This window comes from Nothoprocta perdicaria, unplaced genomic scaffold, assembly GCF_003342845.1.
Source record: "Nothoprocta perdicaria isolate Ctin4 unplaced genomic scaffold, notPer1 scaffold_311, whole genome shotgun sequence".
NCBI lineage: Eukaryota > Metazoa > Chordata > Aves > Tinamiformes > Tinamidae > Nothoprocta > Nothoprocta perdicaria.
In genome coordinates, this window is record NW_020455546.1 from 377,816 (window position 1) to 449,448 (window position 71,633).

Genomic DNA, 71,633 nt, shown 5'->3' on the forward strand with positions numbered 1-71,633 from the left:
CAAAGCAAGGGTTTGGGTTTGGTTTGTTTTCGCTTTTGTTCCCCCAGCGAACAACAGTGGGTGGGAGATGGATGGGCTGGGAGCTGGAGGAACGGGCCCTTTCTGCTAGGACTGTTCACTGAATGTGGGATGAGGGCTACCAGTGAAAGACATGACTTGGGAAGGAGGCCTGAGGTCCCTTTTCTGTCCTTTGTGGGCTAGAACTTGGAGAGAGCTTAAGAAAAGGTTTAGGAAGGTAGAAAATCTGATTGCTAAGAAATCTTTTTATTTAAATATTTGTGTACATATATGYATGTRCATATATGTATATTTATATATTTGTGGACATCCATATAAATATATACATATCTGTGATCATGGTAGTGCTCTCATAACTGATTCTGACCAGCCTGCTGAAACCTGGTTTGTTCATTCATCTCTTATTAAAAGTTACTGAACTGGAATGTTGTCCACTGGCTACAGCCCAAACCCCATGTTTCTCTTATTTCCATCCCTGTCTTTAGACTGAGATAATCGCCTCTATTTGCTCTGCTTTGCTGAGTTGGTGCTTGTTTTTTGTTTCTTAGCAGCAAAGAGACAGAGTGGATGAAAGTTAGCGGTAACCTGTGGGAAGAGGATTTCATGGTTATTGGAGTCCATAGGAGAGAGGCTGCCTGGTACAGGGGTTCACCTGCCCCCCGGGAGCACAGCCCGACCCGAGTTTGGGCAATATGGACTTTTCTTTAGATGATGCTTGTATTTACAAGCATACAGTAATGCAACGTGGATAAATAAATAGTAATGGCAATGGTTAGTTTGTGTAGACTTCCCATTAGGAGGCCCAACCTCATTTAATTTTTCAAGCTCAGTGGTATGACCGGATTAAATGCAGGGGTTCACAGAGCATCAGGACTTTTGATGGTGTATGAGCATCTAGAGAGAGTGCCAAGTGAGAAGTGACTCCAGCCGTGAGGCCTACTAGGAAACAGATAAAGGAAGGGGAAGAACACGAATGTCTTGTATTAAATATGAGCTCAAGAAGCCGTATTTCACAGAAATAGCCTGTGTAATGTCAAGGTGCTCTAAGGGTGACTGTAAGGACCTTGCTGGAGAACTGGTCCCCGTGCAAAGGAATTGGACAGGGAGCTGAGGGAGAAGAACCTGGACAGTGTGTTTTAGATTTAGGCACTGGGTTTGGGAGGGAGGAGGGCATGTTTGGAAAGACTTAGGTCTTTCCAAGTCAATTTATCTTAAGGATAAATTTACTCATGCAAAATAATTCTTCTGGAATTAATAGGTGGAGATTTTCTTTTTTTTTTTTTTTTTTTTTTTAATACTTTTATTGGTGTGGTNTTTTTTTTTTTTTTTTTCTGAATACTGGTGTGGTCGCTTTTTAGCGTGTAATTCTCCTGCTTCTAACTATATAGACTGAATTTATTCAAAGTAGGTTGTGTCCTCTGGAATTGTTTGGAGATGCTCCTATATACTGGTTTTTGGTGATTAAAGTTGTCTTCTTGGCCTAGCTAGCAATCTAACTAAGAAGCCACAGTGCGTATGAACTGTGCCAGAAGACRATCTAACTTCACCTTTCACAAAACCTTACTCTTCATTAAGAGAATTTCCCAAGAGGGATACAAAAGGGCCTTGCTTTCTGACAAGTGACACAGAAAAATCTGTGAAGTTAGAAGTAGGCAGTACAGTACATCAACGAAATCTAAGCAGGAGTTTAAAAATGAAAAGTGTTTATTCAAAATAATWGAGGTGTGCAAGTGACTGCTGGATGACATTGTGAAAGCCAAAAATATGAATTGGTTCAAGGGAAAAAAAAACACGTTTATGGGCTATCGATTTGTCAGTGATAATTAACCTRTTTGTCATAGTTCAGTCTCGGGCCTCTCAAGTTTTTAATGCTTTGGTGCACTAGAAGCAAGGGTAGGTTCCCAGGGGAGAATGTGTCCTGTATTTCTTAGCTCATCCTAAGTGGCCAGAAGGAATATCACAATAATCCACATGTGGCAGGTCTTGCTGTGTAGTTAATTCATGGATTTAAAATTGATCAGAATGTTTTATAGGTATAGGTGGTTTTGCAATGCTATTTTTACTTAACTGCACGGATGCTGAAATAGGACTATTTAAAAGGAAGAAGTATTTTATGTTGGTACTTAACACATGCTTTTTAGTAACTGCTTTCAATAACATGCTTTTTGTTTTGTTTTTAATGCAGGAGACATATGAAAATATTCCAGGTCAATCAAAGATCACGTTCCTCCTACAAGCAATCAGGAATACTGCTGCTGCCGAGGAGGTAGGTSTCAAGAATGTAAGTCTTCCAAGGAAGACTTCCAAGGAAGCTTGGAAGAAGTTAGTGCTCATCCTTTTGGGAGAAATGAATGAATCGAGCATCTGAAAGACCGGTGGTCCCTCTACATGTACACTTTGCTGTGTCAAATTCACTTAAACTTGTTTCAAAAGCAGTCTTTCCTAAGTGACTGCTTGGATCTGCATTGTTTTCTAGTTRAATATGAATGAATTCTTTGTTTGAAGTGTATAATTAGTACATGAGTGTTACTGTGATGTTTGTTGCAGTAACAGTGAACAAATGCCTTCCGTTTTGGATTCTGCTGCCTAAATGTGTTAAACTTTGCTCCTGTCTGAAACTTCTTKTGCCTTTTAAATCAGAACTAAAGTTTCTGAAAGCTTGGTATGTTTTAATCTGATGACTTCCAGAGTGACTGTAGGCACTGGGAAGATGTCCTAGGAGTTGTTTCCTGTGTCTTATTCAAAGGTGTTTTTATTTTGTCTTGCTTGTGGGAGGTTACATTCATCAGATCACCTAGCACTGTTGTAGAATGGATGGATAGATGTTGGAACAACAGGTAAAAACTATTTCTGTGACAGTATAGAAACAGTGCTGTTTGGATATTCTTCAATAGGTGTGAAGGCTTGTTACACTCCAGTGATTCAGGAAGAGGATTCCTTAGTAAAATCCAATGTTGTTTTGGATTTACTGTACTCTGAAGTTTGTGATGTTTGAAAGGTTCATAGTCAAAGTGTTTGCTTTTCAAATCTGGAGTTCTACCAAGCAAAGAAGGATGTAGCATTTAGATTTTCTGAAGGGTATCATAAGGAGCAAATAACAGCATTGCTTCTCCAGATAGATGGCATTCAGATTGGGGGTAGACAAGATTTTTGCTTTTTGATACTTAGTGTCAGCTTAATGTTCATCTGCCTRCAGGACTGTGTTCCTCGTGACAGAATTCTTCAATGCTATGGTAGTAACTGGTTGCATAAGAAGTGAGGGTTACTTTTTTCTCCTATCCCTCTGAATCTCATGATAGAAAGCTGAAGAACACTCTGTCCTGTATTTAAAATTGCTGCAAAATAAAAATTTTCTGGTGTTCCTCTTCCTTAAGAAGGGAATGTTGTGCCCTTAAGGACTCATCTTGCATGAATATTGCTCTATTTTGTTGAGAACACATTTGATAAAGTCTGAGCTGACAATTGACAAACTCTGCTTATGTTTTTCATGCTTTTATTGATTTGGTTTTTTTTGTCTTTAAACTCCCTTTACACCAATAACGCAAATAGCCCAGAATATGAAATTTTTTCAAAGACTTCCTGATACTTTGGACTGCGATTTGCTCAGCTGCACTGAAACTTCTCACCTGTACAAATTACTCTTTCCAAAGTTGCTAAAGAATAGCCTTTATAAACTACTTTGCCACTCCGATTCCCAGCAATGGGCGATTCAAAGAAAGGCTTAAATAGTTGCCTACAACGTGAGACTACAAAACCCCTGAATGAAAACAATCGGCAGCCATCCCCTCTGCCAAAAGTTCAGCCAGTCCCCAGCAGCGACCTGGCTAAGCTKGATCCGAGTGCTTTGTGCAACAGTGCAGGGCAGCGTTCAGCGCGGGCTCGCAGCGATGCCGGCCTCAACAGCCAGGCCTTTAGTAGCTGCCTGTGCTCTCTATAGATCCCGGAGCCAGGCAGAGCTGAGCCCGGGACAGGGCTCAGGGCCTGGCGGGCAGCATCCAGGGCACAGACAGCCCTGAGCTCGGCCCTGAGCTCAGCTCACGCTGCCTGCTCCTTGACCATCCATTCCCAGGTTTTGGCCAGGTGGGATCCAGCCCAAGGCCTAGCAGTTCCTTCATCCGCCTCCCTCATGAGGAACCAGGTTGCAGACGTGGCTGGAGAAAGTCTCCCAGCCTGTTTGCTGGAGCTGGGGTGGAGAATGCAAGATCTTGGAGTGCTAATTKGACTGCAACACAGTCATTTGAAAAGTTTGGCTGTATAATTTAGGTCTTCTCATAACCAAATGAATAGCCTGTTGCAATAATCACCTCTTCCCTCTGTTTTCACTTCATACTTTCCTCGTAGAAGAGTGACACAGGTCCTAGAAAGTGGCCTCCTTACTAGTTAGGACAGTTTTCTGCCAGACGAATTGCAAGTTTGTTCACCTCGGGCTAAGGAGGGAATTGAACCCAGGTTTCCCACTTCCTGGACAAGTACTTGGTTATGTAATTAGGGCTCCACTTCTTCCTCTGTAACTGCACTTTAAAGAGGTGGCCTGAAAGTTGATACATATTCAAGGTTTATGTGGTGATGTTTATGCTCAGGATAGGTTTTGGGCTCAGTCCTGTTGGCTTACAAACTGTAAGGCTTTGCAGTCCTGATTAACTGCTTACAAGTCTTAGTTATGCATATTTTTTTCTCCTTTCTCTTTCACTTTACTGATTAACTCTTGATTAACAATTTTCAGTTTTGCCCTAATTTCTTAAAATTGTAATTCCAAGCACTATGAAATATTGGAACAAACACTGGGACAGACTGTTTCTGCTGTCCTTGCAACCTACTTAAGAGTTTCTCTGACCTTTCCTTTTTTTTCCTCTCCTTATTATCACCCCATGGGGTTACCTGTCTCTCACTCTGAAAAATGCTGCTCTGCTTTTGCAGCTCCCCATTCCACATTTGAAGGGGAGCCAATAAATTTCCCTTTAWGGTGGATACCTTAGGGCACTGTGAACTTTGAATTGCATGCAGGACTGGCTCCTCAGATGATGCTGTGTAAGCCCATCTTGGGACCAGCTCCTAAATACTGCTCACCTCTACCCATATGTGTTTTTCTTCTCAAGAGCCCGAAAGAATCAGTAAAATGCAAGTGACAATCACTTCATAGTGCTTCTCATAGGCTTATTATTAAAAGTTTAGGTAATCCTTATGTTTCTCAGCACCTTGAATGGTGATGTAGAACATAGCTGTCCCAGATCTATGTTCRTAATTGCTCTGCTTCTTGCTCAACAAGTCAGAAAATCTTTTAAAAAGGACTTTAAAAGTACTTTATATTCTATTAATAAAGGCAATACATTTTAAAATGGATTATTGTGACTATTTTTTATTCTAATACCTTTGATATTCCCATTGTTACAACATGCACATCTTGGTAATTTAGATTACACAAAAAAAAAAACAGTTCTGGGAGAGAATTCTGTATATGTTTGTTGTGTGTTTTGCTTTTTCTTCTCTTTTTTTTTTGTTGATGGATAGAGGTTCTGCTTTTGGAGTGTGCAATTTTTCTGTATTCTTTCTGTTCCTATCAAAATGAATAGCTGTTAAGTTGCAAGTTCTTAAAATACTTGTTCAGATTTTTGTCTTGTAATACTTTATATAAAGGAGCCTTTGGCATGCATTAAAAACACTTGCTTCCTTAATGCAGAAGAAGAGTCCCATGGTGGCCATTAATCCAGCTGTGTTCATCRTAATTAATTTGACAACAGGAATTTTCATCTCCAGATAGATAATTGCTGAAGCAAATTTGCCACTGATGATGAGAAGCAGTTGCTTCTATTGACTCCTTTAGGTATTTGAATTTGCTTTAGGGAATTAAAGGTTTTTTTCTAATCTAGCAATAATAACCAGGAGCCAATTCATTTAGTCTCAATCTTATGTTYTTCTGTATATCTGTTGCTTTTGTCTTACTTTGCAGTTGCTCTGTGTCTGTCAGTTTTCTAATATTTTAAATTCTAATATTTCTCAATTCTGGAGAGGTGGGAATTCTTATCTTTGAGACAACATGTTTTAAGAAAATAAGCTCTACTCCCTATCTGTCCACCTATTACTATTCTAGTAATGGAACAAATATAATGTGAGCTCAGTCATGAGAAACTGGAGAATATGCGCAGAAATATTATGATGCCCTAAGTATGGAAAAACATTGAATCAGAGTTTGTGCCTTGCTCAATCCCAGCAGATGCACCTGCCAGCCCAAGTTTCTGCTAGGGAAATCCACCCTAATGATGAACAGAAATTTAATCTTCAGCAGTTTTGGTGCCCCCAAGGAGGGGAGAAGGAGAGGTATTGTAATATTGGAGTAGTCCGTTAAAGGATTTTGGCCAACCTGTTAGTGGGACTCTCAGGATACGGGGGAAAAATCTTTTTCTGTGTTACCTCATATTTCCTGGTAGTGTTTTTCRCTAGAGGAACCTGCCTTGGGAGGTTCTGCGCTGGGAACGGCAGCATAAGTGGGTGCTGCCATCCTGTTTATTCACCTCCTGACTTCCTTAGCTCTCCTAAAGCTACATATCCTGGTGGCTTCAATCCACACTGCTGCTCATTGAAAAGATTTGAAATGGCAAATGTCATCGTAATTGAACTATTTTTCATCTAAGTACACATTAAATGAAGTCCATCGTAGGAAGAAAATGAGTATATGTTGCATTGGAGTTGAAGTTATTTAACTTTTGAAGCTAGTATTTTTTATTTTGTGAGTTAATGCACATTTTGCTGTGCACATTAAACTTCAAAAGTTTGGGGGTTATTTTTAATTACCATTTGCCTTTCTGGAACCACTGGTTTGTGAACAACCTACTTTCTCAAATTATTCAGTGTGCTTGATGTCTCTCTTTGCATTTAATGCACATTCTTTTTAGAGTTACTGCGCTGCACTTTTTGCTTCTACTGTATATGTAATTATAAATAAATAGAAGCAAGTCATATTCTCATCGAATTGCTGCCTGCAAGCAGCAGTTTGAAGTAAGGCACCATAGAAGGCTAATATTTAGAACTTAAGTTTCCTGCGTCCAACTTGGATTTAAAGGAAAAAATACTTCATCGTACCTCTCCAACAGGCTGAAAGATGTGTATCCTTGTTGTCTTTTTTTTTAAAATTTGCTGTGTAGGTGTGGGGCTCCTTTATTTGTTTGCTTTCTTTTTTTTTTTTTTTCTCTCTCCAAAATGTTATGTTCTGAATTCTTAGAGTTAAATGAGCTTGTGTTTTGAGGATAAGAGTTAGGGTTTAATGGGAATTAGGGTTTAATGGAAAAAAAGGATTTACCATTTAACTGGCAAAGTTAACAAGTGTTGTTTTCGTTTTGTACGATGTCATTCACGTTGTATTTAATTGAACAGGCCCTTTTAAAAATAGCAGAAAAGTGTTTAGTCACGTTATTGAAAAATGTTTGGAAGTCTTAACTACTTGCAAAATGCTGCGTGCAAGATTCAGGAAAAAAAAAGTGATACCTCAGTGAACTCCTGGTTATTTTGTTGAATGTTTTAATAGTTGTGAATTTAAAGAAACACCAACTTTAAATAACGTTTCTGACAGTGTTTTTACCCACTAAAACTGACATCTATTACTTGACGTGTTCATGMACTTACCAAAAAAGTCTACCCGGTAAAACTGGGACATTTGGAAGCGTGATGTCAGTCATCTGTCATATTCATAAGAGCACAACTGTTCTTTTTCAGTGCAATTTGGAGGCAGGCATTGCAGAATACAGAAAAATATTTGAAACCACAAATGCACAGGAACTCAACAAAGCCTGGGAAATGACATCAACAAATTAGTTGATTTGGGTGCCGAATAATGGAGTGGTTTATAGTGCATTAATTATCTACAGAAATAGGATTTCTGTTTTGTTTTCCTTATAATTTTCCTGTCTAAATATTTTAATATGTGTTTTGTTCAACAGGCCAGACAAATGGCAGCTGTCCTTCTACGACGTCTTTTGTCTTCGGCTTTTGAAGAAGTTTATCCGGCTCTTTCACCTGATGATCAGACCTCTATCAAAACTGGGCTGCTGTTGATTATTCAGTTGGAAACACAGTCCAGTATGAGGAAAAAAATCTGTGACATTGTTGCTGAACTGGCAAGGAACTTAATAGGTACTTTATGTATGCTGATATTGTGACACAAAGCCTATGTATTGGTAATAGTTGTATTTTTATCCCTTGCTCTCTAGTCTTGTGTAGACTTTTTCTATACATATGACCTATTAACTGCTCTCAGCCATCAGGTGTAAAATGAAATTTGGTCTTTGTTTACATCGTCCTTCATGAGATAAGATTCTTAAACAGTGTTCTTTAAAATGTTTGACTTCAGGTGAGATTATATGAAGTTTTTAGAAATCCGATTCCGTGTAATTCCCAGTAAATGTTATGCCAAATGTTAGTTCTTCAGTCACTGCTTTGAACACTTGTGTGACTGAAAATAGTGATTTTAAATTCATCATTTGTTTGTCAGTGCCCTTCTGTTTACATGTCAGGTGTGTTTTATACTGTGCCTAGAAACATTTTCAGATTCACTGCTTGGAAATTTAAGAAATAGGCATCACTCACTGCCGTGTATAATTAAGATCTAACTACCTTGAAGTTTATCCTAAAACTTATCCTTAACTTATCCTAAAACTTTGTCCTATGTAATCTAGATGAAGATGGCAACAACCAGTGGCCAGAAGTTCTGAAGTTCTTATTTGACTCTGTCAGTTCTCAGAATGTGGGACTGCGTGAAGCTGCTCTACATATTTTCTGGTAAGCTTTGCCATGTTTCTACAGGTTGGCTAAATCATATCTGTAAAAATGTAAGAAACTTTGTCACAGCTCGCTTAAGTAATCGCATATTTCATCTAATTGTTTGTGTTGTGGTTTACTTGATCCCACGTGTGTGATTCCTGTCTGTAGCTAAAGCAATGGAGTGCATACCTAAAGTTAGAATAATGTGAATTTATATTCATGTCTTGATCTTTTCTTATCCTTAGGAATTTTCCTGGGATTTTTGGGAATCAGCAGCAACATTATTTGGAGGTCATTAAACGAATGTTGGTTCAGTGTATGCAAGATCAAGAGCATCCATCAGTAAGCCATTTTTTTTTTCTTTCTTCCTCTTGAGGAGACAACCAATGCAGTAGTCTCAAACAAAGATTGCAGCATAAATACTAACCAAAGACTTGTGTCTTGCCTCAGACCTGGAACTGAGGGAGTTTGAACTCTAACTTCTGGAGAATAAAAGGGCCAAAACTTTCTGTGGTCCCAAGGCTAAGCAATACAGACTCACATCTGCTCTGCTTACATGCCTCTTCCCAAGTAGTTTTGCCAGGAGAAATCTAGCAGCAGTGGCCCAAAGTAGAGGCAAAGGGGTTAGCCAGCAATGTGGGAGGTCAGGAGCTCCATGCTTAAGCTTGCTTTCTATTCCCTTCATTYAACACTATAGATATGTTCTGTATGTCCCCAAAATCTGGATGCATCAACTACGGTGTATSCTTACTTGGCTGTACGGACATGTAGCAGGTCTCACTTTTCTGAAAGGCTTTCAGGATCCTTGGTTCCTGTAGAGAATTGTATTTTGAAAGTGTCTGGTTCTGGAAAATGCTGAACAGGAATAGGAAACCTCCTCTGGTGGTGTATGGGTTCAGTTTGCTGCTCCTCCAGTGATTGCCCTTTTTTGACCTGTGAAAGTCACCTAGGTAACATTTTTGGAAGCATCACAGAGTCATACTTTTAAAGTAGCACATTTTTAAGTGCTTAGATCACACTTTCTGAGCAGTGAGACTTTACCACTTGAATGCACATTTGAAATTGAAATAAGAAACTAAGGACCCAGTACCTTTTCCTTCTTAAAAGTAGGTAATGCTTGCCACTTTACTAGAATAATGTGGTGGCTTTGGGGGGTATCATAGAAGATACTGATACAAAGGGTCTTCATTACCCCTTTATCTTAGTTTGAAGCAAGATGTAAAAGTCTTATGTTAAAAACAATTATTATATCTATGCAAAAGGAAGAAGATAATTCAGAATATAGTCTCACAATGAGCCAAGGAAGACAAATGCATGTTTCACTACCATTTCTGTTTGCCTGATTTTTCTCTTTTGCCTTTCTTCTAGATCAAGACACTGTCAGCTAGAGCTGCAGCTGCGTTTGTGCTTGCTAATGAGCACAATCTTCCCCTCCTTAAACATTTTGCAGACTTGCTACCTGGAATCTTACAGGTAAGAAACCAARGAGGTAACCTTAACGGGCCATTATCGTCTGCCTTGTCTGTGTCTGAGCATAAATTTCTGGTTTGTAAACTTGTGTAGCACGTGAATTTCTGCCAAGACGTGGGTTAACTATATATTGGTTTGCCTAACATCACCACCAAAAAGATGTGATGGAAACAAGGAGTTTTGTGAACAAAAGCTAAGAATGCATTGATAATTGACAGGATTTGGAGGAAAATAGTTCAGTGSTGATAAATGTATGCAGTGTTACCTGGTACATTAGTTAGAATCCTTTGTAAGGTATTGAACTCAAAACTCACACAGCTGTTTTAATTTAATGACTTACTAGCAAACCAAGTGTCTCATTATGCTTTCATACAACTCTGAAGCTACATTACATTCCTTTCAAGAGGGCTAGAGTTGGGCAAAACTTGGAGTTTAGTATAAGATTGTGAATTTTCTTGAGGAAGCCTGTTTTAAACCTAATCAGAGGCAGATATTAGTTGAGTTGTAAGGACTGCTCTGTCACAGTGCAGGTTCTTGTCTGCAGGAAGAAGCAGAAATAGTTTGTCAAAGTACCTGTGAAAATAGACATAGTGAATTTTTTGGCAATTTGGAATTGAGTAATATCCTTTAGGTTAAAGACAAACTTACTGCTTCAGCACAGCTGGTTCTTGCTGCTGGTGGAAGCTGTAAACGTTGCCTGTGTGTGCTGAGCTGCAAGCTGAGGAAAGCCTGTGCCAAGTTTACTGGCTTCTGCAATTGATGGAAATCCGCTCAATCTTGCTGAGCAGAACTGAGAGGAATTTGTTACTATAATGAACTGGGTTTAAAAAAGTGCACTAGTTTGCATAGGATGTGGATCTTGATACTTTATTTGATCTTTAGTGGGTTTTGTCTGTGACTTTGGCAATGCAAATGGTATTGTTCACAAAATGGTAACTCGTTAGAGGACTTTGGCTGCTGAATAGTGTCTGAGTAGGAGTGAGGCAGGATGTGGGGTGGGCATACCATTTGTCTTGATGCTCAGCAATTAAACAGTATGCTGTTTTTAGGCTTCAGACTAACAGCCCACCTTTAAATGTGTGATACAAGTCTCAAAGCTACTATTATAGGCTATAAAAGCGTATGCTAAGCACTGCATTATTACATTTGGCTTATATTTTCAAGCTTTATTTTGCAACTGTAGAGTACAGAATCATGCTATAAAACCTGTCTCAAAATATTTATTGCAGGAAGGACTAGATTATCTGGCTGTGGTAACACAAGCTGGATATGTAGATCTGAGTTTATAAATAGGAGGTGGGATGTGTTAGAATAGTGAGTGACCTTTGGAGTCAGTTGGATACTTTTTGTTGTTGCTGTAGAAGTTCTATTTGTTGATGCATTGGAGAGCTAAAATCTTRAAATCAAAGTTCTGACTTAACAATTCAGTCTTTTCAGTTAAACTTCCATAATGGTCATGGTTGTAGTTATACATTGAGAATTCCTGGTAGAATTCTTGCATCCAGAACATGTAACTTGCTGTAAAGGTARAACTGCTTCAACTGATTTGTTACTGTCCATGTTCACTGCTACTGAAAACTGCCCCTGCCTCTTGAAGTGAAGCTCACTGTGCCTTTGGAACCTATTGCTTCAAAAACAAAGACTAAAAATAGCAGGGACTTGCTTTAGCACGCTGTCAAGTTGTAGTTGRTATAAAGCACCATTTAAAATAAACTTCCAGTAAATATCACATTGTGCTTTGTCAGGACTAGAAGAAGAATGATAACAATTAAAGGAGAATATTTTAACAAAGATGCAAGAGAACTTCTCGAGGCAGTTCTTATATTAGAAGGTGATTCTCTTCTAGAGTGACATTAGGAGAAGTGATGGATTCAAGATTAAAGTCTTAAAACTTCACAGCTTGTAACTGGCACTTCAGTTTTAAAATGTTTCTGTGTTAGAATATGAGATATTTTGCTAATAAATTTTCCTTTCAAAACCCCAAAGGTGTTTTTAAAGATTTTTTTTTCCTCTTTGGGGTTTTCCTGTCCTACTTCTAGAAGAATTTTAACATCACTGAGTAACTTTGTATTGTGATGGTACTAGAATATCAATCTGCAAAGTTAAAAAGAAGTTTTAAATTACATTTCAGAATGTGGYTATGGGTCAGAAAAGATATCTATAAAATCTTGATTTCTTTCCTGTATCCTGTGAGTGAAAACTGAAAAATCCACTTTAATTCAGTGGMTATCTGGAAAAAAATGAGGATGATTAAAACTTCATGTTCCTGGTGTTGSTAAGTTTAGGCCATTCAAAGCTGTAATCATGTAACAGTAAGAAAGAAGTTAGACTGATTTTATTTCTTTTTGAAAGATTTATTTTGAGTTGTTGTTTATTTGAAGTGCTTTTTGAAGCTGTGCATGTCAAAACATAGTATGGTTTTTGTGTGTTAGCAGCTCTGATTTGTGACCCTATTTTTTAGTATTGTTGTTGTGGGTTAGATTTACATTAGTATTGSTCAAAACTGGAGACATGCAGCAGAATATAAAACTGATTTCCAGAAGGCTTGCTTAATTTTTGGATTCATTGTTTTATCACTTTGTAGTTCCATTCATAGCATTATTTGCATTCCTTTTATTTCATCTTATCCTCATCTTGTGTCTTTTATAGGCTGTGAATGACTCCTGCTACCAAAATGATGACTCTGTCCTAAAGTCCCTTGTAGAAATTGCCGATTCTGTTCCCAAGTATTTACGACCACATTTAGAGCCTACSCTGCAACTAAGTCTAAAGGTAAACATATGAGCTTAATCACAGCCTTATCTTTTTTCTTTTTCTCCTTGAAACTTCTGTTGTAACCATTTTGCTCTAATCCTCTGGCTTAGTTGTGTGCAGATGCCAGCCTCAGTAACATGCAGCGTCAATTGGCACTTGAAGTAATTGTGACCTTGTCAGAAACTGCTGCTGCTATGCTGAGGAGACACACAAACGTTGTTGCACAAGCCAGTAAGTACTCTGCTCATTTTCTGTCTTTAAATATTTTGTTTTCCTTTACAGTGTTAAACTGATGCTGCAGGTGATAAGCAGCAAAATTGTGCCTCCGTTTGTATTTGCTGGTGCTGGCAGCTCTTGGCAACATCCTCATTTGTGCTCCTTACGGAGAAGACCTTTTCTTGTGACTTTTCACAAATGAATCTGTGCTTATGCAGCCACCAGCAATTTGCATAAAATTACAGTGTAGTCTTCAGTAGGTGTTTCCAAGGAAAATACTAGTTTCGTGCTGTTCTGCTGGTTTTGGAAATTTGGCCTGTAAAGAAGGGCTGGTGAGTTAGTGATGAAGGCCTACGTTTCAAGTTTGGTATGTAGGCCAGATACTCTGTGGTGCTGGCAACTCGGAGGACTGAAGGAATTCAGCACACGTGTTGAGCCTCAATGTTGAGTTTAAGCTACAAGTTAAGAAATGAGAGTCTTGGGTAAATACTTAGGCTAGTTAGTCTTATTTAAAATGTGGGCTGTAGATCCTTTGAAGAGGCTTCGTTAATCATGCAGTATCCTTTAAAATATTAAAAAGTAGCTTTGTCTTCTGGCCAATCCCAGGAGCAGTGCTTTTAAATGGCATATACTCTGCTAATTCTGTGTGTGTTTTATCCCTCTTTAAGGGCAGATCAGGGCACTGACAGGGCAGTGGGGCCTGCTCTTAGGAAGGATTCCCTTCCCTCTTACCCTCAGCCCTGTTTGTGCTGGTCTAGATATGTGTGCGGATATGTGGGAAGCATAAAGGCAACGTTGTAARTTTGAGGGACTGTGTGGGAATGAAATGCCTTTTGGTTTGCAACCCAGCTTAAACTTGCTCTTAATGTTAAACAATCGCTAAGGTCAGAGAAGCTCGTTTTGCAGGGTTGTTAAAGCAATTATATTTGGAGAAAAATACAAAGGTAGACCAACAGAATAGCTGCTGTATTGTTTTGGTATTTATGTTTGAATGYTTTTCTCTTACAAAAAATCACTTAGGATCCAATTCTAGCTTTGCAAATCAAGCAAAAATATCATCTAAGGTTRTTTTTGCTAAACCTGATGGTAATTTAGAAGCAAATCTGTGTCTTATACACCTATTTTCTCCCCACAAATGCACTTGGGCTCTGGCCTCCYTCCTTGAGCTCAATATTTAAGATACCAAGGGGTTTACTGTTCTGTCTGGAACAGTTTTGGCTACTTCTTAGTTCTGTCTCCAGAAAATGGCTGGTCATGACACGTTCARACAGTAAGCGAGGCTTAGCAGCCTGTCCTTAACTGGACTGTGAACGAGTCCAAATGTTGTTGCCAGTGAAACCCCAGAGCTTTCTGGAGCAGTGCCTAAAGTTGAACACACAATTCTTCATAAACAAAGCTTCTTTGGAAAACTAGTGTTATGACAGCCATGTTGATACTAATCATAAAGATGATGATGTTTAGAAGACTGTGGGCTCTAAATGTGACTGTAGCCAGGTAGCTTTGAGTGACCGTTTCCAGCTCGACCTGTTGGTAGTAATGGATGTTGTGCYGGTTTTGGTGTCGTGTAGCATTTGTGGCAGATTATAGTAGACTTGCTATCCTTTGATTGTCTAATAATGTAAGCTTATTGTTTTTGAAAAGAGCTTCTGGGCAATATGTTTTTTACTTTTGAGGAAACTATTTTAAGTGACGAGTATATAGTACTCAGACCTCTGGGTATCGCACTAAAGACTTCATAATGTCCATGAAGTTATCCTGGTTTTTATGTAAAAGCACTTTTTGGAAGCTGTATCATTTCTAGCTGAAGAAACGTGGTCACACCAAGCAGTTCAACCAATAATGTGGACTTTTCTTGATACCCATCACACCAKGCTGTCAGGGAATAGTATTTTCTTCCATTGTCAGTTAATGAGGAGCTTCTCCATTCTCTAGGATTGCTTAGGATTTTGCCAGTGTGTAGATTATACTAACACATGTGATGATGTGCAATTTACTGAATCAGTTGCAATAAACCTGATCATCATCAGCAGCAGCTTCTGTGTGCACACCAATTGGAGCTAGGTTTCTGAAGGCTTAACTACAATACTTGTGTTCAGGGTGTGCTCTAGGCTGTCCTAAAAAGGTTCTTAAAGCTCAAGGACTGAATATTTGACTGAAAACTTGTTTGTAGGACAGAGTGAAGCTTTTTGCATGAATGGTGTTGACTTCAAGCAGCTTCTGAGCAGCTGGAGTGATAAGAAGTAGTGGCCACTGCACAGCACCTCTGCTCTGTGCTGGAAGTGCAAGGAATGCTTTTCAGGTTTTGGCTTCTGAAATGCACAGTAACAGGCACTTGCCTGTTCCTGAAGTATAGAACTGTACCAAATCACTGCAGTTTGCTGTGAAAACAAGTCAGAAAGCTAGATGTTATTTATTGTATGGTACCTGGATATTGTGATAAAGTCTGTTTAAAAAAAAATCTGGAAAGATTTATATTGAGAAGAAGATTCAATCTGCAGAGTAGAAGTAGAAAACTGATGGAATGTGTATGAGGCTGTTTGTTTTTTTAAGTCATGAGACTATTACATTGTTTTGGGACTACCTCAAATTCTAAACTAAGACTTTTATGCCAAGTGGTGAACTTTACTGTTAGATGTACTGTGATTGTGTTAAGAAAACTGAGGGGCAAGTATTATTCCTCCACAGTGGGTATGTTCTCTTTCATCAGTATATATTCAAAGGATTATGTCAGAGCCTCAGAGGAACAGGTGAAGTGCTTCTAAGTTCTTAAGATATATTTACTACTTTTATTTTCATGCAAGTTAGCAGGCTTTATAAATGGAACTGAACTCTCAAGTCTCTTTTTTTTTTTTTCCAGAAAAAAGCTCATGTTTTAGTATGAGTCTTGGTGAGAGAATCTCATGGTTTGTTGTTATTAGGTTGTTTTTAATGGATTTGAACACTCAGAAAATACTCTTCTGAATAACCATGCTGAAGTATTGTATGATACAATTTGGCAGATGGGTATCAGACAGACTTAGTTATCTACTATTGGAAGATGTATTTTATTCTTGTTTTTTTGAAGGAAGAAGAACTTAAACTCTAGGCTTATTATTTGAGAATCTTTTGTAAGAAAGTAACGTGATTTTTTTCTTCTTTTCAGTTCCTCAAATGTTAGCAATGATGGTTGATTTAGAAGAAGATGAAGATTGGGCAAATGCAGATGAGCTGGAAGATGATGATTTTGACAGGTAATGGTGGAACTAGCTTATTCAGTGGTCTGTAAAGACTGCCTGACTTTGTAAGAGCAGGACACAACCAGTTCCTTTCTTCACTCTATCTTAACTCCTCTAGTCTTGCTTTCCAAGTTGAGCAATATTCTTTTMTCTTCCTAGATCCTAGGAGTGGCAATTAAAAACATAACATGAATTGAGAACATAAGCAGCAGAAAACTAGTATAAGTGGCTTAGAATTAAAAGTAACTGTACCTGCCTTCAAGTACRGTTTATATGTAGATTGTTTGGGTACTGCTCAACTCGGCTTAACTCTCTAAGTATTCATGTATTGCTGTAATTCTGCATTCAAGCTGGATGTCTGCTTGCCTGTCTCCCTTTTTTCTTTTAACTTTTCCAACTTTTGTTCCTTCTGCAACTTGTTACTCTGTTTATAAGTCATTACTCCTAGCCTTCTAAGTATGGGACATATCCTGATGTAGCTAGAACYCAGGCTGAAGGCTATTGACCTGGTTAGTCATCTCCAGCCAGTCTCTGCTGGGTCCCAGACCTTGTGGTGGCATAGAAGGACCTCAGAATGTATAGTGGAATTGATCACAGGTCATCTAACTAAAAACTGTACATTTTGCAATTATTTTAAATCTGCTAGTGTGCCTACAGGTGGCTTATCCTGTTGATCCTGAGGTGTGAAACATCTATTGAGGACGCCCAGTCCTTTTGTTTTGTTAATCCCTGCCTACTTTGCAGTTTGCTCCAGCTTTTCACTGGAACAATAGCAGTTTGTGTGCTGTTGTCCAAGTACAGATAACATGAGGCATGAAATAATGAAGTAGTTATCCCCACACTTCTGTAAAAACAGTGATATTTGTTAACCAATCTTGACATTTTTTTGTCAAGGCTGGAGTCTCCCAAGACTCAGGTAGCTGTAAGGAGTGTTTCAGAACAGTTGGTCACAGAGTACACTAAAGTTTTACCAAATACATGAATGAAAAGAGAATCCTGAAGGCAGAATACTGAGAAGAAAAACTTTTTCATTGATGTTTCCTTACTAATGAGTGATCAAATCAAGTTACTAGCTGTGCAACTTTTCCTTCTCTGAAGCAGTCTCCCAAGCTTGGTCTTGTGCACTTCTGTGTACATTTGTCTTGAAATATTTCATGTTCAGTCATGCAGATCCTTCCCCTCCACTCAGTATTTAAACTTGCAATCTTTGTAGGAAGACAGTCTGTAAAAAATGTCTCTTTGCCACTGAATTATATATAGAGACTTCTCCTAGGTACCAGGCATGTAGAGTTACTTTGAATAGGAATTTATGGAAGAGCCTGTTTAGTCTGTTTTGGAATATATTTTTTTTTTGTTATTGTTCTTCTTGCTAATTGAATTCAAAGAAACTCTTTCTGATCCCTTTTTTTTCTCACAATAGGCTGTAATTTTTTGACCTGTTTTTTTCCCTCAACTTTGTTTTTCCACATAGGTAGAACTGTTAGGTCCACTGTATTAAGGTTTTTTAGGTGTTTGAATCCATTCAGCTAAATTTCAAGGGGAAAAGAATATATTCTTTGAGCTCAAAGGAAAAAAAAAAGTTAAGTGTTAGCAGTCTTTCAGGGTGCGGAAATTTGTTCAGATGACCTCTTTCTGGCAACTTAGTAAGTCCTCAGTATCATCCCCATTAGACCTGCCAATTTCTCCTTATTGTCAGCATAGTAACTTTGTTCTTTTAAATGCAAGTTAGCTGCATTTAAAAATTAATTTCTAAATTAAAAATGATTTAGAAATAATTAGGAAGCTCAGGATTTTGTGCAGCCCCAGAAGCAGGCTGCCACTTACAGTGCCTGTCAGACTGCAGCCTGCCTCGGGTGTGCGTGCCCTGACCAAAGGGGATGTGAGTCAGCCCCCACACACAAATCAGCCTGGTTTAGTGTTTCCACCTTCTAGGCTGACTTCATAGAGCAGGAAGAGATTAACCCGACTTCCTCTTCCCTTGGCAAAGGCAGGAGAATGTGGCAGGGAGGAATGCCGTCACCCTCATAGGATCGTGGTTTCCTCCAGTCGGTTGTATGAGTTCATGGTGAAAGCCAAGAGCTCAAGTTCAGATGAGAGCTGCTGTTCTTCTGTGTGCTTGTTGCAGTGAACGTCGTCTGCACCAATGCTGTTTTCATGCTGTTAGTGGTTCTCTTTGAGCCTTAATAAGCTGTGTCTCTGAAGGCAAACACAACGTGGAGGATATCTGTGTCCRTCTCTGAATTTCTAGACTGCTTATGACTTGTTGTGAGACTTGGGGATTTGGGCAGGCTAGTTTGAAGACTCCTATTTCTGACAGTGTTAACTTCTGCTTGAAAGAAGATTCATCCATTTCTGAAACCTGTTGCTTATTCATTTCTTTTCCCTCAGCAAGGGTGTTCAGGATGCACTGTAATAACCTCAAGCTATTACTCTGAACATGTCCAGCCAGTAGCAATAGCTAGCAGTGTCCCGGAAACTTTCTTCCCCCTTTTCTGCAGGGAACAATTCTGTTGGGTGGAGCAAGTCACTTTGCACAGATGATGTTTGGCTATTCTCAGTCCTGGAACTGGCTGCAAGTCCCAGATTCCTCACCTAGATTGGATGTTTTCTGCCTGAGTCACTGGCAAGAAGTGCATGGTAATAGAGTTCTGGTACTGCAGCCTCACACATGCACACAAAGCAGCACTTCTTAAATGCTGAACCCTGAATTCTGCTGGTTCCCTTGATTTATAGCAGTTCCAAACTGAGTCGTGTGGCCTCTCACGACTTTTATACAAAATATGCTGGCCRGAATTATTGCTTAATTGATTGTAATTTAAATTTATTGCTTTCTAAATACATGCAGTTACTGTAAAATTCTTTCCATACCTTCCRTCTTAGTTAGACTCAAGTTCCTCTTGAGTTAGGCTTAAGCGTTTATTATTTGTAGCCCATCGAATAAGTGGAGCCATGAGTGAAAATCAACATTTTGTAACTAAAGCATTCCTGATATAAGTATGTGTTTTGGATTGGGCACGCTCTGTTTCCTTGTGGAGGATCATGTATATTCAGATGGTAAAAGTTTGAAAGAACAGAAGTGCAAAGAAGGCACATTTGTGCCCCATTGAACTGTTTTATTTATTGTGGATATCAAACTATTTATATTTTTATAACTGTTATTCAGCAATGCAGTTGCTGGTGAGAGTGCATTGGACAGGATGGCATGTGGCCTTGGAGGAAAACTTGTTTTACCTATGATTAAGGAACATATTATGCAAATGCTTCAGAATCGTAAGTAATTGTAAATTCTTAAAATTCTAGCCCTTTCAAAAATGTCAATAACTCTTAGAGCTTCCTGTTAAGTTTGGTTTGGTTTGGTTTTTTTGACACTTCCTCTTTTGATTTCAGTAACAAGAACTGGAGATGTGATAGGCTTGGAAAGTTAGACCTTTTGGACAGAGATTTATCAAACTTACATACAATGTATTTTTTTCTACGCACCATGAACAACTAAACAAAGATGTCAAACCGTAAACTGCAATCTTTAACCTTGTTATCTGTGAATTAAATATCAATAAGAAGACTTTCTGTCCCCTTAAATCATTCTCTCTAAATCTTTACTGTGTGTACCTAAGCTGCTGCTCTTTATGCTGTAGATTTTTTTTTCCCTTTGGAAATGCCTCTTTTAAGTGAGGTGTTAATACTACAGCGCCCATACAGGAGAGCTTGTTTCTGCTGGAATTTAATGCATCCCAGTGCAGTGGCCCTTGCTGGTGGGCTGGCTGTGGTTTTGGTATGCTCATTCTAGTATTCAGCTCATGAGCACATTCCATATATTCTTATCAGTTGCTCTGAATTCTTCATTTTTCAAATATCTGTAATTGCTTCAACAAGCATTCAGACAACCATTGTGCATTTGTTGTGTGCACTTTCAAGTGACCTGTGCTCTGGGCTTTCAAAACAGAAGATAACATAGAACTTCTGGGCTCTTTTCCTACCTAAACAGTTCAAAACACCATCTCAGAAAGGTTGTTACATTAGATATGGAATATRGGGCTACTTGGAGAAGGTACCTGCTGCAGTGTGTAAACATTTATTAAGTTAATTGGGAAATAAATATTTTGTTGAATATTTTGTGGAGTCTCCTTCTTTGAAGAAAACTATTTTGAGGGCTGATTAATCTGACTTGTCAGTGTTTATATCTTCAAGGTGAGCAAATATCTAGTTTTGTAGTGCCTGTAGAAGGGAGTCAATGACTGTAAGGCCCTTCTGTTCTAGAGGGATGAAATCACACTGATGATGAGTCTGGGAATTCTGTTTTGATGATGTTCAGAGGAGGAAAGGGAAGTGGGGATGGGGAATCATTATCCTGATGCTTCATTGCTTTGGTTCATTCAATTAAAATGCAATTCCCAGACGTTAGCACTGCACATTTGGCTGCACATTTTGGCTCAGCAGTTTAGAACTTCTAGATCTGGATTTGGCCTGGATGAGAGAACCAAATTTGGTTATGTGCACCATTGGAATTATGCATAAGGAAAAGTATCTAAAAAAGATAAGTTGCTTAGTTTTCCATCCCTTCCCGCTTTCTTTCCATCCCAAAGTAGGTGATTTGTGTGTCTTGTGCCATGTAGCTTCCACAGTTATGACTGTTGCTGTTTTGTCTCCTGCAGCTGACTGGAAGTACCGGCACGCTGGCTTGATGGCCCTCTCGGCCATTGGGGAAGGTTGCCACCAACAGATGGAAGGGATTCTGAATGAGATAGTTAATTTTGTTTTGCTGTTCCTTCAGGATCCTGTGAGTCCAATTCAGATACTTGTATCAAAATGGTTTCACCTCTGCTGTTTTGGCTACTTGTTAACTCCTTGAGGGGATTGTTTCTTTCAGCACCCCAGGGTAAGATACGCCGCTTGCAATGCGATAGGGCAGATGGCAACAGACTTTGCACCTGGTTTCCAAAAGAAATTCCATGAGAAGGCAAGTTGTAGATCCATAGGGGAAAAAAGTGATACAGCCATGTTCCATGCAGAAAATTGCTTTTTTATCTGAACATAAGTTTTCCTGTTGCAGGTAATAGCAGCTCTTCTGCAGACTATGGAAGACCAAGGCAATCAACGTGTCCAAGCCCATGCRGCTGCTGCGCTCATAAACTTCACTGAAGATTGTCCCAAGTCGCTGCTTATTCCCTATTTGGATAATCTAGTGAAGCATCTTCATTCCACTATGGTGATAAAATTGCAAGAGGTATAGTATACTGAATGAGTCGCTTTGTGGAGAGCCATTTGTCACATACCTCAAACTCTATAGCTGAACGTAACGTTTGCAATAAACAGTAGACACATCTGCTGACATTGTTATCACCTGACAAGATCCAAGACACACAAAATAGCAGAGTTTTAGGTGTGGTTTGCTTTAAATATTCCTTGTGGTTTAGAAATATAATCCTTTCTTTTTATTTTTCCCTCTCCAAGTTGATACAGAAAGGTACTAAGCTAGTTTTGGAGCAAGTTGTGACTTCGATTGCATCAGTTGCAGATACAGCAGAGGAGAAGTTTGTTCCCTACTATGACTTATTTATGCCCTCTTTAAAACACATTGTTGAGAATGCTGTTCAGAAGGAACTCAGGCTTCTACGAGGAAAAACTATTGAATGCATCAGCCTAATTGGTCTTGCTGTTGGTAAAGAAAAGGTAAGCTGAGGTGTCATTGGAATGCCTAAATATCTTTTTAAATACACTTGTCATCATATTGAGGTATTGTTGCATTCATCTGTTGGACATTTAGTGTTGTATTGGATGGCTGTTGAAGAGGAAAAAAAAAMCAAAGTCAACTTCATTTTCAAGTGAAATAGTGAAAAGTCTCATTCGRGCAGTTTCATCATAGAGACTAAAATGTGTGTAGCTAAAAGGATGCTTAACAAGAACATGGCTTTGGAAGCAGAAGGCTCACAAAGGTTTGAGTGTGTTTCCAGTAGTATTGTCATGTTTTTTTGTTATGAGGTTTGCTATGTTTAACAACWTTTTTTCTTGTTGATAGTATGTTGGTTAAAATGCATATCCATAAAAAGGCTGAGGAACAACTGTAAACTTTATCAGCTTTATAGCTGATAACAAGTTTGAATTGTCTGCGGTCTTTAATTTTAATGAACGGTGAAGACAGAAAATTAGCATTTTAAATAAAATAGCATGATGTACAGATTGGGAAATCAGTAATAGCAAAAATAAAATTTCTGCCCTTTTCTTTGGCCTGGAAGAACATCTGCCAAGCCAACTTTCATGTAACTAAATTTAAAACCTATTATTAAGTAGAAGTAATCTGTGATACCTTTTTCTTGGAGGACTGCTGAAAATCCTTTTAGTGTCAGATCTCAGAAGTGGATTATAGTATTTAGCACGGGGAAGGGAGTTGAAAGCTGGTAGGTATGTAACATCACRGGGGCACCTGACATGACCTAAATTACTACTAGCTTATGGGCAGTATGCTCGTGGTGTTGGCTTATCCCAGTATCACAGAGAAGTCACAGTAGTAGGGAGGGTACCTGGGGAAGTTAGAATTGTAAGATTCTTTTTGTGAACATTAATCCTCACGTAGTGCTTTTTTAATAATTGTCCATTTGCTTTCACATGTGTGAATAGAAGTATGGTCATCTGATGACTTTGTAGTGCAGCCAAGAGAAGAACTTGTGTTTTCACTTTCATCCTCGTTTCAAAGCTTTTCCAACCTTAGCTTGTGCTTTGAGCGTGTTGGTACTAATGATCACTTAAACTGTTTGGTGCTGAGTTCTGGAAGAGGACTAGTTTAAAGTCAAATTTGATCCGAAAGACACTTATGGCTATTTCCTATTTCTAGTTTATGCAGGATGCCTCGGATGTCATGCAGTTGCTGTTGAAGACACAGACTGACTTTAGTGATCTAGAAGATGATGATCCACAGGTAGGCTAAAAAGTATCTCTTTATAGCAACATCTTTTGGTTAGTATTTAACACACTCTTTGTGACATTTCTAAGAAATGTAATTACATTATCAAAACAACCGTTCACGCCATCCTACCTAGGGCACCAAGTCTCGGTTTTTGTATGTCCTAGCATCTGCTTAGTAGAGCTCCTAATTGCCAGATATTTTTTTGGAGGAGTGCATTTGAGATCTGTCTTGCAGGGTCTATATTTGCTGAGGGAGTTTTAGCATGTGTGCAGTCATTCCTCTTCTATTAGTAACTACTTTATTTGACATTGTGTGATCTATTCACTTGTTGTCACCTTTTATAAATAGTTCCACGAGTTTCATTAGATGGCTCTTCTAATAAGTGCACAGCTATTTTGACATGTGCCTCTGAAAACAACTGTGTCTCTGAAAACCCAGTACAATGGCCTCTTGCAGTTTTCAGAAATGAAGCTCAAGAGAAATTTAATCTCATTTAAATTAAGAAAATTCTCTATTTCATGTTGAAGTTTTACTTGTCAAGACAGTCATGATTGCATTGCAAGYACATCTTCTATTATTACATTTTTATGTGTATAGAAACTTTTACAGGAGATGCTGTTGTTGCATGTTTACTTGCAGCTGTTTGAGAGGTGTTTGGAAGATACATTTTTATATATCTTGCATGTTAAACTAGCTTTTCTCCTCCTTGAAATGTTTTATGCACTATTGACAAATTCTGCAATAAAACAGTCCTATTGCATAATGCTTTTCTTACAATTTCCCTTTAAATAAACATGAAAATAAATTCTCACTGCACTCTTTGTAGATTTCTTACATGATCTCAGCATGGGCCAGAATGTGTAAAATCCTTGGAAAGGAATTTCAGCAGTACCTTCCTGTTGTCATGGGACCTTTGATGAAGACGGCTTCGATTAAGCCTGAAGTAGCTCTTTTAGACAGTAGGTTTAAGATGATCTTTTACTTGAGAACGAACTTAAGTAAAAGGTTCTGTAGCATTTTTAGAAATCTTTTTTGCTTTGTGTAACAGCACAAGATATGGAGAATATGAGCGATGATGATGGCTGGGAGTTCGTAAACCTGGGAGATCAGCAAAGTTTTGGAATTAAAACTGCAGGCCTTGAGGAAAAAGCAACTGCCTGCCAGATGCTGGTGAGTAATAGAACAGTCTTAGTGAGCTACTTATTGCTGGACTAGCAAATSTGAAGCCAAAATCTGTAATGAAAGTACTCGTTATGGTATCAGATTAAGCCTGTGTTTCTTAGGGCGATAGGCTRTGCTTGGATTTTGGACTCTTTACTATGCTGTTTGCTTCATCAAATGTTTCTTTGTACTTGGTACTTTGAATTTTTAAGATGAGCGGATGTTTTTCCCTTACTTCAATAGAACCCTCAAAGAATTGGAAAAGTAAAGAATAAATGGTTCTCTTTTTTTTTTTCTTTTTCAGGAGTTGAGGTTTCTGTATTCAGTTTTAAAAAAAGAAAAAGAAAAATTATGGATTAATAGTAAGAACTCAGGAACTCAGGTTGCTCTCTGGGTCTCTTCAAAGTACCTTAAGTGAGGGCTAGGCAAATGTATTGCTACATATTTTCTTTTTAAAACAAAAATCTCAACCCTTTAATCACCTCTTTGTTCATCTTTCCTTGATTGATAGTTCCATAATTTTAGAATATTAGTAGTAATATTTCACTTAACACTGATGCTTTTGTGTTTTGGTTTCAGGTTTGCTATGCAAAAGAGCTAAAAGAAGGATTTGTAGAATACACAGAGCAAGTTGTAAAGCTGATGGTTCCCTTGTTGAAGTTCTATTTCCATGATGATATCCTTTTAATGCAATCTGTTGTGAAAATGGGAACAGGGATTGGGGGAGCCAAAAGATTGTGCATATTCTCCTAAATAAGTTGAAAGTGTAAGGCAGCAATTTTAGATGGTGTTTTATATTTTTTTCTTTGTAGCAGAAATTTTGTTTCTGAGAACCTCTTTTTTACACATAGCATCTTAAATAGGGAATCCAGTCTCCACTCCACCTTCCCCAGTTTCTCTTGAAAAATAAGCTTGCCTGAGGTGTCGAAAGCAAACAGTACAGAAAATATAGYTTATGGTCAACAAAGACTTTGGAGAGCATCACTAGCATGGCCTGAGACGGGCAACAACTTTTAAATGGCCAAGAGTTCAGCTTTGCTATGATGTTGGTGTGCATCTGGTGAGGAAACCGAAYGCAAAGAGAACACTAACATCTCACTTTCAGGTAGGAACGTCCTAACTTTGCAGTAGTAATCGTAGCTTCCAAGCTAGGTTTCTGAGCACTTTGTTGGCTGTGTTCCTGTAATTTCCTTAATCCCCAAACGTGTTCGGGTGGCAGCGGCAGAGTCCATGCCCCTGCTCCTGGAGTGTGCTCGGGTGCGCGGGCCYGAGTACCTCACGCAGATGTGGCACTTCATGTGCGACGCGCTCATCAAGGCCATCGGCACGGAGCCGGACTCGGATGTGCTCTCTGAAATCATGCACTCTTTTGCCAAGGTGACTCCAGTGCTCTTAGAAACGTGGGCGTGCTGCTCTTGGTAGCCTTTTGCAGTGAGAAAGAAAATTCGTGTTGTTTTAAATGACTGGCAGAAATGCAGAGCCACCTCTGGATGTGCTTTACTCGTGATTTGTGTGTGTGAGTGTATGTAGCTTGGCTATAAACACTGCTATAGCTGACTGAAACTTAGCCTTTGGCTCTGCATAGCAATGTAAAGCAAGATTCTTGCTTTAAAGAAGTAAAATAAGTGAGTTAGCCTAAAATTAATACCAAATTTTCTGATTTTAACCACAAGATATTAAGCCATGTGGCTGAAATGAACATGGGTATTACACTTTGTCTTCAATAGGAAAATTGATTGCAGTATAAATGTTCTGTTTATCTTTTTTTTTTCTGATCACTTAAACTTGTATCAATACATCCACTGCATGTTTCAGTTTCATTGTGACTCCTTGTTTAACTTCATACTGAAAAAATACCTTTGTTTCACTAGTGCATTGAAGTAATGGGAGATGGCTGCCTCAATAATGAACACTTTGAAGAACTTGGAGGGATATTGAAAGGAAAATTAGAAGAGCACTTTAAAAATCAAGAATTAAGACAAGGTAAGTTGTCCTGAATTCGTGTTAATGTGTGATAGAGGCAGTTCTTAAAGTAGAACTTACCTGGCATCCTGGCACTTGTACAATCTGAACTCTGCAGCAGTGGTGGTCTTACCTGTATGCACTTCCCTGTCCTTGTGGTGCATTTACTTCTATTGCTGGTTTCTCATGCTGTTTCATATACTGTCAGTCTGAAATATAGGGKTTTTTTTGTGAAAGCTCTTTAAAGCTTATTTAAGGACTAGAAACCCTTGTTATACCTTCAGATATTATGTTCCCTCTTTCAGTGTTCTTTTTGCCCTTCGCAGGCCTCTTGCACACTTGTAACAGTATTAAAATGGTCTAATATTTGGTTTTTAATTTAGTGAAAAGACAAGATGAAGATTATGATGAACAAGTTGAAGAGTCATTACAAGATGAGGTAAGTTGATTTGGGAATTTTTTCTTTTCTACCATAGAGTATCAGGATAGAAGTAAATAGCACAAATATGACACACTGTTTAAAGCATAGCACATATTCTCATAATTATTTTTAGCAGGGAAAGTGTACTGTTGGCATATTCCTTCAAAACTTTCAATGAGAATTGTCCATTTGGGTCACACTTGCATATGTGAATTAGAAAATACAAGAGGAGTCTTTGTCCAGTGTGTGGAAAGTAGTTGTTCAGAATAAAGCTTTTCATTTTCTTCCTGCTCTCAAACAAGATAAACTTGTTTTAAGCAGTCTGCTGATGAATTCTRTATCAACAGTGTCTGTAATGCTATTGATATCCAAAGCCCATCTTGCAGACTTGTTTCTTTTCCTTTGTGCTTTTATAGGCTGGGTTTGCTTTTAAATTTTGAGCATACCCCTCATGCCTGCGCCTCTGACATGTTAAATCATGAGCCTCTCTCCAAAAAGACCCAACAAGTTAGCACTGGGGAAGGACAGCAGGATGAATAGCTGTGCAAAATGTGCTTCCTTCCAAGAGGATCCCAATATGACAGGCCTGCTAAGGTGCATCCCCTGACCTCCTAATTTGAGGTGGAGGTGGCTGAAGAGGAGATACAATTGTTCTATTAAATCTCCCTTGTTATGAACAACATAATTAAAAATGATAATTCACTGCTGCTTGTAAGAAATGGATGCTACCCAGTAAAATTTATTAGGAAGTATTTGTGCTACACAATACAAAATTTTTCAAGTTWATCCACGTGAGTTTAACCTGTCCTTGGTTCTAGATTGCATCTGAGCAGATCATGTATCCCTATGGAAATATTTTCTTAAAGGAAAGTATAGCTCTTACGCCCCTTTCAGGAATATTGGCCAACATTCAGAACTGTTGTGTTCTGACATCTGCGTACACCTTGTGATCAAGTGATTATAAATATTAAGTGATGTTAATATATCAAGTGATATATTAAGTGTGTGTGTATATATATTATTGCATTGCTAGATAACTATATATATTATTGCATTGCTAGATAACTATATATATCAAGTGAATAAATACCAAGTGATAATAAAATTTGAATCTTGCTCAAACACCACTTCTAATTTTCTGTGTTGTGAGTGAACAAAATGATCAGCAGAAACTATTCAGTATTCTTAGAAACAGTAGAAGAGACTGTTTGGAAATAATCCTTTTCATGTATTGTTTTACATTGGTAAGGCATAAAAAAAACTAGCAAAAAAGAGTACTTCYACACAAGCTGTATCTATGCTCTGCGTAGATCCAAGTAATTTCTTTAAATGCTTTTACCCACATTTGATCTCAGTGATTTCACTAAGTTACCAGGCCCAGCCCTCCTTTAAGTAGTTGCTGTACTGGCCATTAGGAATTGCATACCAAGCCAGATGGGCAGCCTGGTCTAATGTAGCAGCATTGTGGGCATTTTTATTTGTTTTCTGTTTTCATTTGCCTGTATTTTCCAGAAGTACTGCTCAAATTATACCTTGGCAGTGCAGCAGTTTTCTAAACTGCAAGGATTTAAATCACCTGGGGTGGTATTGTGCCCTTCGTGCTAGAAATATGTTCTGCTTTCTCACTGGAGAAGTGTTTTCTCAACACGAGCAGCTCCAGGGACCAACTTTCATTCTTYATTTGCAAGTATAATGTATTGGTAGCTGAATCTGAGCTCGAGATCTTTGCTTCCCCAATTTAATGCATCAGTGTAAATGCGTCAAGGTAATGCATCAAAGTAAAAGATGAAGCTGAGGGATAAAGGGAAACAATTAATATTCCTTACTTTTTGTCACAGCCTTCTATCACAAAGGCAGCTTGGTCATTTACTGTAACAAGCTGTTATTGAGAAGTATCTGTAAGCTCCAGGAAAGGGTCTTCTGCCTTCCCTTCTGCAAAGGGATGCACTGAAGCAGGAAATCTGCACAAGACAATGTTTGCCATTAATAAAATGTGTCCTCAGACAAACCTTTTAGTCCATGATTGAGCACTTTATAAATAGCAATCAACTTTACACACTATACCTAGAATTGAAAAACAGTGAATTTAAGATTTTTTTTTTAAAGACCAAAGAAATAAAAGTTTGTCGTTAATTTAGAGACTTGAGCATTTCATGTGACTTTCGTTATTTTAAAGGCTGTTTGTCTCAATGTGAGTTGCATTCTTTTCCCATCAGGATGATAGTGACGTTTATATTTTGACTAAAGTGTCAGACATTTTGCACTCGATATTCAGCAGTTATAAGGAGAAGGTGTTACCGTGGTTTGAAAGGCTATTACCACTAATTGTCAACCTAATTGTAAGTACTTCGGATTCTTTTCATTTGGCTTTGATTTGTTCYGATATGTGATAGGGCTTCCCTGCTGGATTCTCAGAGAACTTGGTAGACAAAATAGAGGAATCATTGTTGTCCTAAAAAGAGGCATTTCAAAGCTTTTTTGTGGGTCTGATGTGCGTCATGCAGGCTGTTACCTGATGCTTTTTGAACAACTGCAGTGCTGTGCTCGTTGTGCCTTTTGTGTTACAAAATCAACAGAATCATTGGCACAACAAAACGACAATTTTGAGAAATTTACTTTGCCTTGGGAGTATCTGGGCCTCTCCAAAGGAGATTTCAAGAAGAGGGCCAGAAATATGTGACAGATGAGTGGGAAAATAACTGTATGAAATGGGTAACTGAGCATGACATAGATGTAAAACATTTAGCCTAAAGCCCCTACCCTCTTAGATCCGATATTCGCCCTGATTTCATTTTGTTTATTGCATTGCTGCTAGTATCATTATAACAACTGTACTGTCGATAAGACTGAGCTTCATCTGTGAAGAACTAGATAACAATCCTAGACTACTGCTGCAATGAGCTTGTCTTGCTGGCAGAGTCACTGACTGTGCGAAAGGAGCGACTCCCCGGTGGCTGACATGTTGTCTGTTTCTGACGCAGTGTCCACATAGGCCGTGGCCAGATAGGCAGTGGGGCTTATGCATTTTTGATGACATTGTAGAGCACTGCAGTCCCTCCTCATTCAAATACGCCGAGTACTTCCTGAGGCCCATGCTGCAGTCCGTCTGYGACAACAGCCCCGAGGTGCGGCAGGCGGCCGCCTACGGCGTGGGGGTCATGGCCCAGTTTGGCGGCGACAGCTACCGCCCCTTCTGCACAGGTAGGTGCGTGCGCCACAAAGGCCTCTCCTGGCCGCCAGGGAGGCCCTGACCTCCTCAGCCACCGAGGAGGCCGCCTCAATCCGCCACTTCTGTGGGCGGGAAGCGCAGCCCCATCTTGTGGGGATRTTGGGGGCAGCCCTGTGAGGAAACCTGCCTCCTCGGGCGGCCGGGCTGTCCTGTTACMCACCCCATAAAATGGTCCGCTTCCAGCCGGGGCTTAATCGTGTTTTYCCGTGGCCGCCAAACTCTTCAAAAGCCAAATTCAATAAAGCTAACGTACTAAGTGTCACTGTCACGGAATCCCAGAACGGTTGAGGTTGGAAGGGACCCCTAGAGATCATCCAGTCCAACCCTCCTGCTCCAGCAGGGACACCCAGAGCACGGGGCACAGGGCGGCATCCAGGCGGCTTGGGAAGATCTCCAGAGAAGGAGACTCCACAGCCTCCCTGGGCAGCCTGTGCCAGGGCTCTGGCACCCTCACAGGAAAGAGGTTCCTCCTCACATGGAGATGGRACTGCCTGTGTTACAGCTTGTATCCATTGCCCCTTGTCCTGTCACTGGCCACCACTGAGAAGAGCTTGGCCCCTTCCTCCCTGCATTCCCCCTTCATGAACTTATACATGTTGATCAGATCCCCTCTCAGCCTTCTCTTCTCCAAGCTAAGCAATGTGCTTAGCTATGTCCAAGCTATGTGCTGCTTAACTGCAAAGCTACTGCTTGCTCAAAATGTGGTAGGGTGAGACCTTGCGCTTAACTCTGAAACGTGCTTTCTATATGATTTCACAGCCTTTCATCCTTGCTGCTCTAGGAATTTTACAGTCCTAGGATTTTATTTTAACAAAAGATTGCAGGAACCATTTTTTCCCCACTTCTAGAGTGGGTAGAAATCTAGAAATCTGAAATATAGAGTAGATTTCAGATCTGAAATCTAGAGTAGATTTCAGAAGTGCTTCTGAAATCACCATGGATATTAGTAACTAAAAGCGTGATACTAACGTTCATTAGAGGAGTATGTGTGTGTGTATAGTTGCCTGCATGACCTTAAAAATTGCTTCCAATCTAGAGAGAAAACRGATGTTTTTCTTAGCTGTTTCTATTTCTACCATCTAAACCATGCCAGGTGGGGTGATTAGACTGACCCCCATGAATCTATCCTAGTGCATCTAAACGGGGTGGGTGGGTGTGTACATTATACTTAACTGTGTGTATAAGTAAGGGATATATGGCAGGCATACACACTACGGGCATGAGTTGCAGACTGAATTTGTGAAAGTTGCTGCATTCCTGCTTTTTATCCCCCGTATTTATAGACCTTGTGAGATTACAATGATAATGTCTTTCTACACTTTTTTACTAAAAACTACAATGTCTTTTATGCTACAGATTGCATAATGGCAATGAGAAGATACAGGCAGGGTTTTTTTCCTCACAGTATTTATAAAGCAAACCCAAACTTCAGTAGCAGCTACTTTCTTGTGTTGCCTTGCAAAGCTGTATCTATCTGTGCGTCTTTCAGATGATAATTGTTCACTAGGGGAAAAAAACATTAAAGCTACAAAACTTGGGGACATACAGATTAGTGTAATTTTGATGCTTAGGTCACAAAAACAAAACAACTAAATTCATTATCTGTCTTTAATACAGTGTTTTCATGTGCAGTTTGTGGTGCTAATATAACTTTGTTGCCCATTAAATTCTACTTTTGTCTTGTTTGCAATTAGAGGCGCTTCCACTGCTGGTGCGAGTTATTCAGTCCCCAGATGCCAAAACCAAAGAGAACGTCAACGCGACAGAGAACTGCATTTCAGCTGTAGGAAAGATCATGAAATTCAAGCCTGACTGTGTAAATGTTGAGGAAGTCCTACCGCACTGGTTATCATGGCTTCCCCTCCACGAAGATAAAGAGGAAGCTGTTCACACTTTCAATTATCTGTGTGATTTAATTGAGAGGTAACGTGAAGCAGAATGCCTGTTAATGCAGAAAATAAGCCTGTTTGCAGGCTGGTGTTTTCTTTCCTCATGCATTAACTTTCCCAAATGGAGAAACTTCCAGGTTAATCTGCATGTGCTGTAGAGGGGATAATTTGGCACAGCAAAACTGACCCTTCCACCGTGTTACTGCTGTTTATAAGCAGCCACAGTTATGGTCCTATATGGCTTCAAAAATTGGCCTATGACTTYGTGTTTGTGGTGGCAGAGGGTCAGCTGGGAATTTAGGAAGGAAAATGGAGGAAACTTTTTGTGCCACTCCTTGTGTACCCGTGGAGACCTGAACTGCAGCGGGCAGCCCTGCTTTGCAGGGCACCTCCTGGCCCTGCCAGGCTGTGGTGGCAGCCCCTGTGCCCAGCAGGGGCTGGTGACGGGACTGGAGGGAGATCACGTTTCCCAGCAGGTTCCTCCTGGCTGCCAGCCCTGCTCTGCTGCAGCACTTGGCTGGCAGGAGCTATTTCCTCGTGGTGTCAGCAATGTGCTGGCAGGGATGCTCCCTAAAGCGAGTAAAACCACCTCCTGTGTYCCCTATAGCTTTCAGGGTGAGGGAGAGTGAGGGAATTTGGTCGTTTTAGGCAAGATGTTTCTGTCACACTCCTTACAGTTCTGTCTGCAGGGGACTCAGTAATTCTCCAGGGGACRCAATTTCTTGCTGGTAAAGTATAGCTGACAAAATACTTGGCTGGTTAGCTGTTTAATGGCCAAGGAAATGCTCTTCCAGCAAGCAGGAAAGCTACAGGTACTTATGGATGAAAGTTGCCCATAAAACTCAGATATAAATAAACAACTTTGAGAATAAGATGCTTAAAAATCACTCAGTCTACCTGTAAAGTACTTGCTTTGTTTGGGTGAAACAATGTTTTATTTGAAATGTATGTTTTGATTTTAACAGCAACAACCCAGTTATCCTCGGGCCCAACAACTCCAATCTTCCCAGGATATTYGGGATAATTGCGGATGGTGAAATCCATGAAGCTATCAAGCATGAAGACCCCTGCACCAAGCGGTTGGCTAATGTTGTTCGCCAAGTGCAGGTAAACACACACTTAGCAGCTGCCCAGGGAACAGCTGGACGYAGCTGAATTGTCACAGCAGGGCTGACACCACCTTGTCCTTAGCAAGGATGCCTCAGTGAATGGTGCCTCTCTTGCAGATGCTTGGATACATATTGAACAGTTACTGATACAATTTGGCCATATTTTAATGGAAATAAAGCCCATCTCTTTCTAAATTTCTTAAAAGCTGATGAATTGATCAGCTTTTGAGTTTGGCTTATAGGGTTTGGAGCAGCAACTGTTCTGTCACTGTCCGTTCCATTTGGCATGGTGTCCCAAAACTCAAGTTCGAGTGTCACAAGTCCAGCATTTTTGGAAATGCTTCATTTGGATTAGAGTGACAGCCTGCAAGATGTGTTATTTCTGGTACAAAATGGAATTATTGTTAAAACTCTTTAAGAAAAGGCCTAAAAGGAAATAGAACCAAGCAAAATTTCAAAGCAAAACATTTTTAGAAGAGGCTCATTTAGATGAAGGTTGGCAGATAGGAATCTGCTACTSGTTTTCTATAGCTAAAATCTAGTTATGAAACATTTATTAATCTATGTTTTTATCTTTGTTCAATATCTTAAATGCTCAAAGGGAGTTGCTTTTCACTGATGCAATGACCCTGTGCAAGTCTAGATGAGCTGCAGATGGAGAAAAAGCTCTYGTTTTGGCCAGGGTGGATGTGTGGATGACTGAAGTGATACTCCTGCCACGGTCAATTTACTTCAGATTGTGGGGGAATCTTAAAGGTCTATTATTATTTTTATGGAGTTTTAGTTTATTGGTCTTAAATCTCTCCACACAAAGTAATTTGACTTCAGTAAAGCACTGTTAGTCTATCAGGGAAGGCACTTGGAAGTCACTAGCAGTTGTCTGAGACCTGGGAAGAAAATAACAGGGAAAGACATTTTTTTTGCAGTGATCTGAGGAAGCTGTTCCACTGCCAGCATCTCTTCTGAGTAACAGTATGGCCATAGCTGGAATTAAATATGAACTTCTTCTTTTCCTCATGCTGAAGTATTCCTAGAGCAGAAACAGCATTTCAGAGGCTGGGCCAGTTTAAATACTGGAATTAAATTCTTAAATTAAATTAAATTCTTTAATTCTGCGGTATTCCATTACCTGTTGATCATCAAAAAAGCCTAAACTCATTAAAAACTTTATGGAATTCTCATTACAATTGTGAGCCSTTTTTTCTTTAATGTAATTACTCTTAAAAATTCCTGTAAAAAAAGTTACAAGCATCATAATTAAGCTGAAGACAGAATATATCAAATTTAATAAACCAAACAATATTATAGAATGGATTCGAGGTGCACACCAATCACACAGGCCACTCGAATGCCCTAAAGCCTTGTAATACTTTGCTCTCACTGTCATTCTAAGGCAAGATGCCAGCTACTCCCTAATTCTGTTGAATACACAGAATTTGCAGGGGTTTATTTTTTCTTTTTAACTTTSGGTATATTTTGATATTATTAGAACCAGTCTTTTTGATGGTGACTTTAAAAGCTAGCATTTCAGCAGAGGGCTGTGGACACCCAAATGAGGTATCGTGAGGGAGGAGGCAGTGTAGATTTTGCATTTCCCAAGATAAAGGCTGTATACACGTTTGTCTCTGAGTGGTAATTTACCATTCTTCTCACTCAATGAAGAGTCAAATTTATTCTGAGTTGACCCACTGAGTTAYGGAGAGTTTGGAGAAACTCTATGAAACTCTAATGATTTTGGTTCAGTCTAACCAAAGCTTGCTTGCACCTAACATTTTAGAGCATCTCTAACTGAAGCTGTGTGGGATCTTGTATAACCTGCAGCCTTAAGTCTCTTCTCTCAGAAATGAGCCTGCTAGCTGCTGAACTTTGTCAAACGTGGGGATTTCATGTGTGCCGTAGGAGCTTGTCAGCCTGTGTAAACACAACTTCTCGCTTGTTTTCTAGACCTCTGGAGGCCTGTGGACAGAATGCATATCACAGCTCAATGCAGATCAACAGGCAGCCATACAGGAGCTCCTGAACTCTGCTTGAAGGGCCTTAATTATCATCTGCAAGAAAACTAACTCCAAATAAACGTTTACCCTATTGTTTAGGTTTCTTTGTTTCTTTCTTGAGTCAAGCGGAGCTGTAGTGCGCGTAGGCCGCTGTTCTGCACCCTGCAGGCAGTGGCAGCAGGAAGAAGTGCTCTCTCAGAAGGGTGTTTGCATCGGTTTCTATCCCACAACACTGAAGAAGTTTCCTGTAGACCCTACAGTAGCACTGAAGAGTATTTTTCTAACGGTATAAGCCATCCATACGATGGCGGAAGGGAAACAAGTTGAATTTTCTCATTAGACATAATGAATTAAGAAACAGCTTTAAGACCTTGTATTCAGTCGTAGATGTATGTTATAACAGATTAAAGGAAAAGAAACCCTCTACATCTAGTGTTAATTGTATTAATTGGAGTGTGAATCTCTGTAGGGTAGAATGTGTCCTTCTGCCCAGCAAGTTAGTAGATCAAAAGATGAAAAACTGAAGACAAAAACATCAAGCATGAAGACCTCATTGATGGCACTTCCAGATTCCCCAAAACAACTTGTACAGTGACTCAATGAGGAAAGCTGTCCAGCTTCCAGCCCTTGAATGTGAAGTCTCTTTGGCATGTCTGACAGTATCTCATTCACTCCTCAATAAATGACATTGAAACACAAGAAGCTTGTGTAGAAGTCCAGTGATGTGTGGTTTTTTTAATTTCTTCTTGTGAAAAGATGCAAGTAACAAACTAGACGACCCGTCATTTTCTGTTTGAAACTTTGTATGTTGCTGCCTGTTACAGACTTGATGCATTTCTGTTTCCTGACTTTCTAACTCTCTTTTCAGCCAAATGTGTACAGCYGAAATTCAAAGGCATTCCTCTTACGAGAGTAAATTTACATATCTTGACTTAGAACTGCTTTTTAATGTTCCGAKGCATTTGCATTTCATAACTTGAGTATGTAGCCTTGCTCCAGCTGCACGTGTGCAACGCATCTGGCAGCCAGTGATAACATTATAGCAGTCTGTGTGTTGTTAAAAAGCAGATATAATTGACAACTTGACCTGAGAAAATTAAAGCTCTTTCAGGTGTAAGTGGCTGTTTGGGGATGGGGTGGGAAAATTATGATCCTCAACAGCAATACACTGTTTTCCTTCTAACAAGGTATTTCTASTGTATATGATTTCTCACAAAGTTCAGTGTGAAATTTTTCATGTTGGTATTACTTTGAAGCTGTTAATACAAGCATAGACTTTGAAAAAGACTAGTAAAGAACTTCAAAACATAGACAATTACAGTCTTGAAATATGGATTTTTTTTAAAAAAAAGACTAAAACAAGAAAAAACAACTTTACAGACAAATTCTTCTTTAACTCATTTATTTAACTTAAAATAATTTCAACTGTATTTTTCAAACCTGTTTACATGAAACAATTCAAAATGAGATGTATTAAAGTAAAAAATGATGTCCAATAACATAACTAAATTGTTCCCTGACATAAAATGCCTCAATCATATGTAATAACAGTACTGGTTTATCGGCAGATGGAGTTGTCTGCAAGACGAAGCTTCTATTGCTGCAGCTCTCCCTTCGTTAATCACTTACTATCTTGAATTTGAGTTTGAAATTTGTAGAAAAAGATTTTCTAAGGCTTAGATATAAGTACTGTAAGAGAAGGAGTAAGTCAGGTCACCTCCTCGAGTACAGACTACAATAATATTTGGGTTATTTTCTCTCCTTGGCCATTCCTGTATTTTTGATATATTCTCTTACTTCTGGTGGCTTATTTAAATTTTCCCCTGCCCCTTGCTTTTTGTATGTTGCTTTTCTGGAAGCTCTCGGCTTAGTTTTGTTTTTTTCTTCTGTGTTGGCCTATGTTCTGTGGAGGAAATAGTGACACCCTTGGTCTTGGCACTGAAGCGGCCTCAGCTGTGCCYGCCTGAGGCCTGAGCGGCCTTGGCTTGGCCCTCCCGACACGCTGGCCTTGGTCTGCTGCTCTCCGAGCGAAGGAGACCAGGCAGGGGCTGCCCAAGCCCATGAAGAGCAACTCTGCACAGTTGCTTCCATGTTGCCAACGATCCTTTTGTCAGGAAAAGGGCGCTGAATTAGTCAGTAGGCCASACAGGTCCATTTTGCTGAGTACCTGCATTTGTGTCTTACTCTCCTCTCTGAGCTTGGCATAGTTAATTCRCAAGTTTCTGTAGCCCTCCTTTCTATTCACACAAACTTCTAAAACTCTAGGTTCCCTCCCCATCTTATTTCAGTTGTCTGAATCAGTGATTTTAGCTGCTCAAGTCCTTCGTTTGGTGCCTGTTGGGGTAGCAAATTGTTAAAGCCTGGAAGTGCTCCRAGTCTTCCCCTATGCTGGAGTGCTGCTACCCAAACAGCAGCTCCCTGCCCGGGTAGTTTTGGCCACAASCCTTGGGAAAGGAGCTGAAGGGCTCTCCCAGCAGAGCTAGCACCTGCTGCTGGGAGGGATGGTGAGTGTTTCCACACAGTTTCCTTCGGTACAGGACTMTAGATCGTGCTTTATCAAAGCACGTAGCCATTGCGTTAAGAGGGCAACGCAATGTCTTGCTGCGACGTAAGGAGCTCTGCAAGTGATAGCGGCCATCGCCTTGGTCAGAATCTGCCCTGGGTGCCCTGCAAACGCGCTCAGAGGCTGTATTCAGTTACAAAAACCTAGACTCCCCCCACAGACGTGAGAACAGTCCTGTATTTTAGTTTTGTTAGCTTATTCAGCAGTGAGGGRGTAACTGGCCCTCCTTGGTGTCCTTGCCAAAGCGGCTCCGCTTCTGAGGCCGGCGGTGCTCCCGTTTGAACTCCCACCACCCGCTCTCGTTGCTCCGAGCGYGAAGGGGCGCACGCTGAGCGAGCTTGCAGGGCCAGGACATGTACAAAGAGCAGGTACGTGCCCAGTTCCCCCCGCCTGGCCTTGCTGAACAGGCCGGTGGTCTGAGATTCCTGTGCCAGACCTGTGTAAGGAAGCGCCTTGTAGCGCCGCCGTCGTATTCCTATCACAGGCTTCACGAGCCGCTCCGCATCGCCCGTGCAGACCTCCAAGTCCTGCCGAGGGCTGGATCCTGCAGCAGAGATCAGGTATTCTGCCATGCCAAGTGTTATCTGCTGTTCTCCGCGCAGCTGGATCTTTAGTCTCATGTATAGAGTGCCTGTGTGAGAGTTGGGTGTGCTGATGAACCCATTACATATATTTCTGGGGAAGTAAAGAATTAAGGCAGGGGACTTTCTTCCTGATGGTGTGTCTGCATGTACTGAGTGTGCATCTGCCCAGGCTCCYGTTCTAGAACTCTTTTTTTTGCCCTAGTGGGATCCATAAGGGTGCATCTTCTGGATACAATGCTGRTGCTATTCAAAATAATAAAGAAGTCAAGTATTTCCCACACTGTAATTTCTTCAACACTTSGTTTGAAGCATTTTGCTAAGCAGCTTTGGGCAGCAAGATTAGTCTTTGTTATGCTGTCATTCCCTCATCATTTTATTTATTTGCTGCTTATGTAAAGCCTAGTGATTTGTTTGGGGCATGAAGGTCCCTTACTTGAAGAAAGGCTTTCTTTTCTTTTGGCTCCAGGAAAGCAGTAAACAGGACATAAACTTCTGTCCAGTAGAGATCCTGTTCCCTGCTTCTGATCATCCTGAAATCATTTGTGTTGCTCCAGGAAGAACATCTTCCAGGACAGTTGAGCATCCATGGAGGCTTCAAAGGTCTGGAACCAATATTGCAGGAGATGCATAGGATTCATCTTCCCCCACATTGGGTACCTATTACAGAGCTTGTTCACAAACAGCTGTGTGCACCTTCCGCCTCTCCTGCCCATTTTGTGTCACTTTTAGGGGGGTTATTGGTAATGATGATTATTCATATATAAATTCTCAAGCAAAAATTATCTGCTCAAGAGTTGACATTTATGAAAAAGTTTTAAATGAATTGATAAATTGGGTCTATAACAACAGCTAGCTTAAAGTCTATGGATATAGTGGTTATACTTCATCMGTTCAGTGCTCCAAGTAAAGCGGCTTCTGGCCAGTAGATGGAGATGATACAATTGCCATTGGAATGCCACGCATYCGGGTTAGAGAAGATCCTACACTTTAAATAGTCCCTGGATTCTTTCCTGTCAGGATGGAGTGGCAATATTCAAAGTCTGAAGGAGGGACTTTTGTCTTAGGGGGTTCCAAATAAGACCACTGTTTACTACAGGTGTAAAACTGTAGCTTTTATTTACTGACAAAGCACATGTAGACGGCAGCTAGTTTGCTTTAAGAACTGCTTACTGCAGCCACAGCGGAAGAAAACCAGAAGGTTGTAACACTTTGACCAAGTCATCTCCCTGTTCCCATTTCTCCCATCATGAAAAAGTCTGAATCAAATATCTGTTGGTCCAGAAAAACCTTCTCATTGCAGAATGAAACGGTGATATCAGTTCTCTCCTTGCCACTGTTAAGGCAGACACTACATTTTCTCATTTAATAGGGCAGGAGAAATGAGTTTCATTCTAGGCTGCCTGTCAATCTCTGGCAGCAAGTGRAAAGGAACTGGGACTATGTAGATGAGCTCCCGAGGCTCTAAATTACCATCCAAAAGTGCAGACTCCTGTCCTAAAAGTGAACAAAAGCTCAAGGGTGACATTGTTGGGGTCGCAGAATGGAGATAAGAAAATACATTTAAAACTGAAAGACACACATGGGTAACCGGAAAGAAAATGGATATAAAATCGAGAAGATTAAGTCTCTTGTTTGACCCTATAGCTGTTAAATACATTTTTTTTTCACCAAATATTTTTACACAGGAAAAAAAGTGGCCTAGATTCGAACGCCAGATTCCTGGGAATCAGAGTCGTCCTCCCACCAGACTTACGGCAGAATATAAAAAAAGAGCCCTAAGCAGTTGACCACTGCACCATGTTTTTTTCCCTAAGATTTAATAAAGTTTTATAGGTCCTAATGTAGGTGCAGCAGATCTGTCCTGGCTCATTTTTCACTAATCTTGTCTGTAGTGTTTGGTCTGATGGAACTGATGTCCCTTATCAGTCYTGTGGAACAGACTCTTTGTTTTCAGAGGTGTGTTTTGATCTTGTTTTTCTCTTCTTTAGTGCAGCTCACAACATCTTTTACTTATGAAAAGGATACTGAAAACTCGATTTAAAAATGAACTTCATACCAAAAAATATCTGACTTCATGCATCAACTGCGAGACTTGGACGCTTACAAGATTTTCTCTTTTAAGAAAAGACAAACAGGGAACTGTTTGCTCTATCTCCTAACACAGAAGTAAATGGGAATCCAATAAACTATTTCCCAGGACGTGTGAAATCATCAGGAAGTCCTTTTCCACATGCTGCAGTTAAGGCACGAAACTCATTGCTGATTGAGGTTCCCTGGAAGCCAAAAAAGCAGCAGAGCAGTTCCTTGTGGATAGGATCAGTAATGGTTATTGAGCACATTGCTCCTGATGAAGAACTGTGCTCCAGAAGTCTATAAATCCAGTGGTCAGAAGCAGGGACAGTATGCTAGGAAAAGGATCACCCTATTTGTTATGTTTCTTGTATCTTTTCCCTCAAAGTCCTTTTTTCTATGTACCTCTAGACACACGATTCTTTAATCAGGCTTACATTCACCATCCTTCCAGACTTCATTGCATCATCCGCAAGACACCATTCCTGTTGTCCCTTTTTTCCACTGTATTTTGCTTATATAGATCAGAGTCTCTTCAGACATAGGTTATCTTTTTAATGTTGGTGCAGTGCTTCATGAGATAGGAATACTTTTTCACGTAGGTTGTATAAGGCCAACAGGAATAAGGATATTTTACATAAAACATATCTCGTTGCTCATATTCATGCAGGCACCAGCTCTGTGGCCACTGARGAAAAAAATACATTCTCATCCTGACAGTGCTGAGCATCACATGGATTCTACTCAAAAGGCAAGAAGGAGAAAAAAAAGGAGAAGAAGAAGGAGAAAAGGAGAAATATATAATCACATGAAGCATAATCAAATTTTCTATCCTTTGTCTGCACCATTCTCAAGGAGCTAATGAATTTTTCAGGTACTCAAAGGTGGCAAATCTTAATGCTTGCTTTTAGTAAATAACTTACTTGGCGCCGCACTTTGGTCTTCCRTGTAACGCACGCAGCGAGGCCCTCTGGCTTTCCCTGGTAGAAGATTAAACCATTTCAATATTACTGTAGCTTTACGAGAACTGCAGCTCCTTTGTTACTGGTCTGCCTCTTTAGGAGGAGACACTGGAGCAGGGGTTTAGGTTTCCTCTCCCGTGCCAGGGGGAGGTACGGCCGTGGTCCAGGTGTGCAGCACCCGGTGTCATCAGCAACTACAGCAAGACCGAGGATGCAGCAAAGGCAGCAAGGAAGCAACTAGAAATACCCAAGACTGCATTCCAGAATTCAAAGGCACGAGGTGTTAGGCATCTTCATACAAAGAACTGGGTAAATTTAGTACAACGGATATTAAAAATCCTGGCACAGTAAAACATTCCCTGGGAACCGGCTAAGACTGCCCCATTTGAGTGCAGGGAGTTTAATCTAGTTATCTATTAAACTTGCGTTCACTTTGAAACCTAATGTTTAATAAATAACATTTTTTTCCTTTTGTTCTGCTTGTTTTCCTCAAAATAACAGATACTCATCACAGAAAATTAGGAGATTTTGAGAGGATAAATGTATCCTAAAGACTACTTGTAAATCAGAAACCACAGCTTTCTGTGCATCTGTGCCAGAGTAAACAGGGAATATCAYATTTGGAATAATTATGAGGTGGAAAACGCACAACAAACTGAAAGACTGTGGAACACTATCATACTAAAGGTATACCAAAAAAGCATATATAAATATATACACACACACATATATATGGTAGGCAGCCTACTAACTGAGGAAACAGATAACAAGTGCTCATAATAGACAAGGGATTTGTTTACCTCTTAAATATCAAAGAAAAATTATCTAAATAAATTATTTAAATGGAAGGACTGAGTGAATTTTGGAAATGTTTGTACAAATGTATTAGATGAAGAAATTGGACATGGGAAAAACATCACACCATCTTCAAGTCCACCTTACATCTGAGGAAACTAAGGGACTCCCCTAATATGCAAATAAAAACAATTTCCTGGACATCCTTCAGCATCAGAATCTAGAAAATCTGATACCCTTCATCATTCATATTTAAAAATAACAGGAAAAGTCCAAGTTGTTGTGGACATACAACAGATGAAAAAGGATCTTTGTATGGACTAGCTAACGTACAGAGAAGAGCAAGATCTACAACTCATCATCAACAGGTTGATGAGAAGTGATGGGAGAAAAATTGTAGACTAAAACTGAAGATCCTCCAGGAAACTTTTTTTCTTCCAGATTTGAAGGTAGGTTAAAGTAGAAGGTAGATTATGAAGATATTTTTTCTCATGTGTAAAATGGGAATGATGCTTCCTATTTCTCTCAATTCTACTTTTTAGAACTGTTCTTGTGTCTTCATCCTTTTAATTTGAATAGTGGAAATTAATTTTATTAATTTTATTAATTTTATTAATTTTATTAATTTTATTAATTTTATTTTAATTATTTTTAATTTTAATAGAATCTTAATACTGGAAAAAATAATTGCAGTCGATAGAAGATAAAAGGCAGGAAAACAAAAGCTTTGCAACTCTCTAACTGCCTGATTATTTGAATAATTAAACATTAATTATGCAGATCTTGTTTAGCTGTCCACAGTGAGATATGATTTCTGTAAGTTATTGAGTACTTTCCACTTCTTGAAATGAAAGTTTCACAGATCTCCTTTGAAGAGGAATTTCATGAACTCTATTAAGTCCAAAGAGAAGGTTTTGCTTCTCTTTGCTCTGATAACGTGTGAGAAACAAGTAAATTACCTGGCCTCTGGGCAGACCTCTGGAAGATCTGCATGGTTTATGCTTGCTCCTTCCAGCCAGACTTAGACGACCTAAAAATTAAAGAACAAAAAATTCTGACAATGAATAAAAGACTAAGTCATCTGCTGTATCTACTCACTGCAAACACMAATTGTCTATCATCCAGTATGAAGTGGGAAAGGACCCAGGAGATGCCTTGCCAAAAGTAAAGGCAAAAATACCAGTTTTGCGGGGGGAATGGTAAGCAGACGACTGATTTCATGGGAATTTCATGGGACTTGTTCTGAACAATAGATTTTTTTCCTCAAATATAGCACTGAAAGATTGAAGTGGTAACAAGCACTTTAACAACTACTTGGTGGGGGTTGTTGGGTTTCTTTAAGCAATATTTAATGGGAGATTCTTTGCTTTTGTTTCTRTCAAACACACTGTACTATGCCTGACAGTCTTGAGCATCTCTCTTCTGTCTTATTATTTTTATTTGCTCCACAATCTGTGAAATCATTTCATAACTACTAGCATCTTCTCCTTCAATTGATATTTCTTCTCTTCCCTCGTCAAGTGATGCGTTGCTTCTAATGGGAAYGCTGGCAAAGAAGGAGACAAATTTCTCCCAATATCCAATGTCCTCTTCCCTTTCTTTCTGGCAAAAGGTGGAAATGGATTGATTATAGGAGAGGAAGCTCAAATATGAATAGCTGGGGGAGATAGGATTTTTTTTATACAGACTCCGTATTTTTCCTGAATTTTAAATTCCTTGACATTTCTAAAATCTATCATTTGAAAAGTAAAAAAAGAAATGTATTTAACTCGTCATGCTTTATATATTTTACTCCCATTGCAGTAATTGACATTTTTGTCCATTAATGAATGCTTCCAAAACCTCTATGTAACCAAAAAAAAAAAAAGTCTTTTATTCCTGGCTGTGCCAAAGGGAGGATGAAAGCATGAAGCAAGTATAAAATGATGCAGTCTATGTAGTTTTGAAGAATCTAAATTGTTCACKAATTTCAAGTGAACCTTTTAACTGTAAAGCTTCAGGTGTAAAGCATCTAATAACTATTTTACAAGTGGTAATATTAGTACAAGTATACAGCTAATGATAATCTCAAAATAGACATAGCAGAACAAAAGAAAAAAAGAATATTATTTTATCAAATAATAGGTTTCAAAATGAACATGAGCTTAACAGATAGCAGGATTGAATTCATCGTACTCCAGTGGGGCAGGAGGGCCAGGATAGTTCCCAGGAAATGTTCTAATGATAAGGTAGTAACCAGGTATTTTCCCTAAACTTTTTCAGTACAGAAAAAACATGATCTGTTTGCAAAAAAAAAAAAAAAGAAAAAGAAAAAGAAGCTAAGCTGTCATAATCTAATGATATGAAGTGAGATTAAAAACTTTAAAATAATACAAAAATTACGTCTTGTTTTCCTGTTACATCAGAGACTTTTTCAATTTTTTCTTATCCATCTCTCTCCAGTATATTAGAGTCACAGTGGTGTATACACATGTATATACATATGTGTATGCATAATATATAAATATATATAACAGATACAAAATGAGACATGCAAAAGTTCAAAGCACTCAAGCATTTCTGTAAAGGGAGCTTTTGCATTGCATGTTAGACAAGATCATGTCTCTCCTTTCAGTGCCAATGCAATGCAACATTATCTGCATTAAGGGTCATGATACCTGCATTGTATTTTCCAGTGCATTTGTAGCCAGATTTCTCTGCATGGAGAACTAACAAAGACAGAGGAGTTAACAGGAGTTGACATAAAGACACGTGACAGCGCCTAAACCTGACTAATCCCCTGCCTCAGGTTTGCAAGATCGAGGCCCAAACTGCGTTTGCGCAAGGCCACGCTGGTAATTCCCGCACAAAAGTATTTGCTGAAAGGGTCTTTGAAACAAAATTTCAGGCTCCCGGGAAAACATCTGTGGAATGTTTTATGAAAAAAAAAACCAAAAACAGACAAAAGATGTAGCTGAAATCAWGGGTTTCTATTAGGGCAGCATTTCAGCTTCTCTCTTTAATAAAGCAGAAAATATTTGAACTCAACATATCTTTAATGTAATTCACAAAAGAGGCACAGATTTCAGTGCCAGAAGGACTGTTTAAGAGTCTGGTTTGACCTTAGTGTAAGCCAGACCACAGAATGYGATGCACACACTCGGGTTTGAGTCCACTCAGTTAGTTTGATTAAGCACCGAAGGACAAGCGAGTTATCAGAAGGTGGGTGAAAATGTGGATTTACAGGGACTGCCCGTGGTTCGTAAACACCTTGCAGAATCTTACCATAAATAGGAGGAAGCTTCAGTGAAAAACATAACCACAAACCATCGCAGAATAAAAGTGTGTTCTAAAAAGGGAAGGCTTTCCAAAGACCAATATTTGCACCCACACTGACACCATCAGCTGACACTATTTCTTTCCCACCAGGAAGGGAGAGCAGRAACAGAGAGGTGGATCTCTTAAGAGAGCAGGACATTTTAATGTATTTTTCTCCTTTCCTTTCCTTCCCTTGGGTTGTCCCTTATCAGGAAAGGAGGAAGGGAACAGCGGTGCCCTGGTCTTGCTTCTGCTGAAACCCAGCTGCAGCGCTCCTGTGTCCATGGGCATAGGTCAAGCTTAACTCCTTCTGCTGGAAACATGCATAAAGTAGAGCCATTTTTCAAATTTCAGGCACTTTAAAAGCAAATTTTGTCTCTCTCAAATCCTGATGTTTATTTCATGTCTCGGCAAACTCCACATGTCCCTTGATAGGGAAAAATGTGACCCTCTGTATTACGGGAGTCTGTCAGCAACAGTGAATGCCCTTCTTCGCATTCCCATCGGAAGGGTGTGAGTTGAGGCCATGTGTAATTTCCAAGAGAGAATTTTTTTTTCCAGAGAAAACCTGCTGCTTTGTATGGGAAGGGGAGCTAAAGGGAATGGATGAGGGAAAGGTGCTTTTATGACTGACGGGATAAATGCCGTGCAGGATGGGCAGCAAAGCCCGTTTAGATGTCAGTTCCTTGTTGTGCTTGACGCTTTGAGAAGATTCCTAACTATCAAAAACCTGGGTCTAATAAATAAGGCAGCCACCAGCACACACAAACATGCGGTTCCTGGAGGAATGAGCAACATGTTTTCCTCTTGATGTTCCGGTGAGGACCTGCTCAGGACGGCATTTCCCTGCGCCTTCGTGCAGCACAGCAGCAAATGGGCAGTAGCTGCAGGGCACTCTGTCACCATCGGGAGCACTGAGAGAAGTTTCAAGGTCACTCAGGCTTGGAAGGCCCTGCAGATGATCTCACCYGCCCCACGCAGATCACAACAACGCTTTGTTAGGTGTGACTGAGGCGTTAGTGATTTGGAAGTGCACGCAAAATGCACCAGGAAATTCCAAGTTGACCCTTGCCGTGCTGCTCTTCCCCTAACCGCACCTGAATGRGCCGCTGAAGCTGGTGGCAGAAGCCTCTGGAAAGAGGTAGGCTGTTTTATTAATTATTTCAGTGTTTTTTAATCATATATGCAGTCCATATTGTTGGAAAGTGAATGTTAAACTTTCTTTTATATACACAGAGACAAGTTGTGAATTTTGTAGGGAAAGAGTCTGGGGGAAATGACAGTGGTTGGTGTCTATCAAACCCTGCGGAGCCAAGCAGGATTCCCAGCCTCTCCGGCTGCTATCTCTGCACCTTGGTTACCTGGCCAGAGAGGGAAGTTCCCCCCTGGATCTCACAGGGCCGGCTGGTGCTTGCACGGAGGGATCCGGACTGAGGGGTTTGTACATGGAGGCATTACTGTCAACGGCAGAGGAATGTGTCTCTTGGGATTAGGGAAGGACAAGGCTTAGGGGAGAAAATATTTATGGYGTTCATATGCCTTTTCTCTTCCCTCCGGGAGTGAAAAAGCAGAGATACTGGKCTCCTCCAATGCTCTGTAAATGCCAGGAGCTTGGGAGAGAAGCGTGGGTCTCAGTTACCTTCCAAACACATTCCCTGCTGGGAAAACTTTAAACACGTGAAGCCGTTCACTCCTACACATCCCCCATACACACGCCCTGGCCCATGCATCTTGCAGACGCAGCCTGGCTAGCCCTTAGGAAAGGCCTAAGGAGAGGCACACCCGAGCGCCGCAGCGATGCAAACGGGGGAGCCACCAGCTCCCCAGGCGCGTCCGGGAGCTCCTGGGCCGAAGCTGCAGGAAAGAGGCGGCACCTGCGGAAAGACGGGGCGTCCCCCCCGCCCCGCTCTGCCGCGGGCTCCCCATGCCCGGCCCGCGGGCTGCCGGTGCGTCCCGCTCCGCAGGGTGCCGGGAGCTGCCCCCGCGGGCACAGCGAGGCCGCTCCCGCTCCCGTTCCCGTCCCGTTCCCGGTCCCGTTGCGGCCGCTGGGGGGGGCTCTCGCCCGCCCGCCCGGGGCCCGCGGCTGCCCCTCGGGAGGGGGCAGGGCTGGGGGAGGCGCAGCCTGCGGAGCGGCCGCCAGTTCCCGCTCGCCCGGCGCGCGGGCGGCTGCGGCTCCGCTCCGCGCCGCCTTCCTCCTCCTCCTCCTCCTSCTSCTGCTGCTGCTGCTCCGCGCTCTTGCCCGCGCAGCGCCGGCCATGGCGCCCCTGCGAGCCCCTCGCTGCTGCCCTCCTCCTCCCGCCGCCGCCTTCTACTCCTCCCCGCGGAGCTTTTAATGGCTCGGAGCGCCGGCGGCCGAGCCCGAGTGCCCCCGCAGCAGCCGCGGCCAGCAGCGCCCGCGGGAGCCCCGCGCACGGTAAGGGCCAACAATGGGGCCGGGCGGCAGCGGCCACCGGCGCTGACAGCCCCGTAATCCCCTTAGCGCCGCGATGGAGGCGCCGAGCGGGGCCGGGGCGAGGCGAGCGGCGCCCTCCCGCACGCTCCGGACAGCGGGCGGCGGCCGCCGCACAACTTGGTGCCTTTTGTTCGGGGCCGGGGCTGGCGCCGCTCCGCCCGCCGCCCAGCGCGGCCGGGGGCGGCTCCCCGCGGGCCGTTGGGGCTSTAACGGCCGCAACGGCCCCCGCCGCCCGCGCGCGCCGCCTCGTGCCCTCGACGCCTCCGCCGTGCCCGAGCTGGGAGGTGAGGGGGAAAGGAAGGGGCCCGCTCGCGGTTCCGGGCGTTATCCGGGGGAAAGGCTCTGCATGGAGCAACTTTGTGTCCCCAGAGGCGGGGTGTGTCTGTAGCAGGCCCTGTCTTTTGTGCTCTTATTTCCAATACATACAAACTTTTTTTTTTTTTTTTAAGTTGGTGGATTTGGCTGATTGCTGGCACGGAATAAATGAAACGCGTGGAAATATCTTTTTTAGTCACAGGAGGTTGCATAGGGTTTCCTTCAAAGAGCTTCTGTCCCTGGAGAGCGCGAGGACGGTTGCTCCGCAGGAGCAGTACCGCTCAGCTGCTTTATTATTTGTGCCCCCTAGATGCTTTGACTCTTGCTCCTTGTATTGCTTCCAATATATATTTACAGTAAGCAGTTGATACTGGCGCCGAGCCAACAGAAATAACATCCTTGAGGAACGCAGCTGAGAAAAGCACCAGGCATTCYTCCGAATCCTCGTATCTCCCTGGCGCGCTCGGGGCGGGTTCCCGTCGGGACGCGGGCGTCTCGCCGCGTTCGAGTCCTGCACGAGTGGCCCTGCGGAGCAAGAAAGTAGGAAATCCTCTTAGCTGCGCCTCACGTGTCCGAGCTGCGCGCAGCCTGCGAGCCCGAGCTCACGGACGTGGGGCGACCTGTGCCCGCTGCGCCGCATGCCGGGCCTTGGAGCTGGTCCTTGCCCTTAAAACGCTCCCCTTGGAGGGGAACCCTTCCCGTTTTACACTCCTCTTCCCACTGTGCCCTGGCCTTCCGTATCAGGCATGCTGTCCCCCCCAGCAAACTGTAATCACCCTGGGACTTGGCTTTCTAATTCAAAACTTTGTTTTCAGCGTGGTGGCTCTCCGAGATTGGATAGGTTTCTTTCTTTCCTTCCTAAATAGCTAAGATTAGGGAATATGCATAATGTGTTGAATTATGAATGCTATTTTTGAATGTTTAGGCATTGATACCTGCCCAAACATATTGTTCCTACCCCCCTGTCCGACTTGAGTTTAAATTTGAAGAAGGAATTGGTATTGCTGGTCTTGGTAAGATGGGTGAAAGGCTGAATGTGTAACACCCCAGCCTAACTCTTTCCTTTCGTGCTTGGATTTCAATTTGGAAATCCCTTCCCTTCCACTTGGCACAGCTCATTAGTCATGGTTTAATCAATATCTTAAAACAAGCTACTTGCAACCAAGCTGTGTGAAAGAAAATTGTGGATGATAAATGACCGAGGGGGAAACGCCTTTTAAAAAYGATCGTTTAAAAAGGAAAAGAAAAAGAATAACTTCAGGAGATGGAGTTCTTGCTCTGAATTTTCCTGCTAGCTTTGGGGTTTCTGCAGAAATAAAGATTTATAGAACTGTTCAGTAAACTTTCCTGTTGATTTCAGATGAACTTGACTTAGGGAAAAAAAGAAAAGAACTTKCACTTAAATGAAAGTTCAATAGACTGAACTTTTCATCAAATATGAACCATATATGAAAAGACGAAAAGTCTTGACCCTGATGAACATGAGGCTATTAATACTGGCAGCCTTTTAGATTATTCCATGACAGAGCTGTGCAAAACAACTCAATCCTCTCACTCAAAATATCTTTGTATTAAGTCAGTGATTTTTCTCTTGGGCATGAATAGTTCAGATGTTGAAGAGAGTAATTAGCCACCCTCCCCAAAATACGGATTTCTGAAAGGGCTTGACTGCTGCAGTAAGCCAAAAACTGGGACCTGTCAGTGCCCAGGGCTAGGGAGGATGGTCCATGGGACTTCTGTTTTCCTGCTGTTTTCAGTAAGAAGTTGGCTGAGGAACTTGAGGGCTGACGACTTGTGCTCAAGCTGCCAGYTCTTTTCGCGTCTTCAGATTTTCCAGGAGGGAGAGAGCTCGGCCATCCAGACCAAGGATTGTGTGTTTGCTGCTCAGTAATGATCSTTTCTCGCGGCCAGCCGTAACTGCCGGCCTTGCTGCTGGTTGTTAAGCCTGGAATTTGAAGTGCAGCTCAGTGCGCTGACCTAATCCTCCCCCTTGCTTCTCCGGGAGAAATTCAGATCTCTATCTTGCTGACTCTTGTGCGATCCAGAACTTAGCTTCAATGGAACTGACTCATCTTTTATAACTTAAATTAATAATAGGAAGTATTTTTGCAATTGTAGGCTTGGTTTCCAAAACATGATTAAATACATAAGAGCTTGAGTTGGTATTTTCTGCAGTAAATCCAAGTGTTGCTCGTCTTCTCGGTTACGTTCTAGTGTAGAAGTGCTATATCTGCATCATACTTTTTATGCTGTGCTATGATTTTACTGATTAAGTTTATGTTAGAGGTTAAGTTTATGGGGTTTTTTTTGGTTTTTTTGGTTCGTTTTTTTGTTTGTTTGCTTTTTGTCTTTTTATGGGGTTTGACTATGCCACAGCAAAAACATTCTTATTTATTTTCTTTTTTTAGAAAAGCATGATAAAAATGCTGTTTATTGAACTTAGGTCTACCAACTAGTCTTGCTTGCTCTGTTTCTTCTTTTAGAACTTGGCATGTTTATATTAAAGTGGCCTTTCTAGGCTGAATTTTCCAGGCTTGAAAGGTTGCGGTCAGGAGGGCTCGTGTGCACGGGTACGTTCCTGGTTGGTAGCTGCTGAGAAGACTGAAGTTTATAGTTTGTGAGTGGAGTGCTGAATTAATGAAGGGGCAACTTGCCTTTGTGGCTGTAAGGGCCCAGATGACTAATTACAGAGGTAGAAAAGGTCGCCAGGCTCAGTCAGGTTTGAACGTGTATAAAATGTCAGTAAAGGCAGGAGCCTGCAGGAAAATGCATGAATTGGGCAGTTGGGTCGGTCTGTATCAGACATTAGCTCTATCTTGCTTGCGATCGTAGGGGATCTTTAGCCTTGTCTGTAATGAAATAAAGTTGATTAGATGCTTTGAGACATGAAAACACATTGTACCTGTTTGGGGGACTGAGCCACAGGGTGTAAACTCCCCCTTTTTTGTATCTGGAAGTAGAAATGGGGGAAATTGTTCCCACTTCTAGTTACCGACAGAGGTTAAAGGGAAAAAGAATGATGTCTGTTAGTTGATATCCGAGTAAAATGAAGTCCTGCGTGTGAAGTTTGTGGARTCTGGTCACAGTACCGAAGCCCAGGGAAAGGTGGGAGATGCTGTCTCCGAGGCAGTGTTGCTGGTTCCCCTGTGGATGCTTTCTTGCCTTTGTGGTGCTCTGCTGCTTGCTGTTCAGAATCTCCCTTTGGACTGCCGGGGTACCAGGAATGTCCCCTAGGAAAGGGGCTCATTAAAAGATGACTTACGGAGTGGCATTCCAGCCTGTCAGCGATACACGGCGCTTGGTGGTTGCCTTCCCACCCCGTGCTTGTGGCGCTGCTGCTCGCTGCTGGCCTCRTGCGTGTTGGTGATCGCAGCACCGCTTCTCCGCTCCCCGGGCACTAGTAATGCTGATGGCTGCATCCCCTTAATGCAGGGCCCTTCCGTTGGGCCTCCTCTCCGCAGGCACAAGTCGAGAGGAGGCTTGTCGGGTGGTTCAAGGGGCAGGCGCAGCGCCAGGCGGGTGGCCAGAGAGCACCCGGGGCTCTGCCTGCTCCGCAACCTGGGCACGTGTAATTGGCGCTCCCGGCTCTGCGTCATACAGCTCTGCTGCTGCTGCCTCTCCTCTCTCAGGTGAATTTTCTTTTTGGTGCCTGGATGAAGCACTTGAACCGCAGACACGGTGTGTTCGCTCCTTCCATGCGTCTCTGAAGGTTGTATTTGGGTATCTCCAGGACTCAGTCTCCTCTAGTACCAAAGGTGTTTGGCCAGGGCCCCCTCTAGCAGGCAGGGAGCTCATTACTCTTTATGTCCCTCCTTATCAGCTTTCCCATGAAAGGCCCTATCGCTTGGCTCGCACATGTGAGGATCATTAGGCTTCCTGTTTGCCCGGYGCTGATGTGGCCTAAAAGTTGTGGGGAGGGCAGGTCCGCGTGTCCGAAGTGGCAGGTACGTCCCTGGGAGGTTTCCTTCCTCCCACAGGAGCTGGGCTGGAATCACAGGCTGGCACGTGGAGGGCTCAGCAGACTCTCCCGCTGGAATACAGAGACGTTCTCCCTTACATTAGTGAGGTAAAATAAATGCTGAAAATAAACAGCTCTGGGAGGAGAAGAGAGGACGTGGTGCTACCACCGTTCTGGTGGAAAGGGCCCTCCTGTCCTTCAGGGGCCCAGGGAACACAGCAGGTATGTGACAAACTTAGAGCAATTCTGTGGCCACGCTGCCCTTCCTACAATTCCGGGAAGGGAGGAGACAGGGGAGCATCTCTGGACCAGAAAGGACTTTTTCTGCCCATCCCCTCCTCTCCCTTCTCTTTCAGCCCGCCACAAATGATCCTGTAGTTTGCTGCTGCCTGTGGCTTAGCATCAAAGCAAAAGGAATTAGATTTGTTTTTATTTAGTTAATTCTCTGCAGTCTTACAATTGCAACCACAATGATTACAGCTGAGAAAGCCCTGGCCAGCTCTTCTGAATAATAGTGGTGTCCTTTCCAGATTAAAGGAAAGTATCATCCGTTCAGCTTGCCCGGGATGAGTTTGTTTGCTTGAACATCAAGGCTGGAAATAATTTAAAAGGTAAAGATCTCGTCAAAGTCAGCACCTGCAGAAGTTGGTTCAGAATTAGTTTCCCTCTTTTGCAGGAAGTGGTCAGTATTCAGCSCCTAGCAGTATGAAAAAACACTAAAGGGAGAAAGTGGGAAGAAAAAGGAGAAAAATCAGTTGTACTTGGTAGAGATTTAAGAATGTGCATACTCTGATACACCAAGTAATCTCAGGGCATTATAGATGTTAAAATTTGAGAAGCTGTTCTAGATAAGGCTCCTCAGAGGCAATTTGCAGTCTCTTTATTTGAAGACCTCGGTTGCTATCTTATCTCCACTGAAATTCCTCCTGAAAATCTGTTTGGTGTCTAAAAGGCCCGAAGCCATTCATGTTTACCTTTAAACATTAAATATTCTTTTTTTGTTTGTTTCTTTCAAACAGAGATATCAGTATGTGCATTTAGAAGATTACAGCAGCACAGTCTTACAGTTAACCTGTGTTATTCATTAGCCCTTTTTTTATAGCTTCGCTACATTAACTGGAGTAATGTGTAAAAGCTGTTGAATGTTTTGGTGCAAAAAGCCACTTTTTCCTGCATGTCTATTGAAATATTGAACATAATTTTGAATACTATGAAAAATGCTGGGAGCTATGCAAAAAGCCCCGTAAARCAAGCTGAAGAGGCAGGAGACCTACGGAATACAGGCATTAAATAGGGAACCTGGAGAGAGCAGAAAATATTCTGAAAGAACTTCAGCAGAAGAGGCAAAGCAGGTGGTGTGATATTGCAGTGGAAGGAACAGGTGAGGACTCTGCCATTTGAATGTAAAAATGGGTTTTAAAGTACTGCAAGTGAACGCTGCCCAGTGTTTGGCAGTTATTAATAATGCCTGAATTTGGAAGCAAGTCACAAACGGAACATTTCCAAGATATTTGGTTGGTTTGTTTAAACTGAGCGAGGCAGAGTGAACTTGGAAGAGCAGAATTTGTGAGCGGACTTGAAGGAGAGGCCAAGTTGCTGATGGCCGTTTCACAGGGCAGCTTTGTGGTAGAGTGAGTTGTGGAGCAGCTGGCGTTTTGTAGAGGAGAGGCATGGGTGAGCAGTGTCAAATTGAAGGAAAACTGTTGTTATTGAGGGAAAACTGTTGTTCCCCAAACRTGGGCATGTTTACACAGTGGCTCCTAGTGGGGAGGAACCAAACCAAGCAATAATGAAGCCTTTCAAGAAAGTGAAATCTTTTTCTGAAGCCTCGTCCATAGCAAGTTCCCAGGCTTATGGGGAAGTGCTTCACACAGTTGTGGAGGGCTGTTTTATCCAAGAATGAAGTCTAAAACTGATGGTGCAAGAGCTGCATGTCTGTGTCAAGTGCAACTCCASCTGTTCAACCTTTCAGGGATAAACTGAGGACAATTTCAGATCCTGAACTTAGAAAATGTGAGTCGGGCAATACCTTGACGTTATTTTCTCTTATTTTGTGGGCAGTAGCTACTTGACTGAACACAGTAAGAGACATCCTGCTGTAGCTGGTCTGCCCTGAGCAGGTACCTTGGAATCAATGATCTACAGGACTCCTGACCAGCCTCAAATAYGTATCCTCTGATTCTATGTAACTATAAGGCACCATGTAACTGTTGGAGCAGTTTTGAGCTATCATAGTGCTTCAAAGATCATCTGAAGCAACACAGGAGCAAATGACACTCGAAGGYAGCTCTCCGTTAGAGGAAACCAAGCACGGGAAGCCATTCCTGTCTCTCCATGGAGAGAAGGCACACGATGGAGGAGAGCGAGGGACTAATGGTGGCACACGGCGCGTACTAGGCTGAAAAAGTAGATCTCTTGTGGTGGAGGGGTGTGTTTGTTCATACATGCAATGAGATAACAGCCTAGAAACTTTTTTTTTTGCCTTTGAAAGCAAGCTGTAGACTTTTTTTTTTTTTTTTTAGTATCAATATTATCTAAAACAATTCTATTAGATATCTGCAAGAATTAGCAGTGAACACAGTGTTGCTTTTAGTCGTGTTCTTGCCGGTTTGGCTCCTCAGCTGTCTGTTGGTAAGATTTCATTAGACAGTAAAGAAAAYTACAGAATTTTCCTTCCAAGTATGAGTAACGTTTGAAAATACAAAATACCTGTTTTSTGTGTTAAGCTTTTATTGAATATAGTAACACAAGATATATAGTGAGCAGAAAATAGCATGTGGGCAAAGAATAATTCAGTTAAAGCTAAAGGAGTTGGCAGTAGAGATGGTGAGCTGTTTGAGTATGTACCACAATGGCCAGGTTATAAGTAACAGAACTACCTGCTCTTCCCTCCCACTGTCACATTAAAAAATATAAGGGAGAGCCAAGCATAGCCCATGACAWCTGGATTTGGATTCTCTGCAAAACTCAGTGTCCTATTGAGGATAGCTGTAGTTGCAGGATTAGATGATATTTGTCCTTCAAGAAAACGTGAAGGTTTTTCGTTTTGGTGTCTGATTGAGCAGAAGAGATCTTCGAAGTGCATGACCTACTCCTCTGCCAAATGAGAAGGCTCACCCCCAAACCAAGCTGGGGGTCCTTCTGCTTAAAAACACCCTGGGTTTGGTGCTGAAGCTGGGATGTATGCTGTGAAAGGTAAATGATAAATCTAGAAACTGTTTATAGGAAAACTTAAAATGTTTCTAGAAACTTTAAGCCTTATGTCTTCAATGGGTCTGGGCTAATCTTGGGATACAGTGAATTTTAGAAAACGTGACTGGAGTGTGGTTCCAGCTTGGTGCAGAAAATGTGATTTGGACAGAGAGCTAATCAGAATTATAGCTCTGGCCTTTGCTAGTGGATCGAGTGTGACAAAATTAATACCTGAAAATTAATTATAAATCCAACAGGATGATATATAATAAGGCCTAAGAGATTATTTGAAGATCTACCAAGTAACTCCAGGATTTTCTTAGGGAAGAGTTCCCAGGAGTGGGTTACGACCGTCTGCTTTGGTTTTCCTGTAGACTATTTGAATTGCAGCAAGCAACCCTARTACACGGGGGTGCATGTGTTTCCTTTGGAAGTTAAATGGCTGTTTGGCTCAACTTGGAAAGGGCTGAAATGCCTGGGAGCTGGATTATAATTCATCAGTTAGGATAACGTTCCCTTAAATCCTTTGGAATTGTCTGCCTTTTGTGAAAGAAAATGCACTGTAATGATTTATGATTTGTGTATTGACTAATGATCAAATTGCTTCTATGCATTAGCTTGATTTTTTTTTTTTTTTTTTTTGTTAGACATCCAAACTGAAATTAATTGGAATTTTGTCAGGAAGAAAAGCTCATGTGGTCAGTTTTTGAATGCATTTAAGGAAAGTCTCACTTTGGTATTCCTCCAGCAAGGCCCAGCATATTTATTTATGTTCTTTTTCCCATGAAAGGGACAAAGAAGACTCAAATCATTTGGAAGTGATTGCAAAGAGACCATCAGCATGGTTTTGTTTAATTTACAGCGTTTATTTAGTCCTCCCCTGTTGAGGAAATTTCATCCCAATTCCTTATGAACCTGGGATTTACAGGAGGGGAATAGCAATGATTAAGGGTGCTTGTTTTAAGGACTCTTCTTCATGTAGATACATGTTTTCCATGGTTGGGAAAGGGAAAAATTTAATCCTGGATCAGGTGAGGTGTTTCCTCTTTAAGTAGGCCTGTGTACAAGGCTTCCCTTTAAACAGAGAGCTCTCGGTGTAGTCAAAAGGGTTTTGGCTGAGCRCTCTTAAAGCATCGTGAGAGGGGAGTGATGCTCTTAGATCAAAGACACATATATGAAATGCACCCATTGATTGTTAGTGGGGTGGAAGAGGTGTGTTAATGACGTGTCCGTTGTATTTTGGACTASACAGAAGCTGTGGAAGCCCTTGGCTAGCTGGGATTTGTTTGTAGTGCTTGTATCTCTCACATGTACTAGGTTATTTGAGGGCCGTGCTCATGTTCCTGATGCAGGTGTGTGGCTGGACTCCTGCAGTCAGAGCTCGAGAGCACATTGCAGGGCAGCTTCCTCCTTCAGGGAAGAAGCATTGATAGGAATGGCTGAAATGCAAAAGTCTTGGCCTCTGGGTGTATGCAGCTGCGTGAGGGGAGCTGCTTTTGCCCAATACGTAGTTAGCTCGTGTCTGAGGSAAGAGCAGAAACCCCCTTCTGTGGGCTTCTTTCTTTTGGCTGCTCCTTAATTCTTCCTCTCCCTCCATCCTCRGAACTCCCATATGCATTCAGGGTTTTACTAGATATTTTTATTCTTTTTTTTTTCTGATTAGCTAATAAAGCTGGGTGTTTTGGGGGCGCAAGGGGCAGGCCCRGTGCAGGCGGAGGTTCTGTGTTTCCCTTCCTGCGCGTCACGCGCGCTGCCGCCCGCAGGCCTGGCAAGGGCTCGTGCTCTCTGTGAGCCTTAACGACAGCTCCTGAGAGCAAAATACAGCCACCAAATGCTCGAGCCAAGGCTGAGGAAACCTCCTTAATCACTGCGTATTAATGAAGGCTTTTCTTCATAAAATAAAGGGCAAAGAATTCTAAAGAAGGCAGTTCGCAAGCGGAATCATTTCTTTAATAATATGGGCTTCCATTGATGCTGTATTTGAGGTTTTCAGGTATTGTGAACTGGTGTTCTCCAAACCTGATCCCGCTTATTTGCACTACTTTTGCTTGTTTTTCCTTCTTGATTTCTATGTAGACTTTCTGTTTCTCAAACTTTGTGTTTATTTATTAATACACTCACTGTCTGCAACAGCTTTCTGTGGTATTTATCCATGGTATCTGTGTTTCTCTCTCTCCTCATCCCACTGCTAAGATTAATGTGATGGAAGGGACATTCTATTTTATCTATGCTTGCAAAGATTCACTTAAGTTTACAGAAAAAAAAAATATAAGTAGTATGAAGGCCTGAAACGTTTATTTGTTCATATATATATATATTAAAAAAATGCCTTCATTGAAACTATGAGTTTGTAAGTTTAGAATTTTGTAGGTTTTTAAGTTTCCTTTTTTGCTGGTCCTACAGTTTTTTTGACAGTGACTTTGGAGTCTTTTCTGTGGTTTTGATGCGCCAATCAAACTAAATTAATTTTTGCACRATGCATTTAAACATTGCAACAGATGTCATGCTTGATTGTGCATGATTTATAAAGATTGAAAACAAAGACTTAGTACCAGATAGTAATCCTGATGGACCGGTTGGAAGCTTTTTCCCTTATCTCTTATACAGTTCGCTAAAAAAATTCTTTACAGTCATCACAAGGTGACAACAGAGAGAATTTAAAGGCCATTTTAAATTTAAAATCTAAGTACTSTGTATGCCTTTCAGTTCTCTACCATGGAGGTTAGAGAGGGGAAGAATTCTGTAATAAACATGTGCACCGACTATGAAATAGTTACAGGATTATCAAGAGAATCTGGCTGTTGATTTTCAGACTTTTTTTTTCCATGACAGTTATTTTTCCATTAAGAGAAAGCCATCTAATTTAGCTTTTTTTTGGTATGGATTTACAAGTGAATGCATTTTCTCTCTCTTACCAGAGACTTTGAAGAATAGAGGTAGCTTTTTAAYGGGCAGGAATTATATTGTGACTAATAGTTACTTTGGTATTACCTGTCCAACTCTGTCTTCAGTGATTTGCAGAATGAAGTTCCCGGTTCTTGCTCCCTTTGCCTGCACAGCCGGATACCCCACGAGGGACTAAATAAAGAGCAAGGTTTAGGTAAGCACAGGCCTGCGCCTGTGTTTATAGGAGCCTTGGCAATTCTCCCTAGCTTTCTTTTGTGTATCCATAGTGCGATTCCAGGGGATACCCTATAAGGACTGGTGTTTTTGTTCAGTCTGCTTTCAGATGTCAGAAATACCACTGCTGCCATTAAAGAAAAAAAAAGAAAAGGCTCTTTGGTCGTTCAGGATCTTCACTCACAGCCAGCGAGGCTGTGCAACCATCCCAGTTTTTGCTGAATCCTGAGGCCCAGGACGAGGACTCGCTGCCCCCCACTTACCTGCCTTATCAATATCTTTGCCGTGAGATCATGTGCAACTTGGTTACTGGGCCGTTAGCTCCACAGGTCTCCTCGGCTTCTGAATTTTGTATTTCTCTTCTACCTACAGTTATCTGTGTTATATCAAGTATTCTCTACATTTGTTTTTCTTGAGCTGTAATGGCTCATTGTACTCGTTACCTTTTATGCTGAATTAAGCTAGTTCCTGATTAATAACCTCAGGTTTTGTTTTTGTTACCATGTTCTTACTCACTTTATCTGTGTTAATAAAATCCACAACGACCTATTTTGGCTATCATACCTTTATGTTAGAACTAAAGGGTAAGAGAAGTGTCTTTTGTATTTTTTTTGGATATACTAGAGACAAAAAGGGGGAAAAAAATGACGGTGCACGGTAAAAGTTTGTTAAGCTGTAAAAGCTTGAAAGCTTTCACTTTGTTTTTATAGAGTGGCCCATAATAAGGGCCTCATTTATGTACTTCTGATCCCTTGAAAGCCTCYGAGCAAAGGACAGGAATTGAGCGAGGTGCCTCCATGCCTTACATCTCTTTAATGGGGCTCTCTGCCCCTTGGCATTACGTGTTCCTCACTGACCYAGACAGGCGCTGTATTTTTCTTTTTTTTCCCCGCTTTGAATGTGACATTGTAACTTTGAAGGCTGCTCACTGAAGGAACCTTTCAAGAGCGCAGCCTAAATAATCTCTTGTTTTTGCAGCACACGCAGAAAGCTGGAGTCGCCTCGCACGCTGAGGGTTGTGGTAACGCGCCGTTTGGTTTTCCTTAAAACAATATTGCCCTTGGCTGTTCTGCTGCTCTTTTATGCTCAAAGTTTATTAATTTTTATATTCTTTTGGGGGGTAGGCAAGGGTTTTGAAAATGGTCGTACCTACATAACACTTGGCCTTCAGCACAGCTGATAGCGGGAGCCTGGGCCTGTTGATACTCTGTCCCGGGGACGCTGCCACTGACCTTGCTGCTGTGGGGCAGCCGGGGAGATGTCTCTGGGGCAGGGGGGAGACGAGCACTGCCAGGCAAGGACACGAGTAGCCGGCTTTACGTTTGGGATTCATTTCCACATAGGCACGATATATGTGAGCAGCCCATGCTGCGTCGGGGTTGCTCTGTAACACAGGCCCTCATGCTCGCTTTGCAAGGCTTAGTTCTGCCTCCCCTAAGTGTGGTCCTAGCTGGTCAGCTAAAACTTGCCGTTGCTGCCATCATCATGGCTCCACTTCGGTGTTGTTTTGTAAGTACTTGGAAAAAATACCATAAATTGCCCCTGTATAACCTCGCTGTTATTTCTAGAGAAGTGTCACTTTCTTCGGGCACAGATATTCCTTGGGGTGTTTCTCGGAGGGGCAGGAGGGAAGCAATGCATCCATGGCCCCATTTAGACAAACGGGCTCTCATCCAACTCGTCCTCTTGGTGTCTTGTTCCTGGATAAATTATCTGTCTGACCCAGGCCTTGTCTGGACCTTGAGCCGGGACGTTCTCGAGCTGCGTGTGAACTCGCGCTCACAAGGCCGAGAGAAACGGAGCGGTGTTCGCACCCCTGCGACTCTCAAAAAAGGCCCAAATGTGGAAACCTGGAAACCCTTCCCGTTTCTTTCCACAGTGAGGGGAAACATGCCTCTTCCTGAGCGTTCTTCTGGGCTGTTTCYATTCCCCCGCGGCTCGGGACGCCCRTGCTCRGGACGGGAAGCGCTCGTTTCCGGGCCCGCCCGGGGCGCCATGAGGCCACACAGCGACTGCGGCGTGAGCCGCGTTCCTGCACCCGCGTCCCGGGAGTCCCGGGAAGCTCTGGGACCCACCAGAGCTCCGGGAGATGGCTGGAATCAGGCCAGGGAAAAGCTCTTTAAAATTGGGGGGAAAAACCCCAAAGGACAAATAACAGAACTTCTTTGCATGTGTTTTCTTTAAATAAGCATGAGAGGGAAGATCCCGARTGCTGGCAGCAGACTCCTAATATTTCACCAGGGTTTTCCGTAAAATTGTTTCAGTATGGAAGCAATGAATTGGAAACGTTAACTTAAAGCCCACTCGGCGAGAGGACTGTAATGTTTAACAGAGGGGTTGTGAAGCAGCAAAGCTGTGAACAGTGAGTAGGTGGCACCAGGGTGCATTTAAAAACTAATTAAAAAGGCTTTTCAAAAGCTTCCTGTTAAGAATAAAACTGGCAAACTGAATATGGATTTAAACCATAATAACTTCTTCTGTCACGACGTTACCTCTCTACCTCTTAGTCTCATTTAAACTAAATGSTTCTGAAGTTAATAGGTCAGAAGTTTCACCTTTTGTGTTGCTGTGCACAGTCCTTCAAATGTGCAGCACGAATGGAAGGAGCTACTCATCAAAGTGTTAGATACCTATTTTACTGTCTTTACGATGGATTGAGTTGTACTTCTTAATATTTTTCCAATATTTTCATATTCTGAGATGCAGAGGTTAATGTATTTAATAATACATTTCATTTCGGTTTAGCTAGCAGAGGCAGAGAGAATATTTTTTTGAATAAACTCAGGATTGAAAATCCATTTGGGAGCTTAGAAAATAGAAAAGCTGTTTATTTTATTTTTTTTCCCTTCACTGCYTTTTAATCTACAAAATCGGGGCAGAGGGTAGGGCAGAAAATTAGGATTAGCAGCTTTAAAGCTTGAGGCACACAAAGAACTCTAGGTGTTCAATTGCGGGCATTGTGTAAATTAGGTATCTCACTGGCTTAGTGCTTTTTAGACTGGATAACTAAGAGAATTTCTCAGTATTTTAATAAATGTGACTGTTAGGGAATCAAAATATTAATTATGGTAATTGAATCTTAACATTTCCTTAGCATAATAATTCACTGTTTTAACTAGTGTTTGTGTTTTGTGATAAACTTTTTCTCATAGGTATCTGGTATGTTTTTTAAGGTTGCTTTTACAGGAGAGACCTTGGTGCCTTAAGTTCATTTCCTTCCAAACATGATGTACTGAAAGCAAAATCAGCATCTCAGTATAAAGAAGTGAATTAACTCGTATTTTGTAACGCAAAAAGTCTAAAAGCAATAAATGCAAATAGGGCTGTAGGATTACTCAGAAGTGTGTCTGTATAAAGTGTAACCTGCCAGTTATGCAGAAGAGGTAACAATTAAGTGCAAGGAATCTATTCAGTGAGGTAATGAATTTCTATGGTRTGTATTGGCTGATGGAAATGAACTTCTGGAGGAAAACAACAAAAACAACTTTAGAGCAATATTTTCTATTTACTAGCATATTTACTTTTCAATCACGACTTAAACCAACTTTTTTTTTTCCCGTTTGGACCAAAATAGCTGTTGAAAATCTTTAAAAATATCCTAATAATCCTAGTCTGAGCAGATCCATATTTCACCAGAAGTGTGAGCTTCAGACACGCATATACTTACATATACTTACCTAGTCCCTTGCTTGAGAGAATATGACCCGTTATTAGCTGTAGAGAGCTTTGGGCATGGCTTGTTGCCCATTCACATGGGACTTCTGCCYTCTACCCATGTGAACTTGAATTTCCTGCCATTTCACAAGTTGAGGGGAAAATAAAATAATTTACAAGCAGATCCTCGTAGGCACAATTCCTGGAAACTGTATGCTGTTGTGGGCATGTTTATTTTTCACTGGTGCCCTTGCTGTGATAACCTCTGCTTTTTTGAGAAAGGGGCCAGTTTATCTAAAAACCCGGTAGAGCAAAATTGCATTTACACAGAGAGCCAGAGATGCCTTCCTACCTCTGAGTTTCCTTTGCAGACATTGGGAAAGCTTTGTCTGCAAGTCTGACCCGGAGTCTAGAGCTTCACTATCTGGTGATTTTAGAGAGACCTCAGCAAAGCAAGGCTCAAAACTAACTTGTTCTCTTATATCCTCAAAGAAATGGGAAAGCTAGGCTTGAAACTTCCTTATCAGTGTGGCARGGAGCTGAATCTAGTCTTCAGTGGTGGATTTTGGGTTGTTTTGTGTTCTTGAGTCCCAGGGGTTTTACCTTTAGCTTTTAGTGAAGCTGGAGGATCCAGCAGCGCKCTTGGTGATGTTATGAGGAGTTGTGTGGGTCTGCTGACCTCCTGTGCTAGTATAAAACCTGCAGTGTTTCCTCTTTCTGTGCTTCACTCCAGAAKGGTTTCTCATACTGGTGGCAGTGGGTCCCAGAGTATTTATTCCTCTTTGGTTTATGGTAGTCACAGGCCCTCCCAAAGGTAACTGAAATGACCTTCCATTTGAGTTAGGTGGATCCAGTAAATACCCTTCTGTTTAGGTGAGACAAAAGTGGAAGTGTTTTCTTGTTGCTATTTTTAATTAACCTGAGTCTTGAGACATCACCCAGAAGTTGTGCTGAGCGGTTACATTGACGGCCATTGGCTTCCCTGTCTGACTCCTTGACTCTGACTCTGGGCAGCAAATGAAGCACGTTAAAAACCACCTCATCTTAGGGCAGTAAGTTTTCCATTAGAGACCAGAAGGGTTTACTAAACTCCTCTGGTAAGGAGAGTAAGGTTCTTTCCTACAAGACTTTTTTGACTTGCAAAGCGAACCTGAATCCAGAAGAGGCTCCGTGGTTGTGGGCACCTTGCGGATCCGCTGTCCGTAGCAGCTAGCAGTTCAGAGGAGCAAAGTCCAGAGGCTGTTTTTAGAAACAAACTGCCGGTGGAGGGGGCAGTATTGCCCCAAATAACCCCCCTGGCAGTGGTGCATGAAAAATGTGTCAAGAATATGCCTGGCACTGGGCAAAGTGTGAGCTCTTAGGGCAAGGCTTCCTGCTGAGAGCCTTGCGGAAGCCGGTGACGCTCGGCGCGGCCTTGCTGCCGTTCCCGCGTAGGGCTTGTTTGAAAGGAGCATGACTGTGCAGTGATGAAAACGCAGGCGTGAGGGCCCTTTCAGGGGCTGCAAAMCCAGCCAAATAGATCTGAACTTCAAAGGGTCTGTGACACAGGAAGTTGTTAAGGTTGATCGGGACAATACATTAGGACAAAGGGGAAAAAAATAGTGTTGAAAGCTCGGGAGGATGGAAAAAGTAAGTACTGAGTTGTTTGCTCGCCTGGGAGAGGAAAAACAAAAAGGGAGAGGGGACATTGATGACATGGTTTGCAAATCTCTCTCATTTGGGCTAAGCATATGACTGTACTAATGTTTTTTTCCCTAAATCTGTTGCACGTGCTATAAAAATACCTGATGGTGGATCCCACAGCTGAATCAGCATCTCTCTGGTGTTTTGGGAAAAGTTCAGGTCAGAACTTGTAATGAGCATTCCCTGTGATTTCYTGTTCACAGAATCCCAGAATGGTTGAGGTTGGAAGGCACCCCTAGAGATCATCCAGTGCAACCCCCTGCTCCAGCAGGGACACCCAGAGCACGGGGCACAGGGCGGCATCCAGGCGGGTTGGGAAGATCTCCAGAGAAGGAGACTCCACAGCCTCCCTGGGCAGCCTGGGCCAGGGCTCTGGCACCCTCACAGKAATGAAGCTCTTCCTCACATGGAGATGATTTATCTAGAATGGGTTGGTTAAATGGACGCAGCTATTAAGTCATCTGAAGACTCGTGTTCTTGCCTGGCTCTAGCACTGTTAAGTTACAGAATAGTACCAGTGTCCATATAGTTCATGGACACGTGCTTCATTTTGTCTTCTTGAAAACAAAGTTACAGTGCTTGAAAGTGAACTTGGAGGAATGCAAAGACATAGAGAGAAGGTGTCAAGAACTAGAGTAGGACTCCAGCCCTAGGCGCTTCCACGGTTTTGCAGCAATTACAGCTGTTGTGGGGACACAGAGCCCTTGCAGCAGATAGGGCAGCAGYTACGTGATGTTGATGCCCTGGATGGATTTACACTTTGCTGAGATAAGTGATGCTGTTTTGAAATCACAGCRGGGAAGTAGGTGTGAGTCAGTGCATCAGTCATCTTAGTGCCTGCATTGAGATCCGTGGGATAACCGCTGAGCTGAGACAACTAAGCCCGAGAATGTGATTAAATAAGAACCGACAGACTTGCCGCCATCTGATGCGCGTGTCTCAGAGAAGAGTTGACCTCTTCACACCGCAGCATAAGGCGATTCCGAGATTGAGGTTTGTTATTTAACAGGCTAAAACATGATATGTATTCCGTGTCACAGTATGAGTTATTGTCTCTGTTAAGCTGGGCTCTGGAGGGAAAATGTGGGTGACTTCCAGTGTGAGCCTCTTGCAGAACCCCATGGGGTTGACAGTGGCTCTTACGCAGAGAAGTTCCTGTGGATGACGAGTGGAGCGGTWGCGTGGAAGAGGTGACTGGTCTCCAGGCTCCTCAGCCTTCAGTGACTTGTGCGGACCAGGAAAGCCCCCACCATCTGCAGAAGTTACAGGGAGACTTAAAAAAGCACTGGAGCCCAGTACGGTGTTAGGCCTGCTTGGTTGATGGGTTTTGGTGAAACCTTGTGTGCCCGTGTGCCGAGTGCAGCTGGAAGCTGCAGGAGCTGGGATGTGAAATGGACAGGTGCCTGGAGCAGGACCTTTGCAGGCTTCAAAGAGGCCTCACATTGGAGGTGCGGAAGCTTCCTCATGATGGAGTCTCTGTTTCAGGGGAAAGGGGCACTCCGTGTTTCAGCTCTATCATCAGTGTCACCTGGGAGAAAGGACATGTCAAAGAAGGACATGTTTTCTACGAACTCGAGCTAAAAATGGGTAATACGGAAAAAGGCAAAACCCAACCCTTACTCAAGGCTAACTTGGTATTTCAGGAGGAGAACTAAAGTTGATATCCTTGCTCTAAAGCTTTTTGAACGCTTTTTTTAACAACAGGTAAGAAATCCAACAGATGAGCTGCTAGGTACAAAATGTAATTGTATTTATAATGTGGTGGTAATGCTGTGCGAGTGGACGTACCTCTCACCTTTGTAAGTGACTGCATAAATCTGTTATGGCCTCTTAAAGGCCACCGAGAGGCCATTTTGGGGACATCGTTCAGCTTTGTAGCTTGCCTGCTGAGCACTTCGGGAGATCTGAGAGGAGAGCTGCGTGGCTCATTGAGGACACCAAGACCAGACAAGCATTAATGCTCTCTGTTGTGCCTCGCTTAGCTGGCAATTTCTGAATCTGCACTGGAATTTAGGCTCTTTTTTCTTGTGGCTGCTAAGAGGGGCCTCTTCTTTTTTCCTCTTCCACATCTCCTTGTGCTCCTGCTTGTCAGGCCCTGCTGCTTCTCGCTTTCAAACCCACTTGCATGGTACCGTAATTGAACTCGGCCACCTAAAACAAACAAGAGCAGAGTAGATGGAGATGAAGAAGAGCTTGGGCTTCCCCCTGTTGCACGTCCTGCTCCAGGGTCCTGGACAAAATTTGCCCTCGGGATTCAGGCCAGAGAAGAGTTTTAGCCAAGCTTCCTGCATCTGGAAGTATGACCAGTGGTAATGCTTGGGGAGAAAAGATTACAGTAAAAACAGGGATCTGTGCCAGCTCCTGGCAATCTGCAGTTTGAGAACCTTGAGCAAGAAAGTTGTGTCTGCATGTTTGTTTAGTAGCTCTTGGTGAGCTTCCTTTTATGAAAATATTTAATCATGTCTGAATCTATCTTCAGTTTTTGCCTCCACAATATCCTATGTTGTTGAGTTCTGTCATTAATTGTAGTATGGAAAAAGAACCTCCTTTTCCTTCTGTTTTTAAGCAAGCTGCCATTTCATTTCTAACCTATGTATTTTGCCAAATAACAACTTCCTACTTGCTCTCTCGGTAAGTTTTGTGTCTCATCTTGTTTGCCTCCCCTCCTAATGTGAAGAGCTCCCGTGTGTTTAGTTCTCCTCATGTTGAAGCTGCATCAGACCTGTCATTGCTGTCACCCTTCTTTGACCCTTTCCTTACTGTGTTTTCTCCTCCTCGGTGGCTCAGGGTGCGTTCAGAGGCTGCGGGGGCAGTTCCTGCTGTGTGGGATATCCCTGACCTGCTCATCCCTGAGGTGCTGCCTGGCCCTGAGCTTTGCCGTCTGGGAGCGTTTCCATCTCCTCCAGTATCTGCAGTGACTCGGGCGTTTCAGGGATTCTCGCTGGCCACGTTGGCTGTTGCTTTGTGTGTGTTGTGAGTGTAGATATGTGACAAGCTGCATTTGCTGTCTCCTCACTCAGTACCGGGGTATCTGTCTGCAGCTCCTCAGCCAGTTCTCCCAAACTCTGTATCGCCAGCAAACTGCTACTTGCTCCCTTTCCCAGATAAGCCGTGAATGTACCGAGTGGCGTGAATCCAAAAACAGATCCGTCATGAGAACTGGCCATTTATTCCTGTGCTTTGGTTCTTCTCACCAGTTCTTAATCCATAAGAGGACCCTCCATCGTACGCTGTGACAGTTTAATTTCTTTAAAAACCTGTGGTGAGACACATTGTCAAAGGTTTGTTAGAGATCCAAGTACACTACTTCATATGCATCACCCTTACTTATAAATGTCACGGCAAGTTTGTGAGGCATGACTTGTGCAGCAGCCGTGATGGCACTTGTCAATGTATCATATTTATTTCCATACAGACCAATTTGGTTCTTAAAATTTCTGCCATTTATTTCCAGGGGAAGCCTATAGCTACTAATCTCTAGTTTCCTGGAGGCCTATCCTGGAACCTGGCTGCATGTCCTCTGCTTTTCTTGGAGAAGAAGAGAGACAACACTGTTCAGTGTGTGTATATGGTCCTTTAGAGTTCTTGGATGAGCAGTATGTGGTGCCGGCAGCTCGCTGGCTCTTCTGAAGCCTCGCCTAGGGAGGCCCTGCTTTAGGGAGTCCGGTTGCTCCTTTACCCAACTAGTGTTTTCCTGGGTTTCATGAAGGTGGCCCACTGTCTGCATTGCTCTTGGACCTGCTGCGTAAGCAGCAGATGGTCCTTCTYGCTTGATGATGGGAGCTTGAAACAAGGAGGCTGCTAGAAGACTTCTAGCAGCCTTCCTCTTGGAAGAACTTCTTTCCTGTGAGGGTGACARGGCCCTGGCACAGGCTGCCTAGGGAGGCTGTGGAGTCTCCTTCTCTGGAGATCTTCCCAACCAGCCTGGATGATCTCTAGAAGTCCCTTCCAACCTCAACCATTGTGGGATTCTGTGAAGACAGGACTATGTGGCCGCATTGGGAATGGGAGAGGTGGCCACCTTGCTAGCTCTAGGTCAGGAAGCCATGGCAATAATAGCAAGGCCAAAAAATACCATATATTATTTGACTTTCATTGCACAGGTTGCTCGTATGGAAGACGTGTTGCAAGTCGATGTGCCCAGTGCTTGTTGCTCAGCACATCCCCATTTCAGTGAAACTGGATGCGTATAGATATGGTCTTTCAAGGCTTTGCATAGCTCGTGGGTATCTCTAGTATATTATAGAGCCTTCTCTTTTGGGTTGTGTTTGTAACAAGCAAGACTTCGATACAAGTATTCAAATACAGAATTATTCATAAAATGTAGAATCAAAATATAGGGAAGGTGTCTGTTACTCTGCAGAGTTCATGTGCACTTTGATCTTGAAACAATTGAAAAATTCATATTTCTTGTTATTTCCATTAAAAAGACTTAATGCTTTCACTGCTGTAGTCCCTGAATACGCAAGGTGATGCTGGCAGTGCTGTGTTTCCCCCTTCTTGGCCATTCCATCTTCCCTTTTCTCCTTGCTTTGTGTATGCAGTTTTTCTAATTTCTGCTTCAGTTTGAGCTTTCCTGCCTGCCCTGTTTTCCTTAGTTACCTCCTGCGCTCCCTGCGGGGCAGCCCGGCTTTGGCTTCCTTGGCGTCTGAGACTCACACAGCCGATTTCCTTGAGCTACTCCCTCGTTCAGCGGCTTCTGGATCGGCTTCCCTCCCCCGAGTCCCGATCCGGGGAGGTGCTGGGCAGTGGGGTTGCTTAGCAGTGCCGCAAGCTGCTCTCGCCTGGGCCCAGTGCCCACTGCTGCTGCACTCGGCAAATGCAGAGCGCAGGCAAAACCCTGTGCTCTCCAGTGCTCTCAGCCCCCTCGCCTTTCGGACTGCGCTGCTCCTGCATGAGGAGCAGTGTTGCCAGCAGGTCAAGGGAGGGGATCCTGCCCCTCTCCTCAGCTCTGGTGAGGCCGCACCTGGAGTATTGGAGGCAGTTCTGGGCTCCCCAGTATCAGAGGGACATGGAGCTTCTAGAGAGGAGCCAGCAGAGTGTGACAAAGATGATTAAGGGTCTGGAACATCTCTTGTGCGAGGAGAGACTTGAGTGAGTTGGGCCTGTTTTCTCCAGAGAAGAGAAGGTTGAGAGGGGATCTGATCAACAGATCAGATGTATAAGTTCAATGTRTAAGTTCATGAAGGGAGAATGTAGGGAGGAAGGGGCCAAGCACTTCTCAGTGGTGGCCAGTGACAGGACAAGGGGCAATGGGTACAAGCTGCAAAACAGGCAGTTCCATCTCCATATGAGGAAGARCTTCTTTGCTGTGAGGGTGCCAGAGCTCTGGAACAGGTTCCTGGAGTCTCCTTCTCTGGAGCTCTTCTCAACCCGCCTGGATGCCGCCCTGTGCCCCGTGCTCTGSGTGTCCCTGCTGGAGCAGGGGGGTTGGACTGGATGATCTCTAGGGGTCCTTTCCAACCTCAGCCATTCTGTGATTCTYTGACTTGAAGTGTATTTTTCCTTTAATCTTGCTAAGGCTTTTTTATACCTTACAGATATTCCTTCCCCCCTTCTCGTGATACATGTGAACACAAAAATACCTGTTGCGTGTGGAGATCTGTAAAGAGCCTGCTGCCTAATTAACTGCCCTGAGATAGGTCTGTTTTCTGCCTTCCTCTTCTACATACCAAGCAGAGCTTGGCTTCACAGGATCCGTTTCATCAGTAGCGACTGGGAGCCGGGTAGGGTGCATGGCGAAGGGTTTCCAAGCAGGATGAATTTGACACCTCCTTCCATGTGAGAACGTGGCACGAATTGTTTCAGTAGCAGATGTAGAGGTGTTGATGGGAATTATTGGCTTTTCAACGTTTCTCCCCAATGAAGCTGTTGATGTTTCTCACTGAAATCTCTAAATCTTCAGCAGGGGCTAGATTCTAGTCCCATTTAAACAGTGAAGGAGCTCGAGTGTGTTTCTTTTGCTTTACTGCTGTGTTGCTTCCTCCAAAGCCAAAGTGTGCGTAGAGAAAAGCACTTGTGGTTTCCTTCTCCCCCTTTTACCTCATTCCTAGCAGGAAATCTTATTATTAAGGAAAATGCTTGAGAAAAAAATGCATGTAAGCCCATGATCTCTCTCTAAACTGAGTGGCATGTCCACCAGATGACTTCTCTTGCTCCTCATGTGATGAAGAACAGCATATTTAAGTCTTTGGGTGGGTAAATGTGAAGGTGGCATTTTCCCCTTTTAAATGAGCCAGAATACAAACCCAAGGCTTTCCTCATGATCCTAGGGGGACCTGAGAGGCTCTTTCCCTGTTGCTCCCCCCAAAGTTGTGGATTGTTACATTTCTTTGGTGGCTGTTACAGAGAATATAGCTGTRTATCACATATAGGCAATTCCTAAGGAGCCGCGGGCTGCTCCGCTTCTGCCGGGGGCCGCTGCATCGTTGTAGCCCCTCGTTTATCCTCGTCTGTAAGGAAGCAGCCACGGAGCTGCGGAGGGGAGCTGCAGCAGGTTCATTGCCATGGTTTCAGACAGCGTTGCCTAGCCTAAAAATAGATGCAGGAAAGAATATTCTCTTCCCTTCCTTCCCTTCCTCCCTCCCCCCAGCCCTCTATATCTAGCTGGAATTTCCTTTATAGGCTCATGTGTGTTTTGTTGTTGCGGGCTCGCTGAGTGACAGGTCAAGTCCATTCGCCTGATGTGGTGCTGGAAAGAGGGAAGTCGGTGTYGGCACCATGGGGGAGCACCGCGCGCCGTGGGGCTGCTGTACGGGAGATCCGGGACCATGTGCACGGAGGGACCACCGGGAGCCCCAGCTGGCCAGCCCCGGGCTCGCTCAGAGCTGCCTCCCCGCCACCTGTGCCAGGAAGGCGCCGCTTTGTGCGGCTGGGCTGTTCCCAGCTTGAGTTGGGTGCCCGTGGGCGCTGCTGTTGGTGCTGTTGGCTTCCCCCGCCTCCCCGGCCTTCAGCAGAGGCGGTGGCTGTTTCTGTTAGTGGGAGTCCYGTGTGCTTTTAGGCCTCAACCCAGACAGGAAGGGCATGGGGTGGGATCACACCGATGCCTTGGATTTCCTGCATTGCTTCCTGGTGAGCCGTGGGCCAAAAATGAAGAGGGGAGATACTRCGTGCAGTACAGGGGCCGCATTCTACATGCAGTTCCTGAGCTTTGCTGGGTGCCTACTGAGGTAGGAGAGCAAGTAAACAGCCCCCACAGCAGGCACAGTAACCTCCTCTAACCTTCCTCGACAGGTTTTGGAGCGAAAGGAAAGGGTTTTGGGTCAGAGAGTCCCGTGTGGCCTCTTTAGCAGACTCAGTGGCTGTTCAGCTGATGGGTTTTCATGACCAAAGCCGTGGCTTTGCCCAGTAGAAGCTCTTGTAAGTTTATTGGTTTGTTTGTGTTGCTGCTTGTGCTGGGCTTTCTCTCACTCCCTGCTGATGTTTTGGTGCGTGCCCTGTTCCTTGCTCATGGAGAAGAGCTGCTTGGTGCCAGGCTACAAATGCTTTGTGGAACAGTTGCAGAGTATTGCTATGTCCTTTACTTTTGGATTATTAATTGGGCGGGCAAATACTGTGAATATTCCCATGTTTCTAAAGTGATCGGAGCTGTGGCTTGTTTCATATGCCACGTTGGTTCAACTCCTCTTTCTTAGGAAGAGGACAATACAAGGTAGATAGCCACTTTCGTACTGTCCAATAAGGAGAACTGCTGTCCTAAGACGACTGAAGGCTGGACTGCTATTCCAAAGTCGTGTTATTAAACCTAACGCAGAAGCGTGCRTGGACGCAGGGATAGCGGAAGGGCCACACAGAACCTGGTACTGGAACTTGTGATGTTTTCCTATGAAGTTTCCTGCCTTCCTGCACCGAGAGGTGCCTACCCCTGAGCCTGCGCTTTCCGACACTGGTGCGTGTCC

The 71,633-nt window shown here is 42.3% G+C and overlaps 1 protein-coding gene across 1 annotated transcript; it reads left to right on the plus strand.

Annotated features, from left to right (window-relative positions):
- Positions 1-2,197: 2,197 nt before the first annotated feature.
- Positions 2,198-35,749, plus strand: IPO5 (importin 5). The gene is made up of 25 exons (XM_026042702.1): positions 2,198-2,284; positions 7,950-8,142; positions 8,685-8,787; positions 9,015-9,111; positions 10,138-10,242; positions 12,889-13,011; positions 13,104-13,224; positions 16,352-16,439; positions 19,588-19,694; positions 21,077-21,201; positions 21,292-21,381; positions 21,475-21,648; positions 21,876-22,094; positions 23,254-23,337; positions 24,152-24,284; positions 24,374-24,495; positions 25,066-25,162; positions 25,691-25,863; positions 26,358-26,469; positions 26,832-26,887; positions 29,086-29,208; positions 29,851-30,070; positions 31,793-32,021; positions 32,953-33,094; positions 35,041-35,749. The coding sequence occupies exons 1-25, from the start codon at positions 2,198-2,200 to the stop codon at positions 35,125-35,127; spliced, it is 3,210 nt and encodes a 1,069-aa protein (XP_025898487.1). The 3' UTR covers positions 35,128-35,749.
- The last annotated feature ends 35,884 nt before the right edge of the window (positions 35,750-71,633 follow it).